Here is a 72,089-nt window from a genome sequence, read left to right as displayed (position 1 = left end):
TGTGTTGGGTGCAATGAGATACAAGCACAAACACAGTTACCACAGGTTCTCTCTGTTACATGTTAAAATTTTAAAAGGCAAACTCAGTATGGAATAGTGATTACCGAATGAATGTTGGGAAGTCATGGAGAGAGGATGCATAAAGGGAAACTTGATTTGATCAGTGCAGAAATATACCACTAAAAATAATTCATATGGACAACTAATGCATGATAATATGAAGTAGAAACAAATATATTTTACAGAAACTTTCCATGAATTCAAGATGCCCTAGTTTGTCCTTTTCCAGTCACATACTTGTCCCTCTTTTTTCAGAGCCTGATCCTCCAATGTATTCATCATTTATATATTGTTATCATTTCAGCAATGCCATACAGATTATGAAAAATACTCACCCAGGAAAGTTGGAAAATATAATTTTGGTGCCTGTTTTGCACATGAATATGGCACACACTGAAAAAATCATGTTGGACCTGAAAGAGTACCACCCCATCCAGTGCCCCTCAGTGTGCAACAATGGTGTGAAGAGTCCTGATGAGAATATGAAGCCCCATAGTGAAATGACCACCAAACTTGGATCAAGTTCTTCCCAAAGCACTCCATAAACACCAATTCGAGGATTGGATTCTGATGTAATGGATTTCCACGAAATTGTTACTGAGCAAGAGAACACTGGAATGGTGCATACTGTCAGGAGCAGGGGTCAGAAGCTGTCAACAGAGTGGGGGAAAAGTGTCACTTAGACTGGTGCTGGGTCCAGCACTGACCAGCAGAACCATGGTGGCCAGCTGAATGTCCTGGGGATTATCTGGAAGGATAGGTGGACTGGAGCCTGAGCCTTTCACAATTTCCTCTCCCAGTGCCTTGGGAACATTTTAAGTTCAGTAAACTTGCCACATTACTTATTGCAAAGAAATCACAGAGCAATATAATTCAAGCTTTAAGAAAGAACACCTGTCAGCCAAGGACAGTATATCCAGCAAATCTGTGTTTCAATCTTGATGTAGAAATAAGGACCATCCAAAATAAGGGTAAGATAAAGTGGTTCATATCCATCAAGCCTGCATTACAAAAGATACTCAGGGGAATAAGTCACATGGAAGAGGATGAAAAACTGTCACAAACACTAGAAGTCATGAAAAAATAAAACTCCAGAGGGGAATTAATGAACCCATTAGAGCTAGGAAATTAGCAAGCATGATCATTAAGTTAACAAATAAAACCTGAAGATGAAAAAAGCTAAAAGTAAAGAACAATAAACAAGAGTCAATCTGGAAAACAGCAATAGAAATGTAGGAATCAGCAAATAACTCTCAATCCTAATCCTAAATGTAAATGGATTTAACTCTAAATCACGACACAGATTATCAAAAATCAAGATCAAACAGTCTGCTGTCTATAAGAAACATATATCACAACCAAAAACTCCCAAAAAGTAAAAGTTAAAGGTTGATAAAAATTCTGAAACCAAATGCAAGCAGGAGTACTACAGAGGTTTTACTCAAAAATAAGTCAGAAGGGATAAGGCTCACTACATATACAGGGTAAAATTCAAAATGAGGATATTATAGTTGTACAGATATATGCAGCATACATCAGTGCCCCAAAATTCATAAAAAAACACTTTGAGCTTAAAGTAACAGATAAGTACAGACATAATAATAGTTGAAGATCTCAAAACTTCACTCTCATCAATAGAAAGAATATCCAGACACAAATTTAAGAAACATATCTTAGAACTAAACAATACCATGAACAAAATGGACCTACCAGACATTTATATAGTATTCAGTCCTATAGCAGAAGATTACACACATTTTTTTCATCAGCCCAGAACTTTCTCTAAGATAGGTCACACATATCATAGGTAATAATGCAAAACTCAACAAATACAAAACAAATCATAATCATGCCCTAACAGACAATAATGGAATAAAATTGGAAATCAGTAGCAAGAAAAAAACATAAAAATCATTCATGTTTATGGAAATTGAACAACATGCTTTTATACAATCAATCAATCATTGCAGACATTAGGAAAAAAATCCCTATGTTCAAAGGAAAGTGAAAACACATACTATCAGAACCTATGAGATACAGCAAGGGTAGTGTTAAAGGCAATATTATATACACATGAGTGACTATACTGAAACACAGAGAAATCTAAAAAAACCTTACCTAATGCTATCTCAAGGGTCTAGAAAAAATAAGAATAAGTAAGTATGAAATAAGTATAAGCAGAAAAATGATAAAAGTAAGGGGGGGAAAGCAATGAAACAGAGAGCCAGAATAGCACAGAAAAAAACAATAGAAAGATTCACCTATGCAAAGTTGATTCTTTAAAAGGTAAATAAAACTTATAAGCCTGTAGCCCTTCCCACTAGAAGGAATAGGGAAAAGTCTCAAAGTACTAAAAATAGAGATAAAAAAGGTAATATAAAAACAAATGCCAATGAAATTTAGAATACTATTAGGGAGTAACTTGAAAACCTACACTCAAATGAACATAAAGTGTAAAGAAATGGATATGTTTCTGCATGCATTGGACAAAAAAGATTTTAAATATAAAGAAGCTATAAAACACTTAAATAAACTGAAAACAAGCAATGAACTTACAGTAGTAATAAAGACTCTGACAACAAATAAAAGCCCAGAAACTGAAGGATTCATTGCTGAATTCTACTGGATCTTAAAAGTAGAACTAACTCTAACACTCTTCAATCTGTTCCATAAAATACAAAAGGAAGGAGTACTTCAAAACTCGTATTAGGAAGCCAGTATCATGCAAATACCAAAACCAAGAAAAGAAACCTCGAAAATGGAGTTATAATCCAGTATCCCTGATGAAGATATATGCAAAAATTCTCGATAAAATACTTACTAACAGAATCCACAATGAGTCAAAAAGATCATATGTCACTATCAGACAGATTTCATACTAGAGATGCAAGGATGGCAATACATAAACAGAATCAAGAGCAAAAATCAATTACCATATAAATATATATAGAAAAAAACTTGGACAAAATTCAATATCCTTTCACAATAATAGCTCTGAAGAAACTAGGAATAGAAGGCACATTCCTCAACATTATACAGTATATATGACAAACCTATAGCCTATAGTAAATAAGAAAAAAACAGAGACCATTTCCTCTAAAATTAGGAATGACATGAGGCTGTCTACTCACCCAACTTTAATTCAATGTAATACTGGAATTCCTAGCCAGAGCAATAAGGCAGGAGAAAAAAATAAAATATATTCATATAGAAAAGGAAAATTTCAAATTATCCCTATTTTCAGATGACATGATTTTATACCTAAAAGGCCTGAAAAACTCAACCAAAAACCTCTTGAACTTCATAAACACATTCAGCAGAAAGGGAGGATACTAATTTAACATGTAAAAATGACTTGCATTGGGCTGGTGGAGTGACTTAAGTGGTAGAGTGCCTGCCCAGCAAACATCAGGTCTTAACTTCAAACCTCGGTACCACCATAAAAAAATCACTTGCAATTCTATATGCAAACAATTAACTGCCTGAGAGTGAAATCAAGGAAATAATACCATGCACTATAGTTTCAAGGACTGGGGGCATAGCTCAAGTGGCAGAGAGCCTGTCTAGCAAGCAAGAGGCCCTGGGTTCAAACCCCAACATCGCAAAAAATATTAAAAATCCACTATAGCTTAAAAAAATTTAAGTACCTAGGAATAAATTTAACAAAAGAAGTGAATGGACTATACAATGAAATTATAAATCACTAAAGAAAGAGATCAATGAAGAAATTAAAAGATGGAAGGACATCCAATGATCATGGATTAGCAGAATCAATATTGTGAAAATGGCTGTCCTACCATAGTAATTTATATGTTTCATAGCAATTCATAGCGATATCCTTGTATATAATATATCTAAAACAATCTAAATCATATGTGCATGGAATAGAATGGTGGTGTTGATGGACAGGAGGAGGGAAAACGTGGAGTCCTTTCTCAACGGACATAGGTATTCTAGTACAGGTAGAAAAATTTCTAGAACTGTTCTGTACAACATAGCACCTGTCACTACTACTAGGATATTTTGCTCTTGATATTGGGTGCCAGGGTGTGCGTGGTGAGATATACTGTAATCCTAGCATTCAGGTGGCTGAGGCAGGAGCAATTGAGGTCAAGGCTAGCCTGCATTGTATAGCAGGACCCTGTGAAAAAATAAAAGCAAAAATAAACTAACAGAAATATAAATAGGAAGAAAAAAATTATAAGGATTGATACCATCTGAAGTGTTTTTCTGCAGAAAAAAAAAGAGTACAACAAAAACAAATAACAACAACATATCAGGCATTCCAGGACTATCAAGATATGATTGTTGTATCTGTCACATGGATTGGTGTGACTAGAAGGTGCTTCCTGCCAATGTATACATTACACATGTTCTTGATATGTGGGTTATATCTCCATACAACAGCTTAAAACGCAAACATAAGGGACAACATGGAAGTGAATGACTCCTTCTGTCTAACTACTTCAGTGTCTTCACGAAGGCCACCTCTTTCCTCAAAATTCTTGATGTGATGTCTCCAACATCTTCCTCTTGCTCATTCTGGTTGCCATGGTGCCTTATTTTGAAATTTGACGTTTCATAAAAGCACCACCCTCAGGGTCTTTGTACTTCTCATGCCTTCTGCCGGTCACAGAATGCTGCAATTAACTGTGTGGCTCCACCTCACTTTCTTGCAGCCTCTTCAATTATCTTGTTTTCTGACTGTCCTGAATCTCATAGGAAGGACATCCATGCCCTCTCCACTCTTCTGCTCACTTGTTATTCATACAAATTATTACGATTCAATAGGTCATATGATAATTTCTCTTCATTTTTAACTGATACATAAAGATAATATTTATGAAATGTGTTTGGCTAAGTGCAAACATTGTATAATGTTCAATTCTAGCTGTGTCCTCAAACATGTATCATTTCTTTAAGCTGAAAACTTTCAAATTCTAAGTCTTATTTTTTAGTAATTCTCTTTCCATGGAAGGCCTGTAAAACCTTTTATTTCTCAGTACCTTTTACTCATTGCCCAGACAATGCTAAGAATATAATTGTAACTCACTTTACATTTCCCAAGTGCATAAATGAGTTGCTTAATAAAACTAAATAGACCACATATTTAAAACAAAGAGAATGATAGAGGGGGTTAATTTCAGTATGATATATTTGCTATATCATAAGAACTTTTATAAATGCTACAATGTTACTCCCAGCACAGCAATTAATAAAAGAAAAACTGTAAAGATGGAAGGAATTTCTAATCAGAAATATCACAAGTTATATTCTACAGGGACCAGGTACAAATCATAGTCATTTTATTTTCCTCTTCATTGGTAGTTACATAGAGCTCATGGAACTACAAAACTATACACAAATTTCAGAATTTCTTCTTCTCGGATTGTCAAAATAACAAGATCTTCAGCTTATCATCAGTGGGCTGTCCTTGCCCATGCACCTGGTGCTGTGCTTGGGAACCTGCTTATCAGTCTGGCCATCATCTCAGACTCCCACCTGTACACACCCATGTAGTTCTTCCTCTGCATCCTGTCCTTTGTGGAAATCTGCTTCACGTCCACAACCATCCCAAAGATGTTGGTAAATGTCCAGACAGAGAAAGGCCATAACTTATGAAGGTTTCATCATGCAGATTTATTTCTTTGCAAATTTCCCAGGGTTGGATGACTGACTTCCTCTTGATTGTGACCTATAACCATTTTGTGGCCATCTTTTACCCCTTGCACTACATGATCATCATGAACTAAAGATCTCTGTGTGTTGCTGGTTATCATGTCCTGAGACACAATTACTCTGACTGACTTCTGGTGAAGCTTAGTAGCATTGCAGCTGTCCTTCTGTACAGAGGTAGAAATTCCTTTTTCTGTGAACTTAATCAGTTGATTCATCTTGCCTGTTCTGACAGGTAACAAATATAGACACAACAAAATGGCAAAAATTGTCTGTGAACCTATTTATTTATCATAAGTACTGATAGTGAAGGAGGATTGTGGGTGTGCAGAAAAAAAAGGGGAAATCAAGAGCTATGAAGTGATTTTGGTTGTTCATAGCTGGAAAGTGTAAATTGGGGAAGGTGATGGGGAAGAGAAGAAATGGATTAAGGTTGCACAATAACAGGTGGATTATGGGGCTGTCATATGATGACTACTGATTTGAGGAAGGGGGAAGGTAGGGCTAAAGAAAAAATTGGGCAACAAAAATGCAAAACTGTTGTTGGAGTGCACAGAAAAAGAAGGTATGGATAAACAAATAACAAATCTGCATCAAATGAAGACACAAAAACTTACCAGAACATTAGGGATATAGCAAAAGACATTTTAAACATTAGGGATATAGCAAAAGACATTTTAAGAGGGAAGTATAGGAGTGCCTACACAAAAAAAATGAGAGAAATCTAAAACAATCTAATGAAACACTTCAAGTTCTTAGAAAAGCTGAAAAAAGGGAAAGCCAAAGTTAGTACAATGGACTAAATAATAAATGTCAAGGCAGAAATTAATGAAATCAATACAAACAAAACAGTATAATGAATTAATGAAATAAAGAATTCGTTCTTTGACAAGATTTATAAACCCTTAGCCAAATTTACCAAAAGAAAAATGAGAAGGCCAAAGTTAATAAATTCAGAGATGAAAAAGAGAATCACAAAAGATAACCATAAAATTCAGAGATTCATTAGTGAGTATTTTGAAAACATATTCCAATCAATTAGAAAATCTAAAAGGAATGGGTAATTTTCTAGATACCCATGCCTTACCAAAATTGAACCAAGATGATTTAAACAATATAAACTGATTGATCACAAGTCATAAGATAGAATCATGAAGTAACAGTCTCCCAGCAAAAAAGTCCACAAGGGCTTTTAATTCAGCATTTAGTGCAGAATTCTACCACTTTTTAGAGAACAAGTAATATGAAGGCTCCTCAAACTATTTCATAAAAGAAAATGAAAAGAACAGTTCCAACCTCTTTTTATGAAGCTGATATTACCACATACCGAAACCCAATAGGGAAAAACATGAAGAAAACTTTAAACTATTTTCCATTACAAATTCCTAATAAAGTACCAAATAAAATTTCTATTAAAATACCAAATTCAACAACACTTTAAAAGATCATACACGATGGTCAAGTTATTTTCACTTGGGGGATGAGTGGATAGTTCAATAAACATCAATCAATAAGTGATATGGCACATATATAGAACCAAAGGGGAAAATCACATGATCATATCCACAGATGAAGAAAAAGTGTAAGACAATGTTAAAGCTCCTTTGAAAATAAAAGACATGAAAGAAGAAGGAAGAGAAAGAAATACCACAAAATTATAAAGTCTATGTACGACAAACCTGTAGCCAACATTATATAATAAATGGGGGAAAATTCCTCAAAATTCAGATGTCCAATGTGTCCACTCTTATTCAATATAGTGTTTGTACTCCTGGTCAGAGCAAAAAGATAAGTGAAAGAAATAAAATGGATACAAATAGGAAGGGAATGATTCAACTGTTACTTATTTGTAGGTGACAAGAATCTAAACTTTTTGTTAGTGTGTATTAAATTGTATAGATTTCATCACAATATTTTTATATAATATGCTGTGATCATAGTAAGCTCCATCTATTACTCTTTCTCACAATGAATATTTCCCTCTTCATTTTCCCTTTACCTTCAACCTCTGTAGTACTCCATGACTTGCTTTCATGTCTTTGATTGTTTGGGGGGTTGTTCTGTTTTGTTTTTCCTTAGCTATATGTAACCAACACTAAAATTCTACCAAAAAGTATCATATATCTGATAAACAGTTTCAGCAAAGTAGCAGGACAGAAAATCAACACACAGCAAGCTGGTGAGATTGACTCTGTCTGATCCCATGAATGAGAAAGGTTGGAGTAACAAAGTAGTTTCATTGTCTGAGGATTACTTTTTTCAAAAGAGCAGAGGACAAATCTGGTTCCAGTAGATTCTGACTGGTTGTTGGGCTTTGAGACTGAGTAATAAAGGAACAGGACTCAAAAAGAACCTCATGAAGGCACATTATATTTAAAACATTAAATACAAAGAAGGAGAACAACATCACATATAAAGGAAAACCAATCAGAATAACAGGGGATTTTTCAACAGAAAGAAAAACCAAGGGTGTCATGGAATGATGTATTAATGCCCCAAATGAAACATCTGCCAACCTAAGATCAGTAGAGCAGAAACATATTGATGAAGCTCAAGCTTACTCAGATCATAACTCCAGGCCAATCAATTAATTTCTCTGTGCTCCATGTTTTAGATGTAAAATGAGTTTCCAATAATACTGACCATATATAATATACATGTGTAAATAGTAAATGAGAATATCCTGGTGAGAGTCTAAGTTCAACAATTGTGCATAAGAATTCTAAATATAGCTCTTCAAATTACCAAATATTTCATAAATTAAGGAGGAAACTAAAATTCCTGATGCATTCAGAGGACAACTCTTCTCAGTGTTCTGTAAAAATCATAATAATAAATTCAAGGATTATTGTATTTTCCCAAGGTTTTACAACAAATGAACAGTTTTAGTGACATTCCTTCTTTACGGAGATAAAAGGATTAACGAATTTCTTAAGATATCAAGAATTATGTTCCCTCTACAAGTCAGTGCTTTGGCATTCCAAGGAGTCTAATAAAATCAGGATTCTCAGTACTGGACAAAATTGGAATTAAGGATTGGGCAAATGTGGTGAGGAGGTTAGATTTCTGGAAGACAAGAGATTTCATGGAAAAGACATGATAAATAATTAAGCTACCTAAATTCTAACCTGGTGTCCTTGGAACATATAACGAGAAGAAAAATTTCCTTTATTGTCATACCGATGTCCCTCAGGGAAATCAGGTAGGAGTCACCGGGCTGGAGGAACAAAGGAAAATGTAACTAATGAAAAGATAAAAGCTGCAAATACATCCTTGGATGCTGTCCTTCAAATGGTAAAATATTTCCAGAACAGGACTCAGTTCCTTTTGAAGTCTTAAGAGTCCTAAGTCTGGTTAGAGGACGAATGCTTCACTTCCTTCTAATGTTTTGTCAGAGGCAGAGATTCAGGCTCTGCATCAACCATCCAGTGGGGAATCCTGACTTCCACACAGAGACCTTCACCTAAGAGACTCCATCCAAGTGAGTCTGAGACACTAGCATATCCTTCGGGATACACTGACAAAATTTACCTGGTGTTGCCTGACAACCAGAGGCAAGAGATCACTGTGTGCATTATCTTATATGAATAATTAATTGGCAACACATTTAATGTTAAAAAGGGATGTGGTGTTTGATCCTGCAAAGCATAGATCATTGACAATTATGTGATGTTACCATCACATAGAAGTCCCATTGTAGACTAATGAAGCAGTAGTGTAAAGTATTTCTCATAAGAATAGAATGCATCTTCATTGGATTCAAGGAACATAGAATACTGGAATGCTAGTTACTTACCATAGTTTTAAGATTACAGGTTTTCAGTTTTTACTTTTACTTGCTAGAGAGAGAAAACATATACTTGGGTCTGTTAATGAATGTGTTCATTTTTGAGACTGAGGACTTATACTATAAGGATATACATAAGCTAGTTATGAATTCATAACATTCATAAATTGTTATAAAAGATGTGTAGAATGGGAATTTTATCTGTCATGACAAAACTAAGATTTGGTGATTTGTTCATTAAATTTTAAGAAAAAGTTTATCAAATATTTTCTATTATGAAACTCTTGCTTAGTTTTTGCTCTTTAAATGTATTTTTTCTTTTAGATCATTGACTTTCTCTTAGGAAGCAACAATAAAATATTTATATTAAAAAATTAGAATGTACACAAGAATTTTCAACTTGCCAGGAGAAAATTGAGTTGTAGTTGTGGAGAGATGTGAAGTAAAATGAGAGGTTTTTTTCTTTAATTTTACCATGCTCATATTTGAACCTGTTTCCTTATTCATTAAAAAGTCCAGATGAGTGGATTCCTTGTAAACTCTTCCTCACACACACCTCACAATGTCTGCTGTCATATTGGACACTCACACAAAAATAAGTTCTTTACTTTTACAATCTCTGAGCATTTTTATCTTTTGATTTCAAAAAGTCAGTAGGAAGTTATTTTACTAAATTTGATATTTTTTATTTACTTGTTTTAAATATGCATGGATATGTTTTGCAAAGGGTATACGAAATTTTATGCATTTGTGTGATCAAAACTGTCAGTCATAGTGCATACTCCTTTCCTCACTGAATTTTAAAGTTGGGGTTTTAGTAAATCATTATTCCTAGCCACCATATAACATATCTGTTTTCTGATAACTAGAGCTTTACCTTTAGAGATTTTATTTGTTTTTATAAAAGCAATCATCTTTTGAGTTTTCATGCAACACATTCTTTTAAATTCATCTCAAAATCGCCTACATCTTTTGTAGTTGTATTTAACACCAGCTTCATGATGTGTGTGGAAATTCCCTTTCTGGACAGTGGGTATAAATAATAGGCATCATAGGGTCAGTGTGAGAAATGAGTGTGATAACACATGTGTTTTTTGGCTGACTAATACTCCATTGTGTGTGTGTGTGTATATATATATATATATATATATATATATATACCACATTTTCTTAATCCATTTATCAGTCATAGGGTGTCTGGGCTGTTTCCAAACTTATCTATGGTGAATAATGCTGCAATAAACATGAGTGTGCAAGTGTCTCTGTCATATCCTGTCTTACATTCATTTAGGTTTCTTTCCAGGAGTAGTATGGCTAGATTGTAATGTAGGTTTGTTTTTTTCTTTTTTTGAGGAATCTCCATACTGCTTTCCATAGCAGTTGAACTTCTTCAGATTCTCAACAGTAGCTGATAATGGTTCCTTTTTGCCCACATCCTCACCAGAATCTGTTGTGTTATTGCTGATAGCCATTATAATAGGAGTGAGGTGAAATCTCAATATTTTTTGATTTGTATTTCCTTTATGGTCAAGGATGTTGAGAATTTTAACTGACACATAAAAAAATGTACATGTTGATGTCATACAATGTGATGTTTAAATAAATGAACACATTGTGTAATGTTCAAATCTATCTGTTTTCAAACATGTATCATTCATTTAAGGTAGAAAATTCAAAATCTTCTTCTATGTCTTGTTTTTGTGAATTCCCTTATCTATGTATATGCTTTATCCAAATAGTCTCTAAGGACTATTATTTCTCAGTAATCTACACTCACTGCCTACACAATGCTGTGAAAAGGATGTGTCTCAATTTCCATTTCTCAAGTGCATAATAGAATTGTTTATTAAAACTTTGGAATATGCAGTATATTTAAGAAAATGCCGACAGCATAGGCCAGTGATGCTATGAAGGATGTCCTAAAAGGGATGAGGCACTAAAAGTTGTCATGTAGTTTTTCTCTTTTCTAATAGTCACATACAGCAAATGGAACCAAAATACTAAACCCAAATTTCAGAATTTCTTCTTCTGGGATTTTCAGAACATGAATATCTTCAGCTTCTCATCTAATGGACCCTTCCTGACCATGTACCCGATCACTGTGCCTGAGAACCTGCTCATCATTCTGATTATCATCTCATACTCCCTCCTGCACATGGACATGTACTTCTTCCTCTCCAAACTGTCCCTTGTGGACATCTGTATGACCTCTGTCATAGTCCCAAACATGCTGGTGAACATTCAGACAGAGAGTGAAGTCTATATCATCCACACTTTTTGTATTATTTGTGGTGTTGGACAACTTTCTCCTAGCTGTAATGGCTTATGACCATTTTGTAGTTATCTGTCACCCCTGCCCTACACAATCATCATGAACCATCAACTCTATGTATTGCTGGTTTTCATGTCCTTGGCTACAAGTGCTCTGTGTTTAAGTCATTCAGTCCACTGGATGTCAGGCTAAATAAGATACCTGCCTCTGGAATGGTGCCTGATTCTGGGGAGAGATGGGTGTCTGAAGATCTACATGGGATCTCTGAAATTCGTCCCATCAACTTGCCAGCCTTACTCCATCTACACTTGCAATTTTCCCCTTTCAAATGTTCCAAGAACTTACAGTCTGTAGTTATACACAAATGCAGAGTTTTGCCCAGATGCCATCACTGGTGGTCTCTGACAAGGTTGGAGGTGTAGTTCACTGTTGGTAGTGCCATTTCTGCTGCCATGCTATGCTCAGCAACTTCCTAGGGCATACTGTGCCCCCTTCCATGGGATCTCTATGGACTACAGTTAGGTTCCAGTAGATTTTCCATGGTGCATACCTGTTCCTCACTGGCCTTTGCTGCAGACACAAGTGGGCACACAGGTTCTAGGGAGTCATGCCTGCACCAGGAAAGGTCAAGTGGATTCCAGAGAAGGCTTAGAGGACTGCAGAGAAGCTCACAGTGGTCTTAAGAGAGGGTCTTTGTTCAAGAGCCCATGACATGTGTGAATTCTCTTTTGCTTGCTGGATCCTAGCAGCTTTCCTCAGCAGGGTGCATACTGGGCTCCTTTCTTATTTGGGCACCAACCTTCTCCAAGTAGTCTTTCCTGTTTATATACAATGCATTTTTCACCTGTGTGTCTCACCTGCACAGGCCTTTGTGTGTGCCTTAGTGCTTCTGTTACCCAAAACACACCCTCAACTGTGAGAGCCTCAGGGATGTACAGTGTGGTCACACCCATGCTGAACTCTTTCATCTACAGCCAGAGAAATAGGATATCAAGAGATCTTTGAAAAATTCTCTTTGAGAGAGAAACCATAAAAGTGGTCATTTTCCTGAGCTTAAAAAAGCACTGTTGAGTACATAACTGGGAACTTCAGAATAAGAAATTACAATCTTTTGATCCAGTGTGGGTGTCTTTCTTTCTCCTTCTATTTACATTCTTGAGTTTCTATTTCTTTAATTTCAACTTCTCCATAAAATTTGTGTATCACAGCTTATAAGAATTCTGCTTCCCATGATGTCAAAATAAATTCTTGTTTTCAATTATATGCTTTCTCTTACTTAAAGCCATGGTTTAATCTGGGCTCAATTGTTTGAGCCTGTTGTCCTTGGTACATGTGAGGCACAGATCAGGAGTATTGTGGTGTCAGGCCAACTTTTACAAGATGATTCTCAAGACCCAATTGGACCAAAGGGTGGATACAGTTACATAAGTCTGTCATCCCAGAAAAGTTGGAATTACCAACAGGGGGATGGCAGCTAGGCTGCCTCAGGTATGAACTGAGACCCTCTGTCATAAGTAACCAAAACAAAAAGGTTAGTGGACAGGTTCTCTGCTTTTCCCAATAATGTAGGTTTTCACAGACTAGTACGTTTCATAGCTAACCACTACCTTTTGTTCTCATCACAAAGATTATATTTTGTTATTCAGCTTCGTGTTCACAGTATGTACCACAGTCACTAATAAGAGAAAATTACTAAAATTATTAAATATATAGTTTCAAATGAAGGCTATGCATAAAGACATTTTAAAATAAGAGATTGATTCATCTGATCTTAGACTGTGGACTTTAATAAGATGAAATCAATATATACAACAAACAATGAGTAACTGTGGAACATAATTCTTTTTCATATTGTAAAAATAAATACTTAAGTGTATAAGATTACTGTCCAATTATGGAGGCTTATTCATTGAAGTTCATAGTGCAAATTTTATATTTTATTACTGAATTGGCTATCTGATTTCACTTGTTAACTTCCACTGCTCCCTACATAGCTGACTCGTCCTAGTGCCCTAAATTGGTCAACTTTTCTAAATTTGGTCATTGTCATTAATGTGGCAGTAAATGAACAATATCAGTGTTGTTCTTTAGATATTTCCTTCATGCTCAGAAAGCATTTAAATTATCATGATCACAGCAATACTCATGAGACAGATTGAATAGGTGCCCAGTCATGCAATTTCATGTCACAAACTTTCATGCATTTTTAGCATCCATGTTCCTTTACCTAGAAATTAATCTCTGAGTGACTATAAATTTACATAGAAATATATCAAATAAAATTGAGTAACCATGAAATTTTTTGTCAATATTGCTTTAAATATCATAGAAAATGCCAAAAATACAAGGTCACAGATTATTATACATTCCCTATGCTTCTTATTGTTGGAATATTATTATGGTAGCTCTTGCTACATGACAAGTATATCTCTAAAAGCAAATGGTTTTATATAATTTCTCTATTATCAAGGGCACTATATGCTTAAGAATAATTCTGAGCTTCGATGGTCTCCTCATGCATCTGTAGTCAGCTGGTGGTCACATGGGGAAAGTTCTGCCACTCTTAACTGGATCTTCTAATATATTATCATTGAGTAAATAGTCTGTTAATTGTTGAAATCTTTCCTCTGATGTGTGCAATCTTCTTAATTTGATGCAATCCCATTTCTGAATTCTTGTTTTTATTTTCTGAAGAATGGGAGTCCTATTCAGAAAGTCATTTCCTATGCCAATATCTTCAGGTGATTCCTCATGTTTCCCTGTAGTTATTCAAAGGATCACTTCTTATTAAGGCAATTGATCCATTTTGAATTAAGTTTTGTTGAGGGTGAGCAATATACCTTTACACCATGGATATCCAGCTGTTGATAACCAAATGTTGAAAAGTCTGTTTTGTATCCCCTGCTGTTTTGGTACCTGTGGTACCTCAGCTGTAGTTATGTTAAGTATTCTTCTGGATATTCTATTTGATTTTCAGAACCATGTTTTCTTTTTTTTTACTATGTCTCTGTAGTATAATTTGAACAAATATTATACCTCCATCATTGCTGTTTTTGCTCATTTTGAATCTTTTCTACTTGTGTAGGAATTTTAGTACTGACTCATTTCTGTGAAAAACTAAGTGGAATTTTTATGAGGATTGCATTGAATCTGTACACTGTACATTAAATCTGTAAGTTGTACAAGTAATTAATGCACATGTATGGAAGTAGAACAATAAAACCTGTCTAAATTGTTTGAAGAATGGAATGGGGGTATGAGATGGAGTGATAGGTGATAGGAGCGGTAAAACTGACTGGGGTATATTGTGTGGATATATGGAAATAGCATAATGAATCCTCTTTGTACACCTAATATATGCTAATAAAATGGAAAAAGCAAAATTAAGGTAAGTTAAAAAAGAAAAAATATAGATTAGTTTCATTGATGGACATAGACACAAAATTTCTCAATATATAAAATACTTGCAATCGAAAGTCAACAACACATTTAAAAGATCATAGCCCAGGATCAAATTGGATTGTGTCCATATGCTTTAACACACACAAATCAATACATGTGATATAGCATATAATTAAAATTAAGGACAAAAATGACGTGACCATCTCAACAGATATAGAAAAAAACCTTCAACAAATTTCAACATTGATTCATGATAAAAACCCTAAAGAAACTAGTAGAACAGACATGCCTCATCATAATAAGGCTATATATGACATACTTACAGCCAACATTGTACTGTATGGGGAGAAAGTGAAATCATTTCCTCTAAAGTAAGGAATGAGACAAGGGTGTCCATTCTATCCAGTCTTATTCAATATAGTGCTAAGAAACTATAGCAATAAGACAAGAGAAAGGAATAAAAGGGATAGAAACAGAAGAGTAAAAATCAAATCATCCTTATTTGCAGATGATATGGTCCTTTCTCAAAGGATCATAAAAACTCCACAAGAATAAACACTTGCACCTACTTCAGTAGCTTTTCTTTATACCAAATAATTACATATTGAGAAAAATAGAAAAAAATTCTATTAATCATAACATCAAAAGATGCCTAGGAATAAACAACTAGGTTGTGCAAGATCTGTGCAATCCAACTTATGAAATACTGAAGGAAGAAATAAGAGAATACAATAAAAGGTGGAAATATCTCCCATGTTCATGGATCAGCAGAATTATTATTGTGAATATGACTACGTTACTGAAAGCAATTTTCAGATTCAATGCATTTCTCACCAAAATTCTATTTCACAGAAATAGAAAAATCTATCCAAAAATTCATATGGAACTACAAAAGATCCCAGATAGATAGTAACCTTGAGGACGAAGAATAACTCTGACCTACCACAACACCTGACTTTAAATTATGCCACAAAGCCATAGTAACAAAAATCACATGGTTAAAAACAGACACAAACCAATGTAATAGAAGACTCAGAAATAATCCCACACAGTTGCATCTACCTTATTTTTTAAAAAGGTGCCAAAACTTATGTTGGAGATAAGACAGTGTCTTCAATAAGGTATGAAAGCACAACATACCCAAATAGTCAAAGAAATGCTGACCAAAAGGAGCGATGCTGAAGGTATCACAACACCTCAATACAAATTGTAATGCAGAGGTATATTAACAAAAATAGTATGGTGCCGACACAAAAACTGATACAAAAATGAGTGGAATACAATGGAAGAGCCAGATAAAAGCCCTCACATTGATAGTCAAAAACCTATGAGGGAGAAAATGCACTTTCTTCATCCTATATAAAAACCAATTTGAAATGTATCAAATATCACAATGTTAGATCAGTAACGTTGTAACTGCTAAAGTGAAACATAAGGAAAAACCTTTAAAGTACAGGCATAGATAACAGTTTTCTGAATAAAATTCCAGTTGCACAGAGGATAAGACCAACAACTTAAATATGAAACTACAATAAATTGAAAAGGTTCTGCACTGTTAAGGAAACAATTACCAAAATCAAAACAAAAAATACAGAATGGGCATAAATCTTTGTCAGGTATTCAGCAAATAAATGAATTAATAATCAGGATATAAAGAGCTCCAAAAATTAAGCACCAAAAGAATAATTAATTTAATCAATAAATGTGCAAATTGGTTGAGCAGAGAGTTTTCAAAAGAATAAGATCATATTGCCTAATAAGTACAAGAAGAAATGTTCAACATTTTTAGCCATAAGGGAAATTCAACTCAAACATCACTGAGACTCCATCTAACACCAGCCAGAATAGCTCACATCAAAAAAATAAATAAATAAACAACAAATATTGGTGAAGAAGTGGGGGGAAATGTACACTTATAAAGTGTTGGTGGGAATATAAATTAATGCAGCAACTATGGGTGTCAGTATGTAGAGCCTATATAATCAAAGACAAAACTACTATATGATCCTGCTATTGCAGTCCTGTACATATAAATGAAGGAATATAATTCAATCTCCAGTCAAGATACTTGCATGCCCATGTTTATGACTGTGCTGTTCACAACAGCCAAAATGTGGAATCAGCTCAAGAGCCTATCAACTGATGAATGGATAAAGAAAATTGGCATATATACATGATGGTGTGTGATCAGCATAAAGAAGAATGAATTTATGTCATTTGCAGGAAAATTGAGAACTTGAGATAGTCATGTTAAGCCAAATAAGCCAAGCTTGGGAAGACAAATACTGCATATCCTTCCCAATATGTGGAATCTATTCATTAAAAATGAATGACAGGAATGTAAAACAGGTTCTTTGGGGAGTAGGTAGAGTACATAGAATGAGGGCATAAGGATAAGGTAGAAACATTTTCAAAGTGCTTTATAAATATTACTGAAAATAGTACAATGAAACCTGTTGAAACTGTTTTAAGAAGTAGGAGGAAAAGGGAGAGTCATATAGGGGTGAATTTGATCAGGACACACTTAATGCATGTATGGATACACAACAATGAAGCCACTGTGTACATCTAATACATGCTAACAAAATATGTACAGAAGGGAATAGAAAATTTTCTTCTGTTTTGTGGTACTGGGGTTTGATCTCAAGGATTTTCTTGTGCTTGCTGGGCATGGTCTCTATCACTTGAGTTGCACCCACAACATTATCAATTTTCTTAATTTATCAGGAACTCTCTACACACAAGTGCTCTGGTATTCCAAGGAATTTAGTAAAGTCTGTTACCTCAAACTCTGCAAAAAAAATTGAAGTAAGGATTGGGAAAAACTGCTCAAAAGGTTAGATTTCTGAAAGGCAGAGATTTAATGGAAAATGTATTAATTAGGTCACCTAATTTCAAATCTGGTCTCTCAGGAACATAGAATGAGCAGGAAATATTTTCCTTGCTTCTCAGACCAATGTCCCACAGGGGACTCAGGCACTCAGGACTTGGAGTATGAGAGGAAATGTAGCTAATGAGCACAAGGAGCTTGAAATACATCCTTGGTGCTGTCCTCAGAGGATGCAGGCTTGACCAAAACAGGACACAGTTGTTCCTTTTGAAGTCCTAAAAGTCCTAACTCTGGCTAGGACCCAAATGCTTCACAGCCTCCTGCTCTCTTGTATGGGGAAGACATTCAGTCGACATTATCCGCCATCCAGGGAGAAATCCAGATTTCTACATGGTGACCCTCTTTTCAGAGACCCCATCAGGGTGAGTCTGAGACCCCAGTAAGTCCTGCACAAAAGGTGCAGCCAGAACAGAAACAGACAAAATTTACTGGGTTTCACCTGTACCCAAGCCAGCCTACCACTTAGCTGAGAGATCACTGCCTGAGTTCAATTACATGAAGTGAAGTAAGTTAATGAGATACTTAAAATGTTAAAAATACAATTGAGTTTTAGACTCTGCAATGCATAGACCATACAAATTATGTGATGGAAATGGAAGCACAGCCAGAGACTGAAGAATTTGTAAAATAGTCCTTATAAAAATAGAAATATATCCAAAATTGTTTCAATTAGCAACTGTGAGATTGAGTTTTGGTGCATAAGGATGTACAGTGCAAAGAGGGATTTTTTTTCTTTAATTTTTAACATGCAGCATATTTGAGTCTGCTTCCATATTATTAAAAAGAACAGATGAAGACTGGGGCCTGGCTCAAGTGGTAAGGCTCCTGTCTAGCAAGGTCCAGGCCCACAGTTCAAACCATGTACTTTAAAAAAAGGATCAGATGACTGGATTCCTTGCAAACTCTACCTTGTAACAATGTGAGGCACACATTTCACAATGTCTGCTGTCATGCTGGCATTCACATAAAAGTAAATTCTTTGATCTTACAGGGTTTGAGTGCTTTTGTCTTTTGATTTCAGAAAGTGAACTGGAAGTTTTTATCACTAAATTTGCAATTTTCCATTTTGCACATATACATGCATATATATGGATATATTCTTGAGAGAGAGTATGTAAAACTTTATGCATGTTTGTGTGCTCAACACTGTCCTTCAGTCATATTACATACTTATCCTCCCACTGCATTTTAAAATTGCAATTTTCTGTCTCATTACAATTAATAAACTGACTTCGGTAATTTCAGCTATCTTATTTTCAATGTTTTCCTGATTAGTACAGCTTTGTCTATTATGATTGGTTCTATTTTTACAAAATCAATCATCCTTTAACACACTGTGGAACACATTCTTCTAGTTCATGTCAAGGTCACCTATACCTCTTTTTGGCATATTTCAGCTTCATCACATGTATGAAGATTCCCTTTCTGGACAGTGGGTATAAAGAACTGGCATCAATAGTCAGTGTGAGAAATGAGTGTGATAACAAAAGTGATTCTTTAGTCAGGGCATGGTGAGAATTCAGGAAGGGAACTGGGAAATACTGTGATCCTGGTTTCACTTAGTGGCATTTCTGTGACCTGGAGCTGTATCCAGTGTCACAGCCATATTTGAGTCACTTTATTTTACATGCTATGAAATTAGAACTTCAGATATTCCTCCTTCCACTTCTAACAAGAGTATTTCCAGGTAGTCTCAATTAAATCTTGAATAAAAAACTCTTGTTACTGTCATCAAATTGTTGTTATTTTATCTCTTTTCTTTGAGAAGTTATTTTAGATTTTAATTCAGTTTCACTTAAGGCAGTTGTTTTGAATCCATTTATTTACTAGATCATTCTTTTTATAGCAAAATTCTTAATTTCTCCATTGTTGCCTATATTTTCTAAAAAGAATTTTTGGTATTGTTGGGGTTTTAAGTTGGTGAATTGTGCTTGCAAGGCATCTTACCCTGCCACTTGACTAATTTTTCAAGACCTACTTTCTAAAATGTTTCACCATTTAGAAAACACAAAGTTCTCTGAGCATCGGATCTCACATTATCATGAAAATGCAATTCAATAAAATAAATGCATGCATGGTACAGTGACCCCACAGATAATCACATAAACACAGAGGACAGATTATCCTGAGAGGCACAGCATCTTCTAGAGTCATCCTCAGAGCACTGAGGCCTGAGCACACATATTCTAAACTTTGAATAATCAACAGCTTTAAACTAGCTATTGATCGCACATTGCATGTATTGCTTTGAGGATACTTGCATCTGTGATCTTTGAGGATATTGGTCTATAATTTTCTTTTCTTGTATAGCCATTATCTAACCAAATTGTGACCATGCAATTCATATATGGGAAGGATAATCAACAGAGGAAAATAAAGTGGGATCCTTTTGATACATAGCATGCACTTGAGTTCAAAACATTTCATGATCACTTGTACATAGGATATGTAATTTAGATATCATAGACACATGTAATAGAATCTTGGTGCTGGGATGAAGGAAGAATGAGAAATATGGAGTTATTTCTCTGTGTAAGTTACATAAGATGATTAACTTGTAGAAAACTGTTGTAGGACACAGTACCTAAAACTAACAGTATGATCTTGTGCACCTTGAAATCTGTTACAAGAGTGAACATAGCAGCATACAATTGTGTCCCCAGCACAGAGCAGGTTGAGGCAGCAGAGATCATGAGTTCAAGTCCAGTCTAGGTTACAAAGTGAGACTATGTCTCAAAATTTTACAAAAGGAGCACAAGACAATTCTGGGAGGTGAAGATTATGTCTGTAATATCAGTTGTGGTGATGGGTGCTCAGGGTATCTAAACTTATCTGAGTACACACACTACACATGTGCAGCTCTTTCCACAGAAATTATAGCTCAGGAAAGCTGCTAAAAACTAAACTATAAATTCAACATGGGAGTCAAGGTCTCTGCATAAGAAAATCTTAAAATGTCACATCTTCCTGGAAGCCATCTCCTTCATCTACCCTTTTGGACATAATAGCTCCATCATCTCCCACTTGCTCATTTTCTTTTAAACACAATGCCTTCCTTTTGAAATGTCATGTACAATAAAAATGCCAACTTCAGGGCCATTGCACTGCTCATATCTCTGCCAGACACCAACTTGTGAGGTAACCGCATGGCTCCAACCACCTCCTCAAAGTTATCTTCCTTACCTCTCTTACCTACACCCCATGAAAAGTACCTTCATCCATGCCACTTTTACCTGGCCATTTTTTCTTAACAGGCATTGTTATAATCAGCTATATGATAATCTCTTTTTCATTTTAAACTGACACCTAAAAATTGTAAATATTTATGATACAAAGTGATGTTTAAGGAAATGTACATATTGTGTAATGTCCATATCTATGTCCTCAAACATCTATCATTGTTTTAGGTGAAAACATTCAAAATTCTCTTTTATGCCTCACTTTTGAGAATTCTATAATCCAATTATATTACTTAACCATAAAAGGTCTGTAAGGACTTTTATTTCTAGTAAACTTTACTCATTGGCTACACACTGCTAAAAACAAGGATGCAACTCAATTTGCATTTCTTAAATGCATAAAAGAATTGCTTATTAAAACTGTAGTATATGTGATTTTTTTAAGAAAATTAAAACTGGGACAGGAATTCCTAATTGGAGATGTCAGGAGGAATAATTTAAAAGATACCAGATATGAAAGTTTGTCATGTAATTTTTCTCTTTCCTGATAGTCACAAACAGCACATGGAACCAAAGAATTATACCCTAATTTCAGAATTTCTTCTTCTGGGATTTTCAGAACAACAAGACCTTCAGCCGCTCATATATGGACTGTTCCTGTCCATGTACCTGACCACTGTGTTTGGTAACCTACTTATCATCCTGGCCACCATATCTGACTCCCACCTGCACATGCCAATGTACTTCTTCCTCTTCAACCTGTCCTTTGTGGACATGTGTATTATATCCACTACTGTCCCTAACATGCTTTTAAGCATCCAGACACAGAGTAAAGCCATGACTTACACAGGTTGCATCATCCAGATTTATTGCTTTGCATTATTTGCATGTTTGGACAACTTCCTCTTGGCTGTGATGGCCTATGACCACTTTGTGGCCATCTGTCACCCCTTCCACTACATGGTCATCATGAAAAAGCAGCTCTGTGTTTTGTTGGTGCTGGTTTCCTGGATCACAAGTGCCCTGAATTCCTTGTTACACAGCATGATGGTGTTACAATTGTCCTTCTGTACAGTGGTAGAAATCCCTCACTTTTTCTGTGAACCTAATCAGTTGTTTCAACTTGCCTGTTCCGACACATTTCTTAATAACATGGTGATGTATGTGACAGGAATGCTACTGGCTGTTTGTCCCCTCAGTGGCATCCTGTATTCTTACTCCAAGATTGTAACCTCCATATGTGCAACATCTTCACGTCAGGGCAAATATAAAGCATTTTCCACCTGTATGTCTCACCTCTTGGTTGTCTCCCTATTTTATTGCACTAGCCTAAGTGTGTACCTCAGTTCTTCGGTGACTCAAAACTCCGAGTCAACTGCAAAAGCATCAGTGATGTACCGTGTGGTCACCCCCATGCTGAACCCGTTCATCTACAGCCTGAGGAATAAGGATATCAAGAGGACTTTGAATCCCTCTTTTAAGAGAGAAACTATAATAGTGTTCTTTGGCTTGAGCATTGAAAAGCACTGTAGAGCATAATGTTGGAAGCCTCAGAACAAGAAATTACAATCTTTTGTTCTGACATGGAAGTAGTTCTTGCTCCTTGCATTTATTTTTAGAAGTTTCTGTTTCTTTGATTTCAACATTTCTATACAATTTGTGTAAAACAACTTATAAGAGTTCTGCTTCTTCTGCCACCAAAACAGAGTTCACTTTATCAATTGGATACATTCTCAAAGTTATTTCAATCATGCAATTGAATTCTCTTTTATCACGGACAGCATGGATTTCTTTTTTTACCCCTTTATTAGTATATGCTAGTTTACAGGGGTAGTTATTACGAATTTTTCTATATGTACAATATAACGTGATCAGATTAACCCCAGCCATCATTCTTTCTCATCCTCCTCCCCCTACTTAAAACATTGTTCCAGCAATACCACTCCTAGGGATTTTACCTGAAGGAATGTTAGGCAGGTTACTACAAATGAACCTGCACACCCATATTTATTGCAGCACTATTCACAATAGCTAAGAAATGCAAACAGCCAAGATGCCTCACTCCTGATTAGTAGATTAAGAAAGTGTGGTATTTATACACAGTGGAATTTTACTCAGCCATAAAAAATGAAAGATTTTCATTTGCAGATAAAATGGATAGAACTGGAGAAAATCATTTTAAATAGTTATTCAGGCTCAGCAGGTCAAAGCTGCATGTTCTCCCTCATATTCAGATTATAGCCCTAAAACAAATGCAGCAACACTATGTAACATGGATCACTCAACGAGGAGGACATGCATGGGAGGTTAGGGCAAGGGAAGGAAACAAAAAACTTGAATGTGGTTGATTTGCTCACTGTAGAGAAATGAATATAGAAATCTTAAAGTGGCCGGGGCCAAGTTGGGAAGTGGCCTAGGAAGGAGTGAAGAGTACTGGAATAGATGAACCAACTGGGGTTGTAATACATTATGCATGGAAACAACACAAGGAAACTTCCTGTGCAGCTGTATTTATCTCAAATTAGCCAAAACACCATGTTTCTCTTTTTATGTTTTCTGGTTTTTCTTCTACAAAATCAGAGAATAAGAGGGGAAAATAGGTTCATCCTAGGGGGGACAAGAAGGTTGGCACCTATGGGAAGGGGGAGGTAGTGAAGAAAGGGATAGGAGGGTGGATAAGGTGCAAATAATGTATACATATGTATATAAATGCAAAAATGATACCTGTTGAAACTGTTCCAGGAGTCAGGGAAGGGGCTATAGAAGAGAGCAGTGAAGTATGTGAGTTCAAGTATGATATATTTGATACATTGTAAGAACCTTTGCAAATGGTACAATTTACTCCCATCCAGCACAATAATAAGAATAAACAAATAAAACAAAATAAAAAAGAAAATGGCTCATGAGACCGTATCTGGAAAAAACCTATCACACAATAGGGCTGGAGGAGTGACTCAAGGTATAGGCCATGAATTCAAACCCTAGTAACACACAAAAAAATTACCAAAGTACATATCACAAATCTAAGCTCCTGTAATTCAGGACCTTTACATATGATTCAATTCCAAGTATATGGGTTAATTTGCATTATATAAAGTAATGCAATGTATGCAAAGGATGTTTTGAAAGTAATTAAGAAAATTAAACTTGAAGGCAATGTTCAGGTAGAAATACTGGGAAATGTCAAGAACTTTAGCCAAAACAATAAACACGTTAAGAGTAGAGCATTTATTCTGTGTTTTAAACCAACTGTCTTGGTTGAGGTGAGGCAAAGCTGTTATCCAGAGCTCTCACAAGGAGAGTGGGCCTCAGTGTGTGACCAAAAGTGCAGTTTGACACCAACTTTGGGACAGGTATCTTGCAAAAAAATTTTCTATTCAATTACAATGTATAAAATATATTTCATTTATGCATTAATAAAATGTCTTGAACTTGTGGTGTGGCTCAAGAGTTAGAGTGCCTATCTAGCAAGCATGAGGCCTGTGTTTAAACATCTGTACAGCAATGAGTGAATTAATAAATAAATAAAATAAAAATTTGCTTGTCAAATAAAAAGGTAAAGCTGGGAGTGTCTTCACTAGAAAATCAAAAATTACCTAGTAATGCATATCAATCTCTTTGAAGACGAATAAGCCAAACATAAAGACATTAGATGGAAGTAAATAATAAAGACTGGAGCAGAAATTAATGAATTGGAGACTAAAAGAACAACACAAAGAATCAATGAAAAAATGGCAGATTCTTTGAAAAGATAGACAGTATTGACAAACACTTGGCTAAGCTAACCAAAAAAATAGAGATGTGAAATTAGAGATAAGATAAAACATATCAAAACAAGTAATAATAATATTCAGGGGATCCTTAGAAAATTCTTCATAATTGAATATTTGCACATGCAAATATCACAACGTATCACCCTATACAACTACTGTATGGAAATAAAATATTTAACATCCACGCATGATAAAAAGCCTTCGAGAAACTAGGAATAAAAAGAATGTAGTTCAACATAGAACAACTAAAATACGATAAACCTGAAACTGAAAGAAAGAACCAACAATGATTAGAAAGAAAATATGGTTAGGCGTAAAACTCACTAATAAAAGAGATTATACAAACAAACTCAGAACGCTTTTTAGAATTGTAAGTATAGTACAAAATCATACAATCACTTAGTATGAAGACTAAAAGAACTATTAAATAATAACTCAATATATTAAGCTAAACACTATATATATGATGATATATAATGGAATATGACATGTTCAAAGTGAGTGTAGGAATAGAATGCAACTGGACCATTTTTATTTTATGTTAACTTACTTCCTATTTCTACAAAGTAAAGTGTTTCACTATGACATGTTCAGACATCAATATTTTTTGTTGGACTGGGTTTGGACTGAGGACTTTATGCTTGCAAAGCAGGTGTTCTACTTCTTTACCCTCAATAGCAGCTCATTTTGCTCCAGTTATTTTAGAGATATTGGTCTCACCATTTGCCCGGGCTGGCCTAAAACCTAAGTCCTCCCAATCTTAACTAACATAGTAGCTAGGATTACATGCATAAGCCACTGATGCATGGCTCATTTAATGTAGTGTGGTCATCATTACTTCCTCTACTTATTCGATGACCCACTAATCATTCAATGTGAATTGTACACTATCCATATGTTTGAATATTATCTTCAGTTTCTCATTATTTTTTTCTAGTTATACCAGGATAAAGTAAAATTTTCTTCTGTTTATTAATATTTCCTTTTATGCCCTCAAATCTGACTTATTTTGGACAAAGTTTCATGGGGTCCTGAAAAGAACGTTTATAGCTGTGCTTTGAGTAGAATATTCTATAGATGTTTATTATGTTAATTTGATTTAAAGGATCATTTAATTCTGAATTTATTTGCCCTGTTAGTTTTTTTTTGTCTAAAGGACCTATCTATTGGTGAAAGTGTGGTATTAAAATCATCCACTATTATTGTTTTAAAGACAGAGTTTTTGTATGTTTAGTAGTGTTAACTTTATGAAATTGACTGTGGTGAATTTCAGTGACTACATGTTTGTAATGGTTATGTTATTTTCCTACATTTTCCCTTTATCAATAAGAAAAGAGAGATTTGTCTCTTCTGCCTAATTTTGGTATGACACCTACCATGTCAGTTATGACACAGCAGATACTCTTGGGTGCAACTGGGTTGCATTTGTATGGAAAATATTTTAGCATCCTATCACTTTTATCCTGGGTTTCTCTTTGCCAATGGGGTGCATTCCTTATAGGCAGCTAATGGTTGGAGCTTGTTTTTTGATCCATTCTGTTAACTGGTGTGTTTTGATTGGAGAATTGAGCATATTTGCATTCAGAGTTATTATGGAAAGGTATGTAGTAATTCCTAACATTTTTTGTTTTGTTCTTTTGTAGTGTATGAAACTGTCTTAATACTCATTAGATTATCTTCTGATACGTTGAGGTTTAATTTTTCTTGTATTGTCTTTCTGCTTTAATCCTACTCTTCTTTGTGTAGGATTCCTTTTTTCCTATTTAAGACAACAAATTCAATGCTTATTTTAGTGCATTGCATAACAAATGGAACATTTTATTTATCTAAATAACATCAAAAAACACATGACACTACAATGATCAATATTAAATAAATAACAATTCTTGTTCACAAAATTTTGGGTATATATAAATACTTTTATAATTTCTATGTTCCATTCTATCCTATCTTCAGCTAAAGACAATTCATGACCATGTGGAGCATGTGGAGAAAATATTTGCACTTTCACATTAAGACAAAGACCTTCTGGAAAGTTCCAAAAGTTCACAATGTCATACTCTGCCTACAATTTCCTTTTCTCGTGTAAAATCACTTGAATTCCAGCAGTGTTAACGAATTGGATATTCTTCAGAAATGGATTAAACTAAAAGAGAAACATAATCTTATGGTGAAGTATGCTCCACAGTTAAGAAAGAAAACATGAATTTGGAAAAGACCCTCACTATCTTTAATCTCTACTTCAAGAAGTCAAAGGCATCCAAAAATAAAAATGTTAAAGCTTCTGTACTGCTCAATATTTAAAATAAAAAATTCAATCAAAATCTTGGTGAACTCAGTGGAGCAAGTTGAAAATAGAGTATCAGGAACAGATGACAAAGTAAAGGAATAAGATTAAACAGGAAAAGATCACAAAAAAATGCTAAGAAAATATGAATGGAACATGCAGGATATCTGGGACACCATGAATAGACCAAACCTACAAATCAAGAGTATAGAAGGAAAAGAGATGGAAAATAAAGGCATAGACAACCTATTAGATAGAATAATACTTGAAAACTTCCCTAACCTTGAGAGAGTCATCCAGGTACAGAAAGCTTACAGAATGTCAAAACATCAGGGCAAAAAAAGAAGCACCCTCAGACATGTCATAATCAAAATATTCACCAAACAGAAAAAAGAAAGTATACTGAAAGCTGCAAAGAGAAGATAAGTCACAAATAAATGCAAACCCATTAGAAAAGCAGCAGATTTATTACCACGAATTCTAAAATTAAGAAGGTCATGGAAAAACATAATTCAGGCCCTAAAAAAAGCAACTGTCAACCTTGATTAGTCTATCCTGCAAAACTATCCTTCCTATGTAAGAAGAAGTTCAAACATTCCACAAAAAGAAAAAGTAAAGAAATTCATGACTACCAAGCCAGCACTACAGAAAATACTTAAAGACTTTTACACACAGAACAAGAAACTAGATGAGATAGGAAGATTCAAGAAAGAGTAAACCATTTTGACCAAGCAGTACAGTAAACAAGGAATAGGTAAAAAGTAAACAACAGGCATATAAATGATTGGAAGAGATCCAAGATAGCAGATAAGTGTGGGAATCAGAAATTCCATAAATTTCAGAAATCAATTGAGTTGTGGAAGCTACATTTGGGTAATTCTGATTCTCTTTAGCCAACTAAATAACCACCAACACATACGGTGCACATAAAATCCAAGGACTGAACCTTAAAACAGCTTTTAATTGCGCCTAACAGCTGGGGAAGTCCTGGTATGGCACAGTCACTGGGGTATGTCAACCTTTGGAAAAGCCTCTGACCGTCTCCTTTTTTGTTCTTTCCTTGCAAAAAGCAGAAAACAGAGAATTAAATGGAACTGAACTCTGCAATATACTAGACACCTAACCCATGCAAAGCCCATATTTCTACCAACCAGCCTGGACGCAAATCTACCTGTGTGAATCTGCAAACCCAACAGGTTTGCACTGCATACCACACACTCTCCTAGTTATGTTATCCAGCATAGCTCATGGGCAGACAGCAAACACTCCCCCACTTCATGAACCCACTGCTGTCAGAGTGGGTTGGCTGGAAGTCTGAACCAATCTTGGAGAGTAGGTGGAGGGCAAGATGCCAACCCTCCATTGCAGGGCCTTAGCAGATTGCTGAGCTTATCTCCTGGGACTATAGGTGGCCCACAACATTGAATTGCCCTGTCTTGTTGGGGAAAGAGCTGACCTCCCAGAGTTGCCAGTGTAGAAAAACTCAACTGTTGGCCGGTGAAAACAGTAACATATCTGACCACTTGGACAATCCCATATCAAACAACCACAGACCTAAATTGCAAGCTGCCTTGTGGGTAGAAGATACCAACTACTGCTCATAAGCCTACCTTCTGGTGTGACAACCTGCCTGCATCAGATGGCCCATCAGACTAAGGAGAGGAGGACTAAAACCCACTGACTCCTCCCTAAGTTGTCTGACAGAGGGGCAGCACCCTTTTCCACACAGCCCAGAATAATAACTTTGAGAAGAGACAGAGACACAGAGAAAGCCTTAGTCATAAACACTAGTATATAGATATGGTGCCAAAGGAATAAGTCCAGAACTTTCACCAAACTGGTATTATTTTTTGTTGTTATTTTCTACTTTTGCACCATTTTCATTTTTATTCTTATTTTTTATTTTACATTTTCTTAGTTTTCCCATTTTTGTATATTTAATTTTATAACTACTATTTTCTTATCTCTATTCTCACTCCCTTCACTTTCTGTTCTTATCCTGTGCTACAATCCATTGTTCTGCATTCCAAATAATTTTCCTGAATCTTTCCATCCATTCCTTCCCCTGGACTTTACTTTCCCCTCCTCACCTTCCCCTACCTTTCACCCTACCACCTCTACATCCTCCACACTTACCACCCACTTATTTGTCTACCTTACCAACCATGAACACCATTATCCCTCTGCAATCCCTGAACCAAGCACCCTCCACTACCACTGAAGTACAGCGTAAAACAAAAAGGACCATAAAACCCAATAGCTTCCACACATCTTCCTCTCTAACTCCTTTCTGCTCCCCCTTCTAGCACTGCTTTTTCAAATTAACCAAGTATCTATCTCCATCCAAATAACTGCCCCCCCAATTCACTGATAGTAGATAATATCACAAAGGGGTTCACTATATAATATATAAACAACTGGTCTGGCATTGAACTGGTCTGTGCAATTGGTAATTTACACTTTCAGATCAGGGACAGAAATAGCAAATCAACCCAGCTAATGACTAAGGCAGTCCCAACACAGTAATTAAATCAAGGGAAAGATAACAGGTAAATAAAACCCCGAACTATCCAATCAATTACATTACAGCATGACACAAAATAGAAGCATGGGTAGAAGAATGCAAGAGAATTCCACCCCTCAAAAGACCAACAATTCAATAGAGTTTAGTGTGAAATGAAGAAAATGAATACCTAGTGCCTCACCCCCAACAGAATGATGAAAAATATGACCAATGAGCTCAGTGGCATTTATAAAAATTTTCTCAAAGATGAAATAATGAGTAAGCATATTGAGATATTCATGGAGAAGATACAAGAGATGGCTAAACAGAATGTACAGAATTAACTTAAAGAATATCAAGACATCACAAATAATAGACGTCACAGAAACAACTAAATGAAATCAGAGAGGACTTTAACAACTTTCGAAGTTAAACAAAGGAGATTATTAAAAAAGAGATATATGAAATAAAGAAGACAGCACAACATATGAAAGAGGAGTTTAACAAAGATAAGGAAAATCTCAGAAAAAAGAACCAAGCAGAAATCCTGGATTAAAAAGTTCCTTAAATCAAATTAAAAAATACAGAGTAAAGCCACTAGAGGAGACTAGTGCAAGTGGAAGACAGAACCTCAGACATCAAAGATAAAATAGATATTAAAGAAAAAACAGGACTATTAAACAAAAGACTCAAGAACTGTGAAAGAAATATGGAAGAACGCAGCGACTCCATAAAAATCATGGCATTAAAGAATCATGGGGCTGGCAGAGTGGCTCAAGTGGTAGAGTGCCTGTCTAGAAAGCATGAGGCCCTGAGTTCAAACCCAGGCCCAACCAAAAAAAAAAACAAACCAAAAATATCCTAAGCCTAACACCAAAAGCAAAAACCGTAAAAGGGTAGAAAAAGACAAATTGGAAGAATCACGGGCATTAAAGAAGGAGAAGAGGTGCAAGCCAAAGGAATATGCAGTATATGTAACAAAATAATTGCAGAAAATTCCCCAAATCTCAAGAAAGTGATGCCCGTTCAAGTATGGAAGCCTCCATCACAACAAAGAGACATGGCCACAGCATATTATCATTAAAAACAACTAGCAACGGGAACAAAGAAAGAATGCTGAAGGTTTTAAGAGAGAAAAAAAACAAGTAACATATAAAGGTAAACCAATGAAAATAACAGCAGATTTCTCAACAGAAACCTTAAAAGCAAGAAGGACATTGAGTAAGGATTTTTTTTTGGTAATAAAAATACTTTACGGGTAGCATTTAATGTCAAAAACATAGTAAAGTTTTCATTGCTTAGCTTCCATCTTTAAATTAAAAGCTAGTTTAAAAAATAGGAAAAAGATAAATTGATTTTCTCAAAAAATGAGTTCCAACTTACTTTTACAAATACTTAAGGTATCTCATTTTAAATACCATAATTTACTGGTCTTCATAATAAATAACTGCATACAAAAGAAGACACTGGCTAGAATTATTTTGCAAACATACTACACATCTTGAAAAATACCTAAATGCCACCCCAACTTAAAATTGGTGAGAATAGTATTGTAAAAATGGATTCATACAGCACCTGGAAATTTGAAGTTTCTAATATTTCAAGTGCTATGATTTATTGAGCAAAAATAATGACTTTTTTTTTCTTCTGTGAATTTTCAGGGGTTATATACAGATAGTAGTCCCTTTTAAAAGCCAATTAAGAAATTTATGTATGCCTTTAAACTTATTTCCAATTTCTGTGTCTAGCAACTGACCTAATGGTAAAAGATCCATGGGTGATAAGTAATAATAGTATAATCCTGCCTGAATATAATTTCTTACTCATCCTGTCTCATTAATATAATTTATACTTCAACTAAAACAACATTCTGTCTGCAAGCAATTCCTCTAAAATAGCCTGTAATTCAGATTTCCATTCAGACTACTTTCCTCTCTCCTTCCCTTTTCTCAAATCAGAGTTATCTTGTGGTACCTTATTAAATTGTTTCTTTGCCTCCTCAAGAAAACTGTATTTCAACTGAAAGGATTATAATAATGCAGATATTAGTGAACACTAACATATTTGAAAATAAAGAAAAAATACACATGGATCCATGCTAAATGAGAAAGTAGGAAGCAACAAACAAAACTCATCTACTCTGAGCCTCCTCAGGAAGGCCCTAAATGCATTTGGCTCATGTAAAATGATGCTCTCAGACAAAGCTAGTATATCCTGCATGCCAGCATAATTAAATGTGGTATGTAAAATTCTTCCAAATTTACTTCTGTTTTAAACAGTCAACAGCAACTTTGACTACTAGTTCTGAACATATTAATATGCATATTCCTAACACTATATATATATGCACATGTATATATGCATATGTATGTATTTTTTCTTTTTCTTTTTTTCTTTCTTTTGAGACAAGATCTCAATCCTCCTGCCTCAGTTTCTCAAGTGCTGTGATTGTAGCTGTGTGCCATCACACCTGGCTTAACACATTTTATTTTTAATCAAGCCACCGATTCTAATCTATTTTCTAGTGCTATCTATTTGCTTAAAAACAGACATTCAGGGGCTAAGCAACACTAAGTTAAGGGGTTTTGAATTCTGCCTTCTCTAGCTTGACTGTGGATTTCAGTTATATCATTTAATTACCTTCTGCTTCAGGGAGAAAGGATTCTTCACACTGTCAACCACAGCATTCATCTAAAAATGAAGCAGGGGACTGACTTAGCAGTCAGCAGGTGATTTCTGTCCTTGCATCATGTCTAACACTATGTCCCTTCTGACCAACCCATCATCCCCTACAACATTCTGTCCCTCCAACCAGATGCAATCACCTATGGGAGAACACCAGGCCATCCCACATGCAATGTGAACATGGGCACTTGGCAGACATAAACTCAAAACAACCTTTGAGACAAACATCAGATTTCATTCTGTCAACTGTCCCATAGAGCAGAATTTGTGCAAAACAGGCTCTGCATTTAATCATTTCTTTTTTTATTTCTTGTATCAAGTTGATCTGCTAAAGTAATGTCAGAAAGAACATGAAAAATAAACATGTCTTCTCTGAAGAGGCACAGTATCTAGAACTGGAATTAAGGCTAAATAAATAGTGCTGGTTTGTGGTTCAGACTGCAATGTGTGAATGACCACAGTGAACCTATGGCCTCACTGTTTGTCCCGTACACCTGTTTATGAAGACACCTCTCTACTTCCTCCTGAACACCATCATTCACAGGTGGGAGTGGATGGCCTCGTTCATGGCTTTGGACTGGATGCACAAGTGGTCCTGCTCAGGGGTCAGCTCATCTGCACAGTGTTTCTCATGCCACAGGTGGAAAAGACCAGAAAATGGAGTTCAAGTCAAGATTAAGTCACCATGCAAGTATTTTCGATTAAGATGAACATCTTCTAAACCTCAGGCTTTCGTTTCCATGTTAAATCCACCAATGGTCAGGAAATCTGATTGATACTGACAAGTCATCCCAAAGCCAAAATCTCACCAAAAACCAGAATCCTTTTTGTGAACCAGTTGCTGCTCCACAGGTGGAGGTATGTTCTGGTTGGCATAAACTATGGCAGGATTGTAAAGACTGAACACCACAGGATAAAACACCTTTTTACTAGGCTCAGCATTTAATAGGCAGCTGTTAAGGAATTCGACATCACAGAAAAACATCTCCCTTGTCCCAAGCTTGAGCTCATCCATGATTAAATCCTTCATTCAGTGAGACCAAGGTGTAATTGTGAAAATTAGACTCTCTTGTGACAGATTCTAGGCTAGACTTGACTTTAGTTAGACCTTCTTTAGCAAAATATACCACTGTGAGATGAATCCTTTTGTCCTGATGAATACAAACATCCCTAAAGTTCTGCATAAACTGGGAAAATGCCCCAGTTCTTTCAGCAGAGGCACAATGATATTAATAACTGATTATATTTTGTCTTATTGACAGGAACCTGACTAATGCCAGGGTCATGTATGTGTAATATGTAATATAGGACCATTTAGGAATACAGGGGTAAAAATTGTCTCCATTTTCACCTGAGTCAATTAAAAAGAAAGACCTTTAAGTTGGAAGTAGAATATGCATTGCTGGGCCATAAACCCACATAAGTATAAAATCGGACTGATTTATATGCAGTTCAAACAATTACAATTAGATTAAACTGACTTCTGTAATTCCTATTGCACATATAGGAGAAAACAAGTGTCTTTTGTGTTTCTGATCTGGCTAACTTCACTTAACATAATGTCCTCCAATAGAAGCCATTTACCTTCAAACCCCATGCCATTATTCCTTGTGGCTGAGTAATACTCCATTGTGTATATATACCACTATTTCATGATCCATGCATCAATTGTAGAGCATCTGTGCTGTTTCCAGGGCTTGGCTATTTTGAGTAGTTCTGTGCTAAACATCGGTGTACAGGTGTCTCTGCTCTATCCTGTCTTACATTCTTTTGGGTACACAACCAGAAGTGGTATAAATGGATCACATGACAGTTCTATCTCTAGATTTTGAGGAATCTCCATACTTCTTTTCATACTGGTTGTACTAATTTGCATTCCCAACAGCAGTGTTTTAGGGTTTCAGTTTTACCACATTCTTGCCAGCATTTGTTGTTGTCAGTACCTCTGATTATGGCCATTCTAACTGGGCTTAGATGAAATCTAGGTGTTATTTTCATTTGCATCTCTTTTATAAGCAAGGAAGTTGAACACTTAGTCATGTATTTACTGGCCATTTGTACCTTTTCCTTTGAAAATTCTCTGTTTAGTTCATGTGCCCATTTTTTCCTTGGGGGGTTGATTCTCTGGGGGCTGAGTTTTTTTGAGTTATCTATAGATTCTAGATATTAGTCCTTTATTAGCTCTGTAGCTGGCAAAGATTTTCTCCCATTCTGTGGGCTGTCTCTTGAGTCTGGTGACCATTTCCTTTGCTGTGCACAAGCTTTTTACTTTGATGCAGTCTCATTTGTTCATTGTTTTTCTTAATGCTGAGCCTTTTGAGCTCTGCTTAGGAAGTCATTACCTATACTTACCTGTTTCATTGTATTTCCTAATTAATCTTGGAGTTGTTTCAACATTTCAGACCTTATATTACGTTCTTTGATCTACTTTGAGTTTATTTTGGTACAGGATGAAAGACAGGGATCTAGTTTCAGTCCTCTATATGTGAATATCCAGTTTTCTCAGCAGCATTTGTTGAAGAGTCTGTCTTTTCAACATTACCTGTTTTAGGCTCAGTTGTAGGAGATTATTTCATCATAGATGCATGGTTTTATGTCTGGATCTTCTATTCTTATCCATTGGTCTTCCTGTCTGTTTTTGTGCTAATAAAACTCTGTTTTTATTGTTATGACTCTCTTGTATAGTTTGAAGTCTGGTATTGTAATGCCTCCAGCATTGGACATTTTGCTTAGAATTGCTTTGCCTATTTGAGTTCTGTTGTATTTCCATATGAATTTCACAATTGTTTTTTCTATTTCTCGGCAGAATCTCATCTCAATTTTAATAGGGATTGCATCCAACATGTAGTTTCCTTTTGGTAGTTTGGCCATTTTTACAATGTTGATTGTACAAATCCATGGGCACAGCAGGCCTTCTACCTTCTGATATCTTCTTGATTTCTCTCTTCAATGGTTTATTGTTTTCTTTAAAAAAGTCTTTGGTTTCTTTTGCTAAATTTATTCTGAGATACAATATTGTTTTTGAGGCTATTGTAAATGGGGTCGTTTCCCTGATTTCATTCTTAGGCAGTGTGTTGTTGGTATATAGAAAAGCTAGTAATTTCTTTACATTAGTTTTCTATCCTCCTACTTTGCCAAAAATATTTATGATTTCTAGTAGTGTTTTGGTAGACTTTTTCGGGGTCTGTTAAGTATAGGATCATGTCATCTGCAAATAGGGATAGTTTGATTTCTTCCTTCCCTATTTGAATCTCTTTTACTCCTTGCTCTTGTCTTATTGCTTTGGTTAGGAATTCCAAGACTATATTGAATATAGTGGAGAAAGTGGACAGCCATGTCTCATTCCAGACATTAAGGAGACATTAAGTTGTTTTCCATTTAAATGACGTTGGCTCTAGGTATGTCACATAATGTTAAGGAATATTCTTTCTATTCCTAGTTTTCTAGCACTTTTATCATGAAAGGGTGTTGGATTTTGTGGAAGTCTCTTTCTGTGTCTATTGGTTACATCTTTATTGGGTTTTGGTATGATAATGATAGCTTCACATAATGAGTTTGGTAGTGTCCCTTCATGTCATGTTGAAAGGTTTGGTAAAATTCAGACATATATCCATCAGGTCCTGGGCTCTTCTTTCTAGGGAGACTATATCACTGCTTCAATTTCAATGCATGTAATAGGAATATTTGGGTGATTAATGTCTTGTTGGTCCAATTTTGGTTGGCAATTTGGGTATAGAAAATTATTCATTTCATCAGATTTTCTGGTTTGCTTGAATGTAAGTTTTGAAACTACACTCTAATGATTCTCTGGGTTTCATTAGTATTTGAAGCTATGTCCCCTTTTTCTCCTTTGATTTTATTAATTTGGGTCATTTCCCTCTATTTTGTAATGTTAGCTTATGGTTTCTTGATCTTGTTAATTGTCTCAAAGAACCAACTTTTTGTTTCAGCAATTCTTTTTATAGTTTGTTTGGTTTTGATCTCATTGATCTCACCATTGATATTTATTATTTCTCTTAATTGGCTGCTTTTAGGTTTCATCTGTTCTTGTTTGTCTAGAAGCTTAAGGTACATCATCAGATTTTTTATGTCAGAGGTCTGTGGTTTTTTTTAATGTAGGCATTTATTACTATAAACTTTCCCCTTAGCATAGCCTTTGCTATATCCCACAGATTCTGGTAAGCTGCATTTTCATTATCCTAGAAAATCATTTTCACTGGATTCTAGGATCTTTTTGATTTGTTCCCTTATTACTTTGGTCACTCATTTTTTTTAGCAGGGTGTTCTTCATTTTCCATGTGTTTGAATATTTTCTGTGGTTTCTTGTGTTTTTGAAGCCTAGTTTTATTCTGTTGTGATATAATATGGTGCAGGGAGTTATTTAGATTTTCTTTTCTTTTCTTTTTTTTATTGTTTTAATATTCATATGTGCATACAACACTTGGGTCATTTCTCCCCCCTACTCCCACCCCCTCCCTTACCACCCACTCCGCCCCCTCCCTCTCCCCCCACCCCCTCAATACCCGACAGAAACTATTTTGCCCTTATCTCTAATTTTGTTGAGTATAAGCAATAATAGGAAGGAACAAGGGTTTTTGCTAGTTGAGATAAGGATAGCTATACAGGGCGCTGACTCACATTAATTTCTTGTGCATGTGTGTTACCTTCTAGGTAATTCTTTTTGATCTAACCTTGTCTCTAGTTCCTGGTCCCATGTTCCGATTGGCCTCAGTTGCTTTTAAGGTATCTGCTTTAGTTTCTCTGCTTTAAGGGCAAGAAATGCAAACTAATTTTTTAGGTGACTTACCTATCCTCACACCTCCCTTGTGTGCTAAAGCTTTTATCATGTGCTCAAAATCCAATCCCCTTGTTGTGTTTGCCCTTGATCTGATGTCCCCATATGAGGGAAAACATACGATTTTTGGTCTTTTGGGCCAGGCTAACATCACTCAGAAGGATGTTCTCCAATTCCATCCATTTACCTGTGAATGATAACATTTTGTTCTTCTTCATGGTTGCATAAAATTCCATTGTGTATAGATAGCACATTTTCTTAATTCATTCATCAGTGTTGGGGCATCTTGGCTGTTTCCATAACAGGGCTATTATGAATAGTGCTGCAATAAACATGGGTGTGCAGGTGCCTCTGGAGTAACCTGTGTCACAGTCTTTTGGGTATATCCCCAAGAGTGGTATTGCTGTATCAAATGGTAGATCAATGTTTAGCTTTTTAAGTAGCTTCCAAATTTTTTTCCAGAGGGGTTGTACTAGTTTATATTCCCACCAACAGTGTAAGAGGGTTCCTTTTTCCCCACATCCTCGCCAACACCTATTGTTGGTGGTGTTGCTAATGATGGCTATTCTAACAGGGGTGAGGTGGAATCTTAGTGTGGTTTTAATTTGCATTTCCTTTATTACTAGGGATGGTGAGCATTTTCTCATGTGTTATTTGGCCATTTGAATTTCTTCTTTGGAGAAAGTTCTGTTTAGTTCACTTGCCCATTTCTTTATTGGTTCATTAGTTTTGGGAGAATTTAGTTTTTTAAGTTCCCTATATATTCCGGTTATCAGTCCTTTGACTGATGTGTAGCTGGCAAATATTTTCTCCCACTCTGTGGGTGTCCTCTTCAGTTTAGAGACCATTTCTTTTGATGAACAGAAGCTTTTTAGTTTTATGAGGTCCCATTTATCTATGCTATCTCTTAGTTGCTGTGCTGCTGTGGTTTCGTTGAGAAAGTTCTTACCTATACCTACTAACTCCAGAGTATTTCCTACTCTTTCCTGTATCAACAGTAGAGTTTGTGGTCTGATATTAAGATCCTTGATCCATTTTGAGTTAATATTGGTATAGGGTGATATACATGGATCTAGTTTCAGTTTTTTGCAGACTGCTAACAAGTTTTTCCAGCAGTTTTTGTTGAAGAGGCTGCTATTTCTCCATCGTATATTTTTAGCTCCTTTGTCAAAGACAAGTTGGTTATAGTTGTGTGGCTTCATATCTGGGTCCTCTATTAATTCCACTGGTCTTCGTGTCTGTTTCTGTGCCAGTATCATGCTGTTTTTATTGTTGTTGCTTTGTAATGTAGTTTGAAGTCAGGTATCGTGATACCTCCAGCATTGTTCTTTTGACTGAGTATTGCCTTGGCTATACTCAATCAAAATTCAAAAATTTATACTCAATCAAAAATCACAGTAGATTTTTCAATCTCTTTAATGAATACCATTGGAATTTTAATGGGAAATGCATTAAAAATGCAGATTACTTTTCAGAGTATAGACATTTTTACTATGTTGATTCTACCATTCCATGAGCATGGGAGATCTCTCCACTTTCTATAGTCTTCCTCAATGTCTTTCTTCAGAAGTTTATAGTTTTCCTTGTAGAGGTCATTCACATCTTTTCTTAGGTTTACACCTAGGTATTTGATTCTTGTTGTAAATAGAATTGTTTTCATACATAATTTTTAAGTTTGCTCATTATTAGTGTATAGAAATGCTAATGATTTTTCTACGTCGATTTTATATCCTGCTACCTTGCTGTAGCTATTGATGATGTCTAGAAGCTTCTGAGTAGAGTTTTTTGGGTCTTTAAGGTATAGGATCATATCATCTGCAAATAGGGGTATTTTGACAGTTTCTTTACCTATTTGTATTCCTTTTATTCCTTCTTCTTGCCTAATTGCTCTGGCTAGGAATTCCAGTACTATGTTGAATAGGAGTGGAGATAGTGGGCATTCTTGTCTAGTTCCTGATTTTAGAGGGAATCGTTTCAGTTTTTCTCCGTTAAGTATAATGCTGGCTGTAGGTTTGTCATATATAGCTTTTATAATGTTGAGGTACTTTCCTTCTATTCCTAGTTTTCTTAGAGCTTTTATCATGAAATGGTGTTGGATCTTATCAAAGGCTTTTTCTGCATCTGTTGAGATGATCAAGTGGTTTTTGTCTTAGCTTCTGTTAATGTGGTTTATTACATTTATTGAGTTTTGTATGTTCAACCACCCCTGCATTCCTGGGATGAAGCCTACTTGATCATGGTGAATAATCTTTTTGATGTGTTGTTGAATTCGGTTTGCCATTATTTTGTTGAGGATTTTTGCGTCAATGTTCATTAGGGAGATTGGCCTATAGTTCTCCTTTTTGGAGGTGTCTTTGTGGTCTTGGTATAAGTGTAATACCAGCTTCATAAAATGTGTTAGGCAGTTTTCCTTCCCTTTCTATTTTGTGGAACAGTTTAAGGAGGGTTGGTATCAGTTCTTCTTTAAAGGTGTAATAGAATTCAGCAAAGACTCCATCAGGTCCTGGACTTTTCTTTTTGGGGAGACTCTTGATTGCTGCTTCAATTTCACTTTGTGTTATAGATCTATTCAGGTGATTAATTCCCTCTTGGTTCAGTTTTGAATGATCATATGTATCTAGAAATGTGTCCATTTAAGATTTTCAAATTTATTTGAATATAGGTTCTCGAAGTAGTCTCTGATGATTTCCTGGACTTCCATGGTGTTTGTTGTTATCTCCCCTTTTGCATTCCTGATTCTACTAATTTGGGTTTATCCTCTCCTCATTTTAGTCAGGTTTGCCAGGGGTCTATCGATCTTGTTTATTTTTTTAAAGAACCCAGTTTTTGTTTCATTAATTCTTTGTATGGTTTTTTTGTTTTCTATATCATTGATTTCAGCTCTTAAATTTATTATTTGTCTCCTATTTCTTTTGGGATTTGCTTGTTCTTGTTTTTCTAGGAGTTTGAGTTGTATCATTAGGTCATTGATTTGGGATCTTTCAGTCTTTGTAATATATGCACTTATGGTATAAACTTTCCTCTCAGGACTGCCTTTGCAGTGTATCATAGGTTACGGTAGGTTGTGTCTTCATTTTCATTGACTTCCAGGAACTTTTTAATTTCCTCTTTTATTTCATCGATGATCCATTGTTCTTTAAGTAATGAGTTATTTAGTTTCCAGCTGTTTGCATGTTTTTTGTCTTTACTTTTGTTGTTGAGTTCTACTTTCACTGCATTGTGATCAGATAGTATGCATGGTGTAATTTCTGTTTTCTTATACTTGCTGAGACTTGCTTTGTGCCCTAGGATATGATCTATTTTGGAGAAGGTTCCATGGGCTGCTGAGAAGAATGTATATTGGGTAGAAGTTGGATGAAATGTCCTGTAGACATCTAGTAGGTCCATTTAATCTATTGTATATTTTAGATTTTGGATTTCTTTATTGATTCTTTGTTTGGATGACCTATCTATTGATGATATTGGGGTGTTAAAGTCTCCCACAACCACTGTGTTGGAGTTAATATGTGCTTTTAGGTCTTTCAGGGTATGTTTGATGAAATTGGGTGCGTTGACATTGGATGCATACAGGTTGATAATTATTATTTCCTTTTGGTCTATTTCCCCTTTTATTAGTATGGAATGTCCTTCTTTATCTTGTTTGATCAACATAGGTTTGAGGTCTACTTTGTTAGAGATACGTATTGCTACTCCTGCCTGTTTTCGGGAGCCATTGGCTTGGTAAATCTTCTTCCAGCCTTTCATCCTTAGCCTATGCTTATTTCTGTCAGTGAGATAGGTCTCCTGTAAGCAAGAAATTGTTGGATCTTCCTTTTTAATCCATTTCATCAAGCGGTGCCATTTGATGGGTGAATTAAGTCCGTTAACATTAAGCATTAGTACTGATAGGTATGTGGTGATTCCTGTCATTTAGTTGTCTTAGTTGTTTGAAGGTTTGATTGCGTGTACCTAAGTTGAGGTTACTCTCTACTGTCTTGCTTTTTCTTTTCCTCTGGTTTGGTGCTGCCTGTCTTTTCATGGTTAAGTTGGGTTTCACTTTCCGTGCACAGAATCCGTCAAAGAATCTTTTGTTGGGGTGGCTTTGTGGTCACATATTGTTTTAGTTTTTGCTTATCATGGAAGACTTTTATTGCTCCATCTATTTTGAATGATAGTTTTGCTGGGTGCAGTATCCTGGGGTTGAAGTTATTTTCATTCAGTGCCCGGAAGATCTCACCCCATGCTCTTCTTGCTTTTAATGTTTCTGTTGAGAAGTCTGCTGTGATTTTGATGGGTTTACCTTTGTATGTTACTTGTTTTTTCTCTCTTACAGCCTTCAATATTCTTTCCTTAGTTTCTGAACTTGTTGTTTTAATGATGATTATGTCGTGGAGTAGTTCTATTTTGATCTGGTCTGTTTGGTGTTCTGGAGGCCTCTTGCATCTGTATGGGAATATCTTTCTCTAGATTTGGGAAATTTTCTGTATTATTTTGTTGGATATATTACACATTCCCTTTGCTTACACCTCTTCTCCTTCTTCAATGCCCATAATTCCCAAATTTGGTCTTTTCATGAAGTCGGTGAGTTCTTGCATTTACTTTTCACAGGTCTTGAGTTGTTTAATTATTAGTTCTTTGGTTTTTCTTTTAATTACCATTTCTTCTTCAAGTTCTGAGATTCTGTCTTCTGTTTGTTCTATTCTGTTGGATTGGCCTTCCGTTTTGTTTTGTAGTTCTGTTTCATTCTTTTTTCTAAGGTTTTCCGTATCCTGGGTGGTTTCCTCTTTAATGTCTATTTTTGTCCTGAGTTCATTTATCTCTTTATTAATCATGTTCTCTGTTTCACTTTGGTGTTTATACAGTGCTTCTATGGTTTCCTTTATTTCTTCTTTTGTTTTTTCAAATTCTCTATTTTTGTTGTCTTGGAATTTCTTGAGTGTCTCCTGTACATTTTGCTTGACCATATCCAGTATCATCTCTATATAATTCTCATTGAGTGCCTGTAGTATGTCTTCTTTTAAATTATTCTTGTGGGCTTCATTGGGTTCTTTGGCATAGTTTATCTTCATTTTGTTGGAGTCTGGATCTAAGTATCTGTTTTCTTCCTTTCCCTCTGGTTCCTGTACTATTTTTTTGCTGTGGGGAAACTGGTTTCCCTGTTTTTTCTGTCTTCCTGTCATTGCCCTTGGTGTTGTTACTGTCCCTGTACTGTGTGCAATTAAGTATTTTCTAGCTTGTAATAATAACAATGGTGATTCTTAGAATGGAAGGGTGAGAGGAGATGGAAAGCAAAGAAGTTAAAGAAAAAGGGAAAAACAAACAAGTAGGAAAAAACAAAACAAAGAATCAAACAAAAAATTTTGAAAGATATAAAATGGGAGCATTAGTGTACTAATCAACAGTAAGCTTGTTTGCATCTTCCCAAGCCATCTGGGCGTGGGTGACTGGCGGCCCAGGGGCCCTCCTGGTTTCTCTGTTTAACGTGAAGTGGAGATTCTCTGCACCAGCTGGAGGTGTGGAGGGGTCAAAGTTTTGCCTCTTCTTGGTGGTTTTGCCTGCAAGGTGTGTCTCCAGCGTCTCTCTAAGATTTCACTATAGGAGGCACGCTTTCTGCTTCCTCCCTCTAGCCACCATCTCTAGATTTTCTTGAACTCGTTGAGATTGCATATTTTCCTAAAATATGATCTGTTTTGAAGAAAATTGCATGAGTTGCAGAAAATAATGTATATTGTTCAGTTGTTGGGTGAAATATTCTGTAGATATCAACCATGTCTATTTGGTCTAATGTTTAAAGTATCTCTGAAGTTTCTTTGTTGATCTTTTGTCTGCATGACCTATCTATTGGTGACAGTGGGATACTTAGTATTCCCAAAATCACTGTGTTAGCATCCATCTGTGCTCTCAAGGCCATTGCTGTTTTTTTCAGTGTAGATGGGTACTGTGTTTGATACATGTATGTTGAGCACTGATATTTCCTCTTTGTTAACTTATCCTTTTATTAATATGAAGTGCTCTTTAGTGTCTCTTCTGATTGATTTTATTCTGGTCTACTTTGTCAAATATGAGTATAGCTACTCTCATTTGTTTGTGGTGTCCATTTGCTTGGAAAACTTTTTCTACTCTTTGACTCTAAGCCAGTGTATTTTTTTTTCAATTAGATAAGTCTCTCATAAGAAACATATGTTTGGATCTTCTTTTTAATACAATTTTCTATTCTACGTCTCTTCTTGGGGCCCTGAGGCCATTTACATTCAGTGTTAATATTGAGAGGTGCCTGTTGTTTCCTGTCATTTTTGTTTCCCTGTTGTTTAGTCTTACCTACTACTTGTTTACTGGTCTGCTTGCTCAAAAGGGCTTATTCTTTCTTGGGTCTACTTTTCTCACTGTTGTCTCTTCTATATGTAAAAGTCCTTTAAGTATCTTCTGTAGCTTGGTGGTTGCACATTCCTTTCATTTTTCCTTGTTGTGAGAGGTTTTAGTTTTTTCCTTCAATAGGGAAGGATCGTTTTGCTGGGTAAACTAGTTTTTAGGTTGACAGTTTCTTTCTTTCAGGGCCTGAATTATGTCTTTCCATGACCTTGAACTTAAAGTTTGAGTTGAATAATCTGTTATTCTAATGTGTTTGCTTTTTATGTGACTTTTCTTTTGTCTTTCATAGCTTTCAGTATCCTTTCTTTGTTCTACGTGCTGAGCATTTTGATTATGATGTGTCTGGTAGTGTTTGTTTTTTTGGTCCTGATGGTTTGGTGTTCTCTAAGGTTCCTGCACTTGGGTGACTCTCAAAGTTATGAAAGTTTTCAGCTATTATTCTATTAAATAGGTTGTCAAAGCCTTTAGTTTGTATCTCTTCTTCTTCTCCACCTTTGAGTCATTGATTTTGTTCTTTATGGTGTCCACTCATATTTTCTTCACATTCTTTCATGATTTTCTATGGTTTGATCTAATTCTTGTACTTTGCCTTCCATTCCTGTTTATTTTCATCTTGTTCCACACTGTTTGCCAAGCTTTCAATTGAGATTTTTATTTGGGATATTGAGGTCCTACCAAGAAAGAAAAGGGATACAAGGGGAGAGTTCATAGGCAGTGTTATTTTTACTGGAGTTTCAGGCAAGGCCAGCAGGCAGGTGACACTTGAAAAGAGTCTCCAGGAAGACAATGTATGATCCACAGAGTCCTCTTTATTTCCTTGTGCCTGGCAGGATTAGTGGTCAGTGAAAATTCCCTGATTAAAATGTTCAAGGTAAAGAGGAAACCAGTGTGACTAGAAGGATGAGAAAGAAGAAGGGTAACAAGGACAATGGTGGATAACAATGATTAAAAAAAAGTGGGCAAATTGATGCTTCATATACAAGGAATCTGTGTGTGCAGACAAAAATGCTCAGTGGGAATATAGAAAGACATAGGTAGAGGAAAAGAAAAAGTGTGGGAGAAAGAGGTTGAGAGAAAGAGAAAGTAACTGATCTTAAGGTATGGGGAGCTCAAAGAACTAAATTCCCCAAAAATCAACATACCAATGAAGAAGAAATGGCTAAATGTACTGAACAGAGTCTTTTCAAAGTAGGAAGTCCAAATACCTAAAAAAACATGAAAAAATGCTTACCATCCCTGGCCATGAAGGCAATGCAAGTCAAAACCACACTAAGATTCTACCTCCCTCCTGTTAAAAACCCTAACATCAAGAACACAATCAACAACAAATGTTGGCAAAGAAGTGGGGAAAAGGAACCCTCATGACTGCTGAGGAAAGAAATTTGTACAACCACTATGGAAAATAGTATGGAACCTCCACAAAAAAACTGAAAATAGAACCAGCATATGATCCAGCATTACCACTGTTGGGAATATAACTAGATGAACTTTTGAAATAAAAGAATGACAAGAAAATAAAACAAGACTAAATGAAGTGGCTTCAAAATAACTGTATTAAGCATCAAGCATTACGTGACACCAGATATATATCACCAATACCATTTAATTCTAATGGAAAACATTAATAATTAAATTGTCAAAGATAGGAATAAAGTATATAATGAAAATTATCCTCAAATTAGGAACTCAATTTTTATCTGTGGAATATATTAGGAATTATGTCTTAGTGTATACTGATATTAAACACATGACAAGGTTATGTTTTAATTTACTTGAAGCAACTAGAATAATGAAATAAAAGGTGACATAAATTGCTATGTATCTTGGAGAAAAATGAAGTTTCTCCCCTATCTCACATGTCTTAACAAAAATCAGAGGAACTAAAGACATCAGTATAAATTAATGCATTTTAAAAGCACGTTAAGAAAACTACATGTAAAAACCTTGAGTAAGAAAAATCACCTTTAATGAGTCAAGAAACTCAGAGGAAAACAGATAGACAGTTTCCTATAAATAAGTTTAAATATTTAAGGGTCAAATACCATTCCAAAATTCACTATAATAACAATACACTGAAAACTTCCATTGAAATGCTGCTGTGGAAAATGAGCAGAAGATAACAATGAGCCAATGGAAAAGTTGTTCCATCTCATAAAATAAGAAACAGCCTCATGTCACTGCATTCCCTTCACAGGTAAAGCACTTTTTATTTTCCACCTGATTAAACACAAATGTTCTGGAACACACATTCTAGTCACAATGAACCCAGGTGAAGCCTCTAAATCCCTCTTCTAACAGACTTCCATGCCCATCACTTCACATTCAACAATGACGCTGCTTTGCTGAGTTCAATGTTCACATCCCTTTCTAGAATGGTAAATAAAGACATCAATGAATTAATCAAATATGCAAACAAACAGCTGCAGACATCTCTCAGTTCTGGACCGGGCTGCATTGTGCTCATGTGACCTTAGTTAAATGTTCTTGTCTTCCATCTCTCAGAGGCACTCCTGCAAAACCTGCTGGACTCTCAAGACTCACCTGGCTGGGATTTTTGAATGGAAGTTCACTGGATGGAAGTCCAAATCACATCCTGGATGGTTGACAGTGGAGACTGAATCTATATATCAAGATAGAATAGCAGGAAGAGTTGAGCATTAGTCCCTGAACCAGATGAGATCTCCAAAGGAAACAACTATGTCTCATTCTAGGCTAAGGTTGCAATCTCCTTGTACAACAGATTGGATGATATGCACAGATCTGTATTTTTCCTCCCTAAGCACATTTCCTTCTTGTTCCAATATTCAGCACATCTCCACAGGACATGGCTCTGCATGCAAAGCATTTTTTCTTGATAATTCTCTGTTCCCAAAATACCTAGTTAAATGTCTAATGAATCCTTCTTTATTTCTAGCTTACAATAATTCTTCTGCCTTCTGTGATTTTCCTTAAAGTCTAGGTATGATGAACTTATCTTGAGTAAGTCTCTAATATTCCCCCCATGTTATCATTATGTTTTGCACACCACCCCTGATATCTCAAAGAAATTACTAATTCTTCATCAATAAAAGGGTTATCTATGGTCACTTAATGTAAAAACATGAATGTGACAGTTATTGGCTTTATACTTTAGCAAAAGCAATTTTAAACTATCGTCTTTATCTTTAAAATATCACTATTACCTAGTCATGCATTTATATATCACTTGAAAATTCAAAGAGATATATTCCCTAAAATTAGCATCTAAGAAAAAAAATCTGGTTCAGTTTTTCTAAAAGTCAACTCTTTGTGGTCCTTAGTGTCATAAGCTCCTCTCTACATTCCTATAAATGGAGTTCAGAGTGGTTAAGAAATCAGATCACTTGGACCAATTGCAAGTTAGAACCCCTGCATAAGAACCTTAGAGGAGACAGAAATATTCAGTCCATAAGAGAAAGAAAATGCCATGAGGTTAGGACTTACATGCTCTGACTCTCTAATATACCTATTTGATATTTGTTGAAACAATGAATACATGGATGACTTATAGGGCAGGTGGCTTGAGATGTCAGAGAAATGTTTGTGAAATGACTCAAGCTGGAGAATGACTGAGAATATAGAGCAATAACAATGAAAATAGGAGTATAAATTTTCAAATGTGTGGAAAACATACTAGGGGAAAGAAATAGGTTAAGTGTAGAATCCCAGACATGTGGAATGTATCAGCAATATGGGGTTGTGACAATTGTGATTGTTATACTGACTCACTATGTTGTGAGACTCCCACGTCGAAAAACCCAATGCAGCAAGTGAGCCTTCCCCGATATTCAGCAAGACATCTGAGTACTAGTGGGAGGTAAAGGTAAATGAAGAATGTAAAGATGGTGAATAAAGTTAATAGGAATGTAGAAAGCAGCTTATGACACTAAGGACCACAATGAGTTGACTTTTAGGAAAACTGAACCAGATATTTTTTCTTAGATGCTAATTTTGGGGAATATGTCTCTGTGAATTTTCAAATGATGTATAAATGCATGACTAGATGATAGTGATATTTTAGAGATAAAGATGATATTTTTAAATTGCTTTGGATAAAGTATAAAGCCAATAATTACATTATTCATGTTTTTACATTAAATGACTATAGATCACTATCTTATTGATGAAGAATTAGTAATTTCTTTGAGATATCAGGGATGGTGTGCTCAACATAATGGAAATCTGTAGAAATCACCAAAAGTAGGGGAATGATGCAGGAGGGAAAGTAATGGAGGGGATGAACCAATTCTAGGTATAATACATGTGTTTATGTAAATATCACAACAAAACCCCTTTTATAAACTAAAAAAAGTTCTTTTTAAAACAAGGACAGGTAGATTCTATCTGTGTGTGTGTACCAGTGGGAGGGAGTAGGGCATAAGGAAATGGTGAAGGAAGGCAAATATGGTGTCCTCCCCTTACCATGACCTATTTGATTTTCTGATCACTGTTCTGTGGGAATTTTAATTTTACCTGCAAACACATTGTGCTTAAGTCAGCTAATCCCCCTCCACTGCTTTACTGAACCCTTTTCCCCCTTGTCCTGTGTTGTTCAACAATTTTCAGTTTATTTCATTGTGTCTTGTTCCTATAGATATGTGAGGTATTTCATTGTTATTCACTTTCTGTCATTCCTTATTTCTTTTCCTCCTCCCATAGTTATCACTACTGGTCCAAATTTTGGAAACGTGCTCAGTTATTTATGGGTAAAAATGTAAATATTTCTTCATGCACTTACTTACCATTTTACATTTTAATAAGAACTGTAATTAACAAGATCAACAAACCCTAACCCAACATGACAAAACAAAGTGAAAATAACCCAAATTAATAAAACTCAGAGATGAAAAAAGGAATATAACCACAAATACTATTGAAATCCAGAGGATGATTAGAGAGTAGTTTGAATACTTTTATTCAAGTAAGCTGGAATAAATGTATGAAAGGGATAAACTTCTAGATGCAGGTAACCAATCAAAAATGAACCAAGCAGTTGTTAACCACCAAAATAGGCCTATTACAAGCAATGAAATTGAGGCAGTAATAAAAAACCTTCTTACAAAGAAGAGATCTAGACATGATGAATTCATGATCGAATTTTACAAAATCTCTAAAGAACTAATAGCAATATTCCTTAAACTTTTCTAGGAAATAGAAAGGAAAGGAACAATACCAAACTCATTCTACAAAACCAGCATAACCGTCATTGTAAACTGCAATAAACATGCAAAAAAAGAGAATTTCAGACCAATTTCTTTAATGAATATAGATGCAAAGATTATCAACAAAATACTGGCAAACAGAATTCAACGACATATTATTAAGATCATACACCATGACAAAGTTGGTTTCATTACAGGGATAGAAGAATGGTTCAGCATGCATAAATCTATAAATGTAACAATGCATATAAACAGAAGCAAGGATGAAAACCATGAGTCTCTCAACAGATGCAGAAAAATCCCTTCACAAAATTCAACACCCTTTCATGGTAAAGCTCTGAAGAAACTAGAAATAGAAGGAGTGATCAATATAATAAAGGCTATATATGACAAACCTATAGCCAACATCATACTAAATACAGAACAACTGAAACCATTCCCACTAAAACCAGGAATGAGACAAGAATGAGTGCTATCACACTGCTATTCACTATAGTTATGGAATTCTGAGCAGCAACAGTAAGACAAGAACAAGAAATAAAAGGGCTTCAAATAGGAAAGGAAGAAGTCGAATAATCCCTATTTTCAGATGACACAATCCTGTACCTAAAAGACTCTAAAACATTACCAAAAATTATTAGAAATCATAAACTCTACTCATTTAGTACTCATTAATGACTTATTCTTGCCTGTTTCTACCCTTTTCTTTCTCTTGCCTTATTTCTATAGCTAAAAGTTCAAGCACAATATTGAATTAAAGTAGTGAATGGACACACTTTCCTCATTCCTGACTTTACTTGAAATGGTTTCAGTTAAAAACCTGAAACCATTAAGGATGATGTTGGCTATGTGATATCATACATAACCATTATTGTGCTACAGAAAAAGACTGCTAATCCAGATTGGTTTAGGGTTTTCATAATGGAAGGATGCTAAATTTTGTTACAGATTTTTTTCTGGTCTATTGAAAAGATCATGTGGTTTTTACCATGTTAATATTTATGTCTTGTATTATGTTTACTGATTTGTGTATGTAGAATCACCATTGTATCCTTGAAATGTTACAAACTTGTTTGGTATATTATCTCTTTAATTTGTTGCTGAATTTCATTTGCAATTATTTTATTGAGAAATTTTGCATCTATGTTTATCAAGGAAATGGTCTGTAATGTTCTTTGTTATGGCTCTATCTGGTTTTGGTATTAGAGTCATACTGTTTCATAGAATGAGTTTGATAGATTTCTTTCCCTTTTTTTAATAGAATAGTTTGATGAGCATTGGTATAAATTCTTCCTTAAAGGTCCAGTAGAATTCAGCAGTGAGTCTATCCAGCCCTGGGCTGATCTTTGTTGGGATATTCATTATTGCTTCAATTTCAGTGTGTACTATAATATTATAGATCTAATTATGAGATTTACATCTTCTGGTTCAATTTTTTAGGTTATATGCATCTCAAAATATATCCAGGTCTTCTAGATTTTCCAGATTAACAGAATATAAATTTTCAAAGTAATCCATAATAATCTTATGAATTTCATTGGATTTTGTTGTTATACTCACTTTCTCATCTCTTTTTGAGATTTTTCACTCCATCTTTAGGTTAGTTTGGTGAAGAATTTGTCCATCTTTTTAAAGAACTAACTCTATGTTTCATTGATTCTTTGAGTTGTTCTTTTAATTTTCATTTCTTTAATCAAGTCCATGATCTTTATTAGTTATTTCCATCTCTTTCTTTGGGGTTTGGTTTGGTTTTGGTTTTCTAGGAGCCCTATGTGAATCATTGGGTTATAATATTTATTTGAGATTGTTCTGCATTTTTAACATAGTCATTCATAGCTACAAAATTCCCACTTAGTGCTGCTTTTGTTGTGTGTGAAATGTGCCACCTTTAAACCATCTTTTCTTTGCTAGATCAGAATTTTGAATCACAAAATGTTTGAGCTCATGAAGTACAAGTATATGATTTTTAGACTTTCTGATGAGATAGCAGTAGTATGTACTCAGTGAAAACCCTACCTTGACAATTTGGGTTTTTTTTATCTTTCCTGGACCAGTGATGTGTGGTGCAGTGCTCAATAGCAATGAGCTCTAAGAAAACCACATGATTTGATGAGTGAAACCAATTCTTCACAGCACACAGTGTTGATAAACTATGTTGTTTTACAGATTACATGGATTGAATTCATGATACATGCAAGACATTTTCAACTTACATTATGTTTATTGACAGAATCATCTGTACACAGGTATACAGACATATAATTAATTCTTAGCATCAGTTTTATAGACATTCAAATAAATTATTGGAAAACAGAAGGGATGGTCATGGTTACATTTAAAAATTATGTAATCTGAAGCCTTAGTTTTAATAAATTATTATTATTGTACCTGTTTAAATTTATGGATACAGGGTATAATTCTACAGAATAAAATTATCAAGTCATAGTAGTTAACATTTTCAATTTTTTTAATTTTTCATTAATACACATAATTTCACATAATTTGTTGGTGCTGTATATTTCATTCAATACCTATACACAATGTGTACTGATTAAACAGTGTTAACTACTTTAGTAATTGTTAGTATTTCATTCCACTATGTTTGGAGCTTTCAAACTTCTCTAATTATTAATAAATAATATTATAGGTTATTCTGAAGTATGGTCACTACACAATGAACACTAGAAATTATTCACTTTAAATAACAGTTTTGGTACCCATTACCAACCTCCCACTACCCATCTCCTCACTACCTTCCTAGCCAGTTTTTCCAGCCCATATACAAGTTATCTTGGAATCAAATATGAAAAAGTATCTTGTACTGTGCAGACAAGGCTAATTTCCAGCATGTCCCAATATGGCTGAAGGTACCATTATTAAGAGTCCAAATATTAAAGAAACTAGGTCTGATATCTGAGGACAGCAGCAGAGACTAGAATGCCTTATTCCACAAGGAAGAATGAGAGGGCAGGTTAGATTGATTCCCTTTCTTGTGCCCTCCTTTACCATGTGACCCTAGAGAATTGGACAGTGCCGCTAATATTCAGAGGGTCTTCCACAATCAGTCACTGAATCACAGGCCAATCCTCTCTGTGAATGTGTCCCAGACATACCTATCAGTAATGAGTTACCAATTTTCTAGGCATTGCTCAAGCCAGTTGAGTTGACCTGAGAAATTAACCACCCACTTATCCAAGTCCAAATCCTGTTACTTGAGTTGCCATCAGTACCCTCATGAAACATCAAACTATTTCTGAGGCAAAACAACAAGCAAGCAATTCATACTTCTGTTGCCTTTCAACTAGGGGAATAAAAGGAACAGGAGAAATATTTTGAAGCATAATTTTTACAGATATAACCACAGTGGAGGATTGTAAAATCTGCTTCAATGTTCTACAAGGAATTAATGGCCCTATTTGGAGTCTGCATAAGGGGTCAGAAATGGAACCCATGAGGTCAACAAAGCATGCAATTGTGGACTCCATGCACTTTGCTACCCTCCTGTAACTCAGGAAAATGACCCCTTCCCCATCACAACTGCTATCTCCTAGAAGCAAGGTAATGCTTTGGACTTCCTGTCCCAAATAAGATTTGTGGTTTAACAGTAAGCATAAAAAATGAAGGGTAAAGTGATAGTCATGATTGCTATCTACTGAAAATCTACCATAATCCAGGTCATTTTCTATAAGCTTTAAATTATCATGTAGTTCACACATAAACTGCATAATTAATAAAATTTCTCACATTTATACATAATGAGCCAATGTATGATTTCCTATTGTGAGGGAAGTATATAAAATCAGAATCACTCGTAAAATTTTAGACAGAAACTGTACTATTCATTCCAATATCAACCTAAAATCTTAACTGAATTCTGTAAGAGCATTGTTGATGGAGAAGCCTCAACATACCTACACTTTACTCTAGCATAGGACCATGGTGCTCATTAATGGAATTGCAGTGTGCTCCAGTAATCACACTACTTGGTATACATCTAGAATACATGCAATTTCTAAGTCAAAGGACACCTGCAATTTCATAGTCAGTGCAGCATTATTCAAAATTGCCAAAACAGGACATCTACCAATTGTCCATTAATGGATGAATGGATAATGCAGTACTTATGTACAATGAATTCAGATTCAGCCATAAAACTGATGAACTTCTATCATTTGGGACAGCATGTATGTCACTTGAAGTCATTATTTAGGTAAAAATAAGCCAGAGAGAGAAACATAAATGTCACAACTTAACATCTAGAACCTAAAACTTTGGTTTAATAGAAATTAGAAGGATGGTTGTTATGGACTGAGATGGTTGACATGGGGTGGCTAGGGAAATGTAAATCAAAGGATGCAAATGACCATTAGATATGAGGAATAAGTTCAAAAGATCTACTCTATAAGGTGACGACTATAATTACCAATATATTATGTTTTGGGAATATATTAAACTTGATATTTAGTGTCTTCCCTACAAAAACTATAGCTTATGACCACGTGTGGCAATGCACACATACATGACTTGCTCAGTCATTCCAGAAAATATATAAAATTTATTTTTAAAAAGTTAAGGGTTGTGATATCATCACATGATTTTACAACAAATGAATATCATTGTCTCCCTTGATGAAAAGGGAATGGAAATTTTCTGAAGCTGTAAAGAGCTGTGAGCTTTCCATACAATGGGATTTTGAATTTCAAGGAAACTAGCAAAGTCAGATGCTTCAGACTTTGGAGATGATTAGAAATAAGGATTTGCCAGAAACACTGTGGATGTTAGAATTCAAGAAGTCAGGATAGTGCACCAAGAGTCCATAAAGACTGGATTCACTTCATTATTAACCCGATCTCTAGGGATCATAGCACGAGCCAGAAAAACTTCCTTTCTATTCATACCAATGTCCCATGGGGAAATGAAGTGATTAGGAGTTGGAGTAACAAGAGGAAATATACCTAATGAGCAGGCAGGGAGGCATAAATACAGCCCCTGGTGTTTTCTCTCAGAAGGTACACTCTTCAACTGGACAGGACATCATGGTAAGTTTCAGAATTAAAATCCTATATAAATAGTAAGAATAGTAAATGTCATCATTTAACCCCATTACAACAATAAATGACAATAATTAAAAAGGCAGAAAGAAGAAAGTAACAAAAAGTGATGTTAAGATTGTTTTATTATTTGTGTATGTGGTGTTTATTTTTATTTGAATCACAGTGAAACACTGAAATTTTAATTTAAATTGAATGATGTTTATCTTAATTCTGCCCAGTTACTGACTGATTCATACCTAGAATAGGTTATGTCCCAATTTAGAATTTCTTTTAAATTGGAGTTTAACTTATACATATCATTTCAATTTAAAATATAATATTCTTTCTCTTGCATTATTCTTGTCAGAGCTAAGCATTATCAGGCTTTCATTCTTCAAACATCAAATCTGTGGTATAAAAACATGATGTGCTACAAATTTATATATAATAAACAAAATGATAACATTGAAACCTATAAAAAAAGAATTAAAAGCCTCATTAGGGAACGAATGCTTGGGTTCCTACTGTTTATTTTGTCTAGGTAGAGCTTCAGTCTACAATATCATCGTTCAGGGAGGAATCGAGATTTCCACATGAAAGCTTCATCTTGGGTGCTCCATTCTGGTGAGTCTGTGACCCCGATTGGTACCCTAGGAAAGATTCAGAATTTATCAACTGTCCCCTGAGGACCAACTAAACCTGTAACAGAGAGGTTCCTGTGTATGTTGAGTGTTGAATTAACTGTGATCTTGTTTAACATTTTTAAAAGAATTGTCTTGTAGACTCTGCAATACACTGATCATTGTCGACAATTATATGATGATGAAATCCAAGTGGATGGGGGTGAAAGAACATGTGATATAAAGTATTCCCAATAAAATTAGAGCTTGTCTGAGGAGCTTTGGCAATTACAGAGGAAGATAATTAAATACTAGAAATGCTGGCATGTTCAGTGAAGTGAGGACATTATTTCTTCAGTTTTTAATATAGTGTATATTTTTCTGTATTCATTACAAAGTTCAGATGACTGAATGCCTTTCACATATGATCTTGCAACAACAAAGTGTAAGTCATACATATCAGTGTCTTCTCTCAAGCTTGAAATTCACATGAGAAAAATAAGTTCTATTTCATAGAAGAAAATTATTTAACAATTCTATCATTCATGCTAAGAATGAATATATTTTGTGAATTGTTAGCTTTCTCCATCTCTTTGCAATTCCAAATTATTTCTGTAATTTTTTGCTTTTACGGAGACTTTATGTGTTTATTTCATTTTTCAAAGGAAGAATAAGATGTTTTTCCAGCAAGTTTTCTATTTGCTATTTAGATCTCCAGATAGGTAGATGATATACACAAACAGGTAGATAGATGATAGATAGGTAGATAGAAAGATACATACATACATACATACATACATATAGGCAAAGAGAAAGACCGAGAGAGAGAGAGAGAGAGAGAGAGAGAGAGAGAGAGAGAGAGAGAGAGAGAGAGGAGGCGTGTGACAGTTAATAAACTTTGTACAGTCAAATTACTCAATAATACTGAGGACACAACACCTTAATTATTTTAACATCCAGAAAGTCCTACAGAATACTCATTAGTAGCCAGTAATCAGTTTCCTTTTATGGCTTTTGCCATCTTATCACATACATGTTTTTCTTTTTTTTTTCCCTTTATTGCTGTGCTGGGTTGGTGTACATTGTAGCATTTACAAATGTATCCATGTGTTTTCTTATTGCTAAATTTTTATCCTTTGAGATCAGTTTTATTTTCATCTGTAGCTATCATCTCTGCCATCTCCTACAATGTATGGTTTTGTATTCAATTGAAGATCATCAACATCATTTAACAGCATAGCCATATATAGAGAAACTTTGCTATAATTGTAGAGATCTTTCTGCACAATGTATATAATTATCATAACATGGTACTGTGAGGAAAGAGTGAGACAATAACTCTCCATATTATTTCTTAAATTTCTTTCCTTTTATGGGGACAGTGTGCTTAATTAATAAATGTAGCTATTAGAATTGTTTCATAAGTTATTAGTTAATTTCATTATTTCCATGTGTAAAGTGTCAAAATATATTTGAATCAAATCCTGTTCATGCAGAGTAAAATTAATTTCTATAGAATTTCACCCAGTTTCTACAAAAGTGTCTTCTTGTGTTTCTTCCATGTCTTTGCCAATGAAATCTTGTATAAGAGACTCATTTTGATAGGATTAACTTATTGTCATCTTAAATATTTGGGTGGAGAATTTATTTCATATTTTCAAATTCATTTAAAGCAGTTGATTTGAATCAATTTACTTCATCATCTTCAGTCCATAAAATCTTAATTCTTTTCTACATTTTCTACTTTTTTTAACCTTTGAGAAAGTACTAATACGAACAAGAAGGAAAGATCATTGCACAATGGTAGCTTTCATTAAATGGCAAAGACAGAAAAAATGCAATAAATCTTTATATAGTATAAATACCATGGGGATGAATTTTATGAAGAAAGTGCTCACATCATGACAGGGAGAGGATATTATAGAGGTAATGACAGACTGAACTGTCCTCAGAACTAGGATCTGGGAGTTCAAATATTTTAAAAAGGGAATAATCATTTTAATATGCTGATGAGTTCATTTTGCTGGTAACTCATTTAGGATTGTTTTGCACCTATGAAGAAAAGGGAAATTGGCATTGAATTATCCTTTCCTTTATAAAAATTTTTATTATCATTTTTGAGTTACTGAGGGAATTTCATTGTGGCATTTCCATATATGCTTTCAATTTATATTGGTTAGATTCACCATCATTCTCCCTCATCCTCTTCTCCCCTCACTTATAATGAATTCAACAAGTTTAATTGCATAAAACGCATTGACAATAATCACCCCCCTTTACCCTATCCCTTCAAGCCCCAACTAGCAACCAACCCTAATAGGAACTGTTTTGCATTCTTGTCCTTTATTCTTAAAGTGTATATTCTTTGTTCAAAGGGGTATTTCACCCATTAATATTTTGTTCTTTAATCTACATTTACTCTTACCTTCTATCATGCAACCGTGCATTTCAGTTATGCCATTTCATTATGCCATCTCCATACACAGATCCAATATACTTTCATATTATTCACTCCTCTAACATTCCTTAATTTTCCCCTACTTATAGTCTTCATCTGGCCGAATTGTGACTGTCACTATATACATGCTGAATCCTAAATAATAAGGGGAATAAGGAGCAACCTACTCTGATCCGTACAATGCCTTTGAAATTAAAATGCTATGGACATGAACTATCCAATCTAGTCAGAATCACATATGCATGCAATAGAGTGGTGGAGGAAGGGGAGTGAGAAGTTGTTTATTGATGGGTATAAAGTTATCACTATTCAAGATGACTAATTTCCAGATATATGTTGTACATCACCATGACAACCATTAGCAATACGATACTGTGCACTTGAAAATTTACCATGAGAAGACATCTCATGTTATCTGTATTATTCCAATAGAAAAGTGGAACAAAGTAAGGAACAAAAGATGTGTGAAGAAGAGTCTGTAAGTGATGTGTCTAAAGAAAAGATTGCAGTGATGGTGTGACCTGTGATTGAATGTGTCAAATCTCACCCAATTGTATACATTGTATATGTGCAGTTACCGTATATTAATTATTCCACAAAACAAATATAGAAACAGACAGCATAAGAATGAAGGACTCTGCACCTTGAAAATCTTAGTATTTCTGCAGTACTATGGCAAGGAGGCTACCTCCTTCCTCCACATTCCAGGACAGAATCTCTCCTTCACCCCCATCTTGCTCACTCTGGTCATCACTAGACTTTCATTCTGAATTTTGATTCCTGGATAATGCCCATTGTGCTGCCTGTCTTTGCTGTCTCACACACTTCTGCATAATATCTTGTAGCTCAAGCAGTCTCTAAATCTGTTCAAATTTCCTCTTCTTTACCTGTCTTTTTTCCTTCCTTGAAATGTTAAATCTCATATCAAATTTTGGTTTCAGATACAGAAAACTGTTCATATTTATGAGATAAAATGTGATGCTCTAATAAATGTGTACATTGCAACATGTTCAAATATATCCCTTCCCGAACATACATCATTTCTTTAAATGAAAATATTCAAAATCATGTTCTAGTTCTGTTTTCTAATTTCTTTGTATTCCTTTATTCCTTCTCCATATTTGGATTGTGGGGTGTTTTTATTTGAACAACAAAACGTCACTACTTTTTCAATTCCAGAAACATGTCTGGAACTGTATTTACATTCCTTAAGTGCATAAAAAATCCTCTTGAAGGATTGGTAGAATGGCTCAAGTAGTAGAGCACCTACCTATCAAGCATGAGGCCCTGAGTTTAAACCTGAACCACTAAAAATGCTCATTAAAACTGCAGAATAGTTAACATTTCATGGATATATACATCCATAGTATATATCCAAAAACAGAAATTCATAATCAGAAATGACACAGTAGACCTCCTAAACAGGACATGATAACAAAAGTGATCATATCTTTCTCTTTCTATGAAGTCACCTACAACATGTGGAATTACAAAATCACACACGGATTTCAGAATTTCTTCTTCTAGGTCTTTTAGAGGACCCAGAATTGCAGCCCCTTATATTCGGACTGTTCCTGTTCATGTACCTGGCCACTGTGCTTGGAAACCTGCTCATCATCCTGGCCACAATCTCAGACTCCCACCTGCACACACCCATGTACTTCTTCCTCTCTAACCTGTCCTTCGTGGACATCAGCTTCACCTCCACCACCATCCCAAAGATGCTGCTGAATCTCCAGACACAGAACAAAGCTATTAGCTATGAAGGCTGTATCACACAGATGTACTTTTTCTTGCTTTTTGTGGGGATGGACAATTTCCTCCTGGCTGTAATGGCCTATGACCGCTTTGTGGCCATCTGTCAACCACTGCACTACACAGTCATCATGAAGTTCCAGCTCTGTGGGTTGCTGGTGCTGGTGTCCTGGATCACAAGTGTCCTGAATTCCCTGATCCAAAGCCTCATGCTATTGCAGCTGTCCTTCTGCACAGATGTGGAAATCCCACACTTTTTCTGTGAACCTGATCACTTGGTTCACATTGCCTGTTCCGACACTTTTCTTAATAATATAGTGATGAATTTGATAGCTGGAATTCTGGGTGGTGGTTCTCTCACTGGCATACTTTATTCTTACTCCAAGATAGTTTCCTCCACCCATAAAATTGCTTCAGCTCAGGGGAAGTACAAAGCATTCTCCACTTGTGCATCTCATCTGTCAGTTGTCCTCTTATTTTATTGTACAATCCTTGGAGTGTACCTCAGCTCTATTGTGACCCAAAACTCACACTCAACAGCAAGAGCCTCAGTGATGTACAGTGTGGTCACCCCCATGCTGAATCCCTTCATCTACAGTCTGAGGAATAAGGACATGGCAAGGGCCCTTAAATGACTCTTTAGGGAAGTAACCCTGTTTTGACCATCTTTTGGAAGTAGTTCTCACTCCTGTTTCTTTGCTGGAGTCTCTCTTTAATTTCAACTTCTTCATAAAATGTATGCAGCCCAGCTTACAGAGCTTTCTCTTCTCTCTGAAATGTAAATAGTGTTCCTCTGTATTACTTTCATACTTTCTTAAAGTAATTTATTGCTTGGCACATAAATTTCTAAAGGATATTTCCTCTCATTTCTATAGTAAAGAATGGTTTTTTTTTTCTACTTTTAGTAGTCATGTGGTATTCTCCAAACATGTGCAAAAATACATGTGATAACTAAGTTTGATTCTCTACTATAGGAAATTGTGTGACCCAGTTTTATACCTGTGGATCCATCGTTCTTTCACACATTAACTTAAGGGACATTCCCAATAATGGAGATTTTAGCAAGCTGGTGTATTTTAGAATTCATCATGGGCTTTTCTTCTCATCATCGTTTTATTACTCAGCTTGTTGCCCACAGTACTTACCATAAATAGTTTAAAAATCTAACTATCAAACGCATGATGCCAAATGCAAAGACAGATTTGAAACAACAGTCTCCTAATTGGTCCTAAGGATCAGAGAGGAACTGAAACATGATGAAACAAATTCCCTCTTCTTACATTGTATTTCTATTGAAAGGATTTCGTTTTTCACCCTGTACATAATCATTGAAATGTGAAATGTTACTGTTCATATGTAAATGTATTTATTCACTGAGGATTGCCATATTTTACATTTTATTGTTGAAACAGCTGTCTATATCTTCTTAAATACTTTCAGGTCTGCCAATAAAAATGAATTGTTCCACTGTTCTAAATGAAAGTTCCTGTCCTTTCTGAATTTTTCTGTTACCACTGAATGGGTGATGTTAAACAATATAAATAATGCCTATTTTCCCTCATATTTGTGATCAGAAATAACTTTAATCTTCATGTTTCAAGCACAATTCACAGGAGACCTTTGATTCCTACCCAGAATGTGATTTCAAGTGTCAAGATTTCCTGAACAATCATCTATGTTCTTTTACATAGAAAGTAATCTCCTCATAGTCATTTTAAAATACATTTATATAAATAAATTTGCATAAGAGAGTAACAGTCAAAATCTGTATTTAATATCAGAGGAACTGTCACAAATACAAAGTAATAGATTATTATAACTGTCCTTCATGTTTCCCTTAAGGGTTGCCTATTATTACATAGCAAGCATTACGAGAAAGACATATTTTAAATAAATACTTTTATAAACAATCAAAGTGAGTATTAGGAAGATATCCTGAGCCCAGTGGTCCCCTTATGCATCTGTAGTCATCTGTGGGTATACAGTAGAGGTGGACAGCTGAATGATCTACACTGGTTTTGGCTGGGTCACTGGTTTCTCCTCCACATATCCACTCTTCTTCCAGCTGTCTCCTGGATTTGTCACATGGCTAAAAATATGCCAACACAGAGATGCGTAAATGCTGCATTAGACCCCTGAAGGCACACTATCCATCTCACCATATTCTACTGCCAAAGAAAATTTCAAATCCTAAATACTTCTCCTACCTTGGCAATGACTCCTTTGACATTTGCCATGAGACTTGAATGATCTTAGAGAAGAGAGTAAGGTTGAATGAAATATTTTAACTCAATATCCATGGGGGACGGTGTTTCCAAGGGCTCAAAATCTGCCACCATAGCATGGGAGCAACATAGGAGGAGTGTGCACTCCTGTCACTTAAGGTACTATCAGTACCCTCAGGAAACATCAAACAATTTCTATATGGGGCAGAAAAAGACACATAAGCATTTAATACTTCTGTTCACTTGCAACAGTTTTCTGTATCACAGGAAACACTGATACACCAAGAAGCATCATCTTTATAGATAGATCCAACAGTGGAGCATAGTGAAACACAGTTTAAAAGAGTGTACAAGTACTTCATGTCACTTACTGGATTCTGCATGAGGGATAAGAAATGGTACTTAAGAGGTCAACACAGGATATAATAATGTACTCCAAGCACTTTCATACCTTCCTGGACCTTGGGAGGATGACTCCTTCCACATCAGCACTGCTGTCTGTCAGAAGCAAGGTAATGCTGGACATACTTCCTCTTCCAAGGAAGATTTGTAGTTTAACAGTGGTCACAGAGGATATGGGTCACAGAGGATATGGTCATATTTAATTCCATCTATGGAACCACTGCTATATTTTAGGCAATTACCTACAAGTTTTAAGTGATTGCTTAGTTCAGAGACACTGAATTATTAAGTAAATTTTCCCAAGTTTATGTACAAGGATCCAAGGTATATAAATGTGTTCCTATCACGAAGAAAGTATGTAAGAATCCACTATAAAAGTTTAGCCAGAAACTGAGCTTTTGAGATCATTCTCTGACAAACTAAAATCAGAACTGAGTTGGATGGAGCATTGTTGATGGGAAGACTCAGCATGCCTACACCTGTCTCTAACACAGGATCTTGGTGCTCAGTAATGTACAATGTGATTCAGTACTCCCACTACTGGCTATATACACAAATGACATGAAATTGCTATCTCAAAAGAACCCATGATATGTGTTCTAGCATAGTGTATTACCATAAACCCTCATGTCCACAGAGAGATTATACTGGAAATATACTGGAAACAGAACAATTTGCTGTGAGAAGAAAGGTATAGGATATAAAGAGTTGGAGGTGATCTTTCATTCACACAGAAGAAACTGAATTGATTGAATAATTTTACAGACTAGTTGGGATTAAGACTCTATATGCCATGAGACCCTGGTTCCAAATCACTCAACACAAAAAAAGGGTTGGAGGAATGGCTCAAGTGGTAGAGCACCTAAGCAGAAGGGATGAAGCCCTGAGTTCAAACCCTAGTATTGCCCCCCCAAAAACAGAAAATAACTCATACATTCAAGGCTTGGTGCCCACTGCCGAAGTAATCACAGGTGGAACATTTGGGTGGTGATTGGATTATATAGGCTCTACTCATCAATAGGCTAACACTGATTGACGCGTTCATAGATTTTGGACTTCTGGGAGGTGTAGAAATTTTAGGAGGCAGGGCCTAGTTGAAGGAAGTTTGTCCTTGGAGTCAAATACAAATAACACAGTAATATGTAATATTGGTAGACTAAGGTTGCAAACACTTCAGGATCATCATGATGGATAAAAATTATTTGACTGAGTTCAGTTCTCTTTCGAAATGAAAACATTCCATAAGTTATGGCTAAAGGGTTGACTACAAGTTGATATAAGGCCATCTCTGAAAAACCAGCAGCTCACCTTCACTGATGGTGTAACACTGGACATTTTTGCCCTAAGATAAGGCAAGAGACAAGAATATCCACTCTCAGCATGTCAAGATACAAACAGAGGTGCTACAAAAGATATTAACCAAGAAAACAAAGTACTTCATGTTTAATGGATGCACACATGCAACACCCCAGACAGACCTTGGAAATGACAGACTTTCACTGTAAATACATGTAGGCAGGCACCAAACCAACCCTGAGAGTAACTCTCGCCACTACTGAAAAAGCACTGGTTCTCTGTACCACTACCTTGCGTTTTCTCCATCCTTGATATTTTACTTCTGTATCCTAATTCTTCACTCCTAGAATGTCTGCTTAAAGAGGAGAGGAATATTTGGCTTACTTCTGCAGCACCTACTAGAAAGCCTGGTACATGAAAAGAAAATCATATTTTAAAGAAATGAAGTGGACTGGCAGAGTAGCTTACGTGGTAGTGGTCTGGTCTGCTAAGCACAAGGCCCTGAGTTCAAACCAAGTACTGCCAGAAAGAAATATCAAGGTGCTACTCCCCTCCTTACACTCACCTATGTGGTAAGAAGCACAAAAGAAAAAATGGACCTTCTCAAAATTTTCTTTCATTTTTTTGGGGGGCTGCAGATGGAGCAAAGAGCATGAAGCCTGCTACGTGGTTCGTCTCCCACTGATCTACATCTGCAGTAGCCACCCTAACTATTTTTCCTTTGTTTTAATTTCTTTCATCTAATGATACCGAACAACAAATGGTAACTTGATGTAGATACCCATGTAACATTTTCCTCTTACATTCACAATTCAAAAGATTGGTAAATCCGGAAAAATTGCTACTCATTATATAAAGCATACTATATTAGGATTCCCAATATTTATTCCTGTACATTGCTTCTTTTGTACTCTAAATATCTTCGTTATGCTGTTTGATGGAACACTCCACAGGATGACCATGGGGCATAGGTCAGACAGTGTTTCAATCAGTTGGGACAGCCTGCAGACAGTCCCACACCTAGACATTTCACCATGCTGCAGAGGTGCTCAGGAGCCACGAGGAGGGCTGCAGTGCAGACAGCGCCATCTTTCTGGCCCCATCCTTGCCATATTTAATTGATACATTAGTAGCATTAACTGTACTCACCTTGTATGGCAATTTTTCATCAACACAGACATTGCACTCCAAATAGAGTGAAGACAATTTTAATGAAATGCAACAGAAACTGAGATTTGGGAGATAATTTAAAAGCAACAATATGCACAAGATAAAAAGGAAATAAGACAAATATAAGAAATAATAGTTGAAGAGTAAAAGCTACCATTCTTCTAAATTAATTTGAAATTAACTGAAGAGGAATCTGTACTGAATTACACACCAAGGAATATCATCCAACTCCAAGAACGGTAAAGTCACAGGGTAACAAAAATACTGTAGGTGAAGCTATCTCCTAAGCAGCAAGACAAAATCCTTCATTAGGTATAACTCCAATAGGACCCACACTGGTTTTCAGAGAAGGAAAAGGAAGATCAGAGGCAGAGGAATAACATATTCACATGGCTAAAAAAAAAAAAAAGAAAAGAAAACTGTGAACCAAGAATACAATACAATACAAGCTTCCAGATATGAAGGTGAAGAAATGACATGCCCAGAGAAGTAGAATTCAGTGAATCTATTACTAGGTAATATACTTTATTTATTTATCTACTCGTTTATTTTTTGTGAGACTGGGGTTTGAATTCAGGGCTTTAGGCTTGCACAACAGGCACTCTACAGCTTGAGCCACACTTTCTGTCCATTTTGTTTCAGTTAATTTGGAGGACAGTTCTTGGGAACGATTTCCCTAGACTGGCCTCAAACCCTGATCCTCCCAATCTCCGCCTCCCAAGTAGCCAGGTTTACAGGAGTGAGTTAGCGGCAAACAACTGCTAGTGCACTTTGAACAGGATGGTTCCAGTCTAAGCAAACTGCCCAGATGGTTAATCCAATCCACACCACAAATCCAAGTGCACATTTAAACTATTAAACTAGTTAGCACAAAGCAAATGTATGTTGTTTCTCATTGTTTAATCACATTTTTAAAGCAGCTATATGATATGCACTTGTATAATATGGCTTGAAATATATATCATAGATAAGTCTAACGCAAAATCATGTCGGATCCCTACACTCAGAAGGCTGAGGCAGTAGGACATTATGTTCAAGCCCAGCAGGATCTATCTCCAAGAAACCATTTAAAAGGCAGGCTTGGCTGAGCAGACGGGGCCACCCGCCACACGCTGCCTCCAAATCATCTGAAAGTCCAGGGAAACACCATGGGGATCCCCGACAGCCCACTGGCCACCCCGCCCGACTCCACGGGCGAAGTCTCCCGAAACCCCTTCGTCCCCGCACGGTGTGGAGAGACACGGGGATCCGGGTCGGGCCCAGGTCGCCGCGCAGGCCCGGGACAGGACGCCGGGGTCCAGGCTGCGAGGCCAGCCCCACCCCGCGGCCAGGAGGGAACCTGGGCCCAGTGCCGCCATGGCCGCTACCGACAGCCGCTCCCTGTCTCCGCGGCCAGCCATACTCACCATGGCCATCTTCCCGTGCACTGAGTCCTCCCCGCGGGACCCACAGTCACTGGAGATCAAGGCAGGTCACAGCTCTGCAGGCTGAACACCCCATTCACTCACCACGAGGAAAAGGCCGTGACTCGGAAAGTGAGGATTGTGACGTACTTCCGCCAGCCCTGCGGAGCAACTCCCTCCTGCTTCCTGCGGCTTTGACTGACAGTTTCTATGACCCGCCCCGTTTCCTGAGCAACAGGTGAGGGCTGTCACGTGGGTGAGCGCCAGTCTTCAGCCCAGGATGGAATGTTTTCTGCCAAGTTCGTTTACCTTTAAATAGCAAGTGTCCTGTTGCTGGTGTGGCTCAAGTTGTAAAGCAACGGAAACTCATCATACTACATCCTCACCCTCCTGACAGCTGGTCTCCTTGGGAAAAAAAGGATGGCTGGATTAATAAAGTAAATACATAGAAAATAACAACTGGCTACCTGTGGCCCAGGCCTACAATCCTAGCTACTACTGAGGCAGAGATCAGGAGGATTGTATTTGGAAGCCAGCCACAGCAGAGGGACATAGTTCTAGAGACCCCATCTGGAAAACACCCAACACAAAACAGAACTGGCTCAGTGGCTCAAGTGGTAGAGTGCCTGTCAGCAAGTGTGAGGCCAGGAGTTCAAACAGCAACAACACCAAAAAGAAAAAATAACAAGTTCATTTTTCTCAATAATAGTCATTAACCCCCAGTGGACATGTTGACACTTAGCAAGTTGCTTGACAGTTGCCTCATTTTGGTACAACAACTCTGGAAGTATCTTCTCTCATATACCGTCAAAATAAAATTCAAAACATGGAGCATTTGCCTAGCATACATAAGCCACTGGGTTCTTCACCAGCATAATAAATGAATAAGTAGCCTAGTAAATGAACAAATCACTAAATTAATTAATGGAAAAGTATGTATCAAGGGTGTTGGCAATAATGGTGCCGATAGATTTCAGTTCTTACTGCACCCTTAAGCTTCTGTTTCCCAGGGTCATGGTCCTGCCTCAAGTCTAGCTTGAATTCTTCTTCTGCCCCAACCTCCAATCAGCATGAACCATAAGATCCTAAGCAATCAGATAATGCCGTGTCTCACTGAGGGGTATTTAAGCACCTGCCCTTCTCTCTCTCTCTCTCTCTCTCTCTCTCTCTCTCTCTCTCCCCTTCTCTCTCAGCTCTCTCCCTCTCCCACCCAGCAATAAAGAATCTCGGCCAGATCACTCCTCTCCGCGTGGTCACTTTAGGGCCTAAAGGGAATTCCTTTCTCTCTACCTTGGAAGTCACCAATTCAAGGACTAACAGAACATTTCTGTGACTTCCAGACTGCACTGATAGGTAGTACTGCCACACTCATTTCCCTTCTCAGAATGTGCTTGAATGTGGAGTTTCCATTCCTTCTCAACCTCAGGCTACCAACCTCATAGAGCACCATGACAATTTCTGAAAATAACTTCGTATCATTTGAATGAATGATCATATTTCTCAGTCATCTGGAATAATGGGAATGAGTCTGCAACTGCTCATTTTCCCCTAATAGACATTAGGGGAAAATGTCTATAGGGGAAAATAGACATTTTACAGCAGTTTAGAAAACTTGACTGGAAAGTAGAGAGGCCCCACATTGCCACTCTTTTGACACACAGTTTGCCTTTATCTGGCATGACTGGGGTTTCAACTCAGGGCTTCATGCTTTACCACTTGAAACACTTGCCACCCCTTTTCTGTATCAGGTATTTTTGAGACAGGGTCTCAGGAGCAATTTGCCTAGGCTGGCATTGAACCATGATCCTCCAACTCTTTGTCTCCTGAGTAGTTAGAATTATAGATGTGAGGCAACAAGCACTCAGCTTGCCTTATTTTTTGTGGTACATTTGTTACCATTGAGTACCAATATTATGGCATTAAAGTCTACAGTTTACAGTAAGGTTGAATCTTGTGTTGCACAATCTATGTATTTCAGCAGATATAGGGATGTGCCCATTATATCTCAACATATAGATTTACCACCCTAAAAATCCCCTCTTCAAACAAATAAAAATCCCCTCTGCAATACCTATTCATTCACCCCAACCTCTCATTCCACAAACTCTTGACAACAAGACATACTTTTATTTCTAACACTTTTCTTTTTTCCAAAATGCCAAATACACTTAGAATTGCAAAACCTAGCCCTTCAGATGGGCATATTTCTACCACCAATGTATTTTTATGGTGCCTCTTTCCATGGCTTAATACTGTTAGAAGTACTAGGGTGCTGCCGCAATCACAAATCAGACACATGCTTGAAACTTGATGGGCAAGGCAAAATTTACTTCTGCAGAAGGGTGTGTCAGATTAAGGTTTAGGGAAAGCATAAGGGAGGAGCAGACATGATTGGAGAGCATGGACATGAGACTTAACTTGGTTGGTGTATGCAAAGACAAAGAGCTCACCCATAAGGTAGGAATTCTAGGATTCTGGGGAAACCCAGGCCTGAAATGACTGTTTAAATTGAAAAGGCAGTACCAAGTGGTAATTAACCTGTGGACCAAGGGGGCCTTGAGGCTGGAATTCCTTTGGACAATGATTATCCTAAAATAGCAGTTTGAGTTTCAGGACATCTGATAACAAACAATTCTCTTCTTAAAGGCAGAAACTTTACAGTCAGGCGATGTGCCACCAAGCACATAGACAACTGGGGAAATTAGCTAACATCCACACAAGGACAGATATATTCCATGGTGTGGGGGTGGGAAAGTGATTCAAACCCATGAACATGAGATTAAGAGTCTCAAACTCTACTGGCTGAGCTAGCTCTTTGACAGAAAAGACCTAATTTAGTTGATTATCATAATACTTTATTTCTTCACATCACTGAACTGTCTTCCAGCAGATGCATGCATGGAATCATTTTTCCATTCTCCTATGGAAGGATATCCTAGTTTTCCCTGAGCTTTGTCGACTAGGCATCATGCTTCACACATGGATGTGAAGCTTTTCCATGAACATAACTTCTGAACTCACGTGCTTAATCAAAAGAAATTGATAGCTTTGTCTTATGGTAAGAATATGTTAAGTTTCATAAGAAACTGCCTCTCTTATTTGTTCTATTTTATATAATTATATTTCATGACAGCATCCCACGGTAGCTCAGGGTTGCAATTAACTCAACATCATACTGCCTCAGCCTCCCAAGTGCCTGGATGGCAGTCATGACCACCACCGTACTTTTCTTTTTGTTTTTTGCTTTATTTTCAGTGGTACTAGGATTTTAACTCAGAGACTCACACTTTATAGAGAAGTACTCTATCACTTCAGCCACTCTACCAGCCAATATTTGTGTTAGGTATTTCTGAAATGGGGGCTCTTGAACTATTTGCCTCGGCTGGCTTCAAACTGTGATCCTCCTGATCTCTACCTCCTGAGTAGATAGGATTATAGGCATGATCCATTGGTGCCCAGCACATTTTCATTTTAAGAATTTTTTTTTAATTTTATTTTGTGACATTGGGAATAGCAACCTCCAAGTCCCTTAAATGCCAAACTGAGGCAGGATAAATCACAGAAAATAAGGCCTGGGAGACAACCAGGTATTCAGAGATAAACACTGTATTAATAATTGGCTTGATTAAAAGCAAAAGGTTATATTTTATTTGCTTCAAGTATTGCACACCCCCAACAAGCTATGACATTTTCTAAAAAAAGAAGGGAGTGCATAAGAGAGCAGTTTTATCCCCCTGACCTTGCCCAGGTGCCCCAAAACAATTATTGCCCTCTGAGAACTGAAGAAGGATATCTTAAAGAAAAATAATTATCCTGAGAAAGAATTCTTTGGAAAATGACTCTGCTCAGAACAAGAAGTGTCTATAAAGAAAAATAGTTATCACAAGGATGGACATCTGTGTTTAAGAGAGCATTTGGCAGTACTTGTTCTTTGTTCAAAAGGATGTTCAAACATCTATACATTAGTGACTCAAATTTAATGAGCAGGACAACCTTGAAATCATTGGGCCCCAGTTGATAAGGCAATGTGAGAGCAGATGCAAGTAATTATACCAAGCGTCAGAACAAAGGTAAATTTTCCCTGTAATTACAAGTTCAACTCCCAACCTCCCTAAACACCCACGGCATTTTTTTATCAAATAAGCCCACTACTGTATGTGAGCTCTGTACTATGTAACTATCTTTCCTTTGCTTTGCTTTACTAACAAATTTTCTTGGTCTATTCTTCAAAATGTTCTAATTTCTTTTTTGCCAGCACATCATGAACTAGGTACCCAAATGTCAGGCGGTGGCCTCCTACCTTTGGGATAACCCCTCCCTAGAGTGTCACCAGTTCCAGCAGCAAGACCTAAACCTGGAGGTCTCTGACTCCATTATTTGAAATTTGCTCACATCTTTAAGTCATTATCTCTCCTCCTTCCCCTTGTGCCCTACAATTATATAAAGAGATGAGAAAGTTATGTGATATTGCTTTGTTGGTGACCAGGGACTCCATCCTCCATAGCCTTTGTGACTTAAAGTACATCTCTTGCGGGGTCTACCCCTTAAGTTCAATAAGGCCAAGCCTACTTTTTTTGCTGCCTCAAGACCTGTCACACCTGCTTGACACTGGTATCCCTGTGTCTCTTCAGCAGAGACCTCTTATAGAAGTAATAAATTCCTTGATAAACTTATAGTGACACTGGCTTTCAGAATGCTAGACAGAATAACTCCATCTGGCACCAAACTGCCATGTAGTTGTTGATGTAACAGAGTACAGCAAAAACAGCCATCCTTCCCATGGTCAGACAGTGTTTGAGACACCAGCAGAATCCCTGGTAAGAGCAAGGACAGATCCATGTGAACATAGAACCTGCCCAGAATCTACTTTGATCTCTTCTGTTGAGCCTGTAGTTATTTATGCAGTGTGAACAGAAGGGGATAGGCTATGCTGATGTGTCTGCTATAGAGGTGAAACCACATAAAAGAGGAGTTTTAAAGGAGGGACAGTAGTGACTGCAGAAACTTTGGGGAATTTAAATGATTGCCATACTGAGCAATCCTCTACCACTTCATTTTGATCATCAACTGATTTATACATGTCACTTTTGAGGCTCTCAGCACCAACTTAGTTTGGATACACACAATACTTTTATACTTCCCCAGAAAATTCACTCAACATCCTATTGATATTATGTAGTGTTATCATTCTCAACTCTGAACCAAACATCAGGTAGTCTCCACATGCCTCTGCAGGTGACCACAACAATTACAGAAAAGGTGAGATAGTGTGTATATTGCAATGTGTTTTGCTTATTTGTACTAAAAATACATCCTTCAAATCTCTTCAGGTGAGTCATATTTTGTTTTTAAAATTCATTCTAAACAGATACTGGGCTTGTTACCCATTCTTGCTAGCAAATTGAATGAAAACTCACATTATCACAACCCAAGGCAAACAAATAATGCACAATTTTATCCAAGCATAACTAATTCTCTATTTTTTCATGAAATACATACAGAAAGGAGTGAATAATGTTTTATGTACTAACTTTAATGCAACAATATAAACATCTTTGGAATTGTCCTAAACATTCATAATTAGGACAATTAATAAATAAGGAAATGAACTGAGGAGACAGTTCTCATAAGAAGGCATACACCTGGGAACAGAGCCTCATCCCACTGATTCCAGCTACTCAGAAGGTGGAGATGAAGAGGAATTCAGTTCAAGGTCACCCCAGACAATGTTTATAAGATGCAGGTTCAATAAATAAACTAGACATAGGTAGGAGGATCGCATCCAGTTATTTTTACCAGGGGCTCAAGAATGTCCCATAGAGAATGTCATTCTTTTCCTCAAATGGTGCTGATAGCATGCAAGAGAATGGGACTGGACCCAGGCCTTTCCTCTATAAAAATTTTACCTGAAATAAAGCAAAGGCCTAAATATAAGATGTAACACTATATGAATCAGAAAAAAGTCATACCAGAAAAACTTCAACATCATGGATTTCAGAAAGCACACTTAGGAGAATGATGGAATGTGTGCATTGAACTATGGTATACTGTAAGAATTTTGTTAAATGTCACAATATACCCGCAATACAACAATATTTTAAAAACAACAAAGGATGTATAGAAAATACATCAAAAACACAAGCAAAATAAATAGATCATTTGGATTTTGCCAAGTAAGGACCTTGGGTTGGGGAAATGGCTTATTGATAGAGTGCTTGCTTAGTATGCACAGGACTGTAAGATTGATACCCAGTGCTAAAACACAAGAGAAAAAATTTGTGCCCCAAAGTAAAACACTACTAACAGGACTAACAGGAAAGTACCACATATCAAATGGAAGAAACTTTTTGAAAAGTTTCTAGTAAAGAACTTTTACCCAGAATTTATGAGAACTCCTAAAACACAAAAACAAACTTAAAACAACACATCATTTAAAAGGAACAAAGGATCTGAAGAGGTATTTCTGATTTTTTTATTGGCAATATTTTTCTAAGAAAGATAGACATGAGGGTCTAGAAGAGTGGCTCAACTGAAAGAGCACTTGCTTGCCAGGATAATGCCCTGAGTTCTGTGTTCAAAACTGACAGCACCAAAAGATAAAAAGAATACAAATGGCACACAATCTATCACATTCACTCAAACTAGGCTGGCTAATATTAAAAAATGTTAGTCAGAGACCAGATAAGGTGACTTCTGCCTGTAATTCCAGCTACACAGATGACATAGGTAGGAGAATCATGTCCAAAAACAGCCCTGAAGAAAAAGTGAGATCCATCTGCAAAGTAACCTAAAGAAAAAAAAATCATGGTGTGCTGATATGGGACAAGTAGTAAAGTGTTTCTTAAGCAAGAGCAAGGCCCTGAGTTCAAACCCCACTACAGTCAAGAAAA

At 36.1% G+C, this 72,089-nt stretch overlaps 2 protein-coding genes, 1 long non-coding RNA gene and 1 pseudogene across 3 annotated transcripts; 2 read left to right on the top strand and 2 right to left on the bottom strand.

Annotated features, from left to right (window-relative positions):
- The first annotated feature begins 21,830 nt into the window (after positions 1–21,830).
- On the top strand, positions 21,831–22,805 carry LOC109678746 (olfactory receptor 7A17-like). Its single transcript, XM_074053262.1, has one exon. The coding sequence runs from the start codon at positions 21,831–21,833 to the stop codon at positions 22,803–22,805; it is 975 nt and encodes a 324-aa protein (XP_073909363.1).
- Positions 22,806–32,921: 10,116 nt separating this feature from the next.
- On the bottom strand, positions 32,922–33,698 carry LOC109683364 (chondroitin sulfate N-acetylgalactosaminyltransferase 2 pseudogene; annotated as a pseudogene).
- Positions 33,699–45,191: 11,493 nt separating this feature from the next.
- LOC141416357 (uncharacterized) lies at positions 45,192–65,331 on the bottom strand. The gene is made up of 3 exons (XR_012441103.1): positions 65,203–65,331; positions 46,199–46,277; positions 45,192–46,024 (listed from the first exon to the last, which is right to left on the bottom strand). It is a non-coding gene; the product is annotated as an uncharacterized lncRNA (long non-coding RNA).
- Positions 58,529–59,338, top strand: LOC109676080 (olfactory receptor 7A10-like). The gene has a single exon (XM_020152597.2). The coding sequence runs from the start codon at positions 58,529–58,531 to the stop codon at positions 59,336–59,338; it is 810 nt and encodes a 269-aa protein (XP_020008186.2).
- Positions 65,332–72,089: the final 6,758 nt, after the last annotated feature.

The sequence above is a fragment of the Castor canadensis genome, chromosome 14 (assembly GCF_047511655.1).
Source record: "Castor canadensis chromosome 14, mCasCan1.hap1v2, whole genome shotgun sequence".
Lineage (NCBI taxonomy): Eukaryota > Metazoa > Chordata > Mammalia > Rodentia > Castoridae > Castor > Castor canadensis.
This window is presented reverse-complemented; position numbering and strand designations above follow the sequence as displayed.

Bases quoted from the DNA above. Each gene is read 5' to 3' on its own strand.
- LOC109678746 (XM_074053262.1), top strand. From the start codon at position 21,831: ATGGAACCAAAGAATTATACCCTAATTTCAGAATTTCTTCTTCTGGGA.
- LOC109676080 (XM_020152597.2), top strand. From the start codon at position 58,529: ATGTACCTGGCCACTGTGCTTGGAAACCTGCTCATCATCCTGGCCACA.